The sequence below is a fragment of the Psammomys obesus genome, unplaced genomic scaffold (assembly GCF_907164565.1).
Source record: "Psammomys obesus unplaced genomic scaffold, mPsaObe1.curated_primary_1811, whole genome shotgun sequence".
NCBI classification, from domain to species: Eukaryota; Metazoa; Chordata; class Mammalia; order Rodentia; family Muridae; genus Psammomys; species Psammomys obesus.
This window is the reverse complement of record NW_026585698.1, coordinates 5104303-5176391: the sequence shown is the minus strand read 5'-3', so window position 1 is coordinate 5176391 and position 72089 is coordinate 5104303. Positions and strand designations below refer to the sequence as shown.

The 72089-nt window shown below is 40.1% G+C and overlaps 2 pseudogenes; both read right to left on the bottom strand.

The window, feature by feature from the left end:
• Nucleotides 1-25299: 25299 nt before the first annotated feature.
• Nucleotides 25300-26205, bottom strand: LOC129670372 (60S acidic ribosomal protein P0-like; annotated as a pseudogene).
• Nucleotides 26206-26969: 764 nt separating this feature from the next.
• On the bottom strand, nucleotides 26970-37333 carry LOC129670371 (cyclin-dependent kinase 4-like; annotated as a pseudogene).
• Nucleotides 37334-72089: the final 34756 nt, after the last annotated feature.

The following is a 72089-nucleotide window of genomic DNA, read 5'->3' as shown; positions in this document are numbered from 1 at the left end:
TTACTGTTTTGAGCTATCATGCATCATAATTTGAGCTTTGTCAATTAACCCTCTTGGCACATGTTCTTATATCTAAGGTAGACATTTATGATTTTCTGTACGTATGAATTGTCTTGATTTTTCAAAGGTCTTTTTCTAGATATAAATGAACTGTTTTTTTTTTAATTAGTTTTGTTCTTTGTAAAAGTTTGGGATGTAATGTGGGAAATACAGACAAATGCAGCCACAGTGGTGTGAGTACACAGAAAGACAAGAAGAGGCACAGCCATACACCAAACAGTTAATTAGAATCTGTGGTGTGCAGAGAGAGAAAGCTCGTTATAAGCAGGATAGGAAGTGCAGGTTCACCTCAGAGCTCAGTCATTGGATTTAAGTGTGATCTGGAATGGCATTTCAATTTCTTTGTGGTGTGACTGTAGAATCACTGATGAAATTTCCTGTCTTTTTTACTTTCACACGAGACTGAATACCTTTTTGCCAAATACATCAACTAGTTATGATTTTGTTGTCTGAAAAATCCTAAGGAAATCAGATATAGATCATTTATCCATTTATATTCTGATATCATATATATGGATCTGATACATATTATAGACACACATATACAAGATAAATTAATTATGATAATGCACACACACACACACTGGATGCCATATGTTACCTGATATTTAACTGTGTTCATATCAAAGGCTGGGTCTTATATGAACTTTACCAAGATGGGTAACAGGTACCTGATTTTAATGGTTGTTGCATGTTCTGCTTATACTTTGCTTTTGTTGGTGAGTCAAAGCTAGTTTTTTTAAATATATAGTTTATACAAAACTTTAATGGTACAATGGTATTAATAGAAAACAAATAAACAAGCCTTGATTAGTTATGTTAACCTGTGTTTTTAGGTTAACAATCTATCACTGTACGAAAATGCAAAGATTGAATTTAACTACAGAAAATGGTGTGTTGTCTCTCAGACCACTCAACTGAAGACACCTTTCTCTAAGTCAAGCCACACCTGTCATCTGTTCCTAGTGAACTTTCACCTAAAACTGCTCCTTCTCTCAGATGTAATCTGTCAGTACCGACTTAACTGCCAACCCATTCCGCTGAGCCATCTGGAGCCCCACCCCCCAAAAAATTAAAAATTGAACAAAACAAAATACAAAGCAGGTGATTAGTTATTCACTCATGATCTCTGCTTGTTTCATTAAATAAAATCTTGCTCTGCCTAAGAGTACCAGGGTTCTCCCCAACACTGAATGATTGGATAAAGTTGGCTCTCGAATTTTGTACATGCACAGAATGGGGAAGACTAATAGAAGGGGAAAAGAATTGCCCTCTTGTTTTCTTAATACTCCTTCAGCTAGGTTTTCTTTTACATGCAATTATACTTTCTATGTAGGCTGATCAAGCCTCATGGTGTGTCTGGAACTCTCCTGAGTCTACAACTGAAAATCTTGCTCACAATGAACTATCTCCTTCTACTACTTTTGGAATAAATACATAGTTGAATATGGTTGGATGAAATGGGCCAAAAGTTGAAAGTCTCCCATGTTTATTATACATTTTTCCCTTCCTAGTTTAATAGACAAAACTCACCTTTGATATTTTCCTTTTTCTGGAAGAAAATCAAACACCTCAGGCTCTCCACTGTACAGATTTTAGTATGTTTATTCAATGTTATACATCTAATATCCACTTTAAGTGAGTCTATACCATGTGTTTCTTTCTGTTTCTGGGAACCAAAAAAATATGGGCACAGGGGTCTTTTCTGAGACTGATACTCCAACCAAGGACCTTTCATGGGGATACTCTAGAACCTCTGTTCAGATGTAGCACATGGAAGCTCAGTATCCAAGTAGGTTCCCTAGTAAGAGGAACAGGGACTGTTTCTGACATGAACTCAGTGGCTGGCTTTTTGATCACGATCCCCAGAGGTGGTAGAAGCCTTGCCAGGCCACAGAGGACAACAATGCAGCCAGTCTTGACGAGACTTGATAGGCTAGGGTCAAATGGAAGGGGAGGATTACCTCCCCTATCAGTGGACTTGGAGAAAAGGTATGGGAGGAGGTGAGGAAGGGAGGGTGGGGTTGGAAGGGAATGAGGGAGGGTGCTACAGCTGGAACACAAAGTGAATAAACTTAATTAATATAGATAAAACAAAACTTATTTTTTTTTCAAGGTCTGTAAAGAATTGTGTTGGTAATTTGATGGTAATTGAACTGAATCTGTAAATTGCTTTTGGGAAGATGACCATTTTTACTATGTTAATCCTGCCAAGCCATGAGCATGGGAGATCTTTCCATCTTCTCATATCTTCTTCTAATATTTTCTTCAGAGACTGTAAACTTGTTTCATACAAGTCTTTGACTTGCATGGTTAAGGTCACACCAGGGTACTTTACGTCCTTTGTGGCTATTATGAAGAGTGTTGTTTCCTTCATTTCTTTCTCAGCCCTTTTGTCTTTTGTATACAGGAGGACTACTGATTTTTTTTTTGAGTGAATTTTGTATCCAGCCACTTGGCTGAAGGTGTTTATCAGCTGTAGGAGTTCCCTGGTAGAATTTTTGGGGTCACTCAGGTATACTATCATATCATCTGCAAAGAGTGATACTTTGACTTCTTCCTTTCCTATTTGTATCCTCTTGATCTCCTTTATTTGTCTTAATGCTCTACCCAGAACTATGTTGAAGAGAAATGCTGAATGTCTTTAGTCATCAGGGGGATGCAATTCAAAACAACCCTGAGATTTCACCTTACACCTATCAGAATGGCTAAGATCAAAATATCAAGTGACAACACATGCTGGAGAGGATGTGAAGAAAGGCGAACCCTCCTCCATTGCTGGTGGCAATATAAGCTTGTACAACCACTTTGGAAATCAATCTGGTGCTTTCTCAGAAAATTAGGAATAGTGCTTCCTCAAGATTCAGCTATACCACTCCTAGGCATATACCCAAAATATGCTCAAGTATACAACAAGGACATTTGCTCAACCATGTTTGTAGCAGCTTTATTTGTAATAGCCAGAAGCTGGAAACAACCTAAATGCCCCTCAGTTGAGGAATTGATACAGAAATTGTGGTACATTTACACAATGGAATACTACACAGCAATTAAAAACAAGGTAATCATGAAATTTGCAGGCAAATGGTGTGAACTGGAAAAGATCATCCTGAGTGAGGTATCCCAGAATCAGAAGGACACACATGGTATATACTCGCTTATAAGTGGATATTAGACATACAATATAGGATAAACATACTAAAAATCTGTACACCTAAAGAAACTAATCAAGAAAGAGGACTCTGGCTAAGATCTTCAATCCTCATTTAGAAAGCCAAACAGGATGGACATCAGAAAAGGGAGAAAACATGGAACAGGACAGGAGCCTACCACAGAGGGATTTTGAAAGACTCTACCCTGCAGGGTATCACAGCAGATGCCGAAATTTATAACCAAACTTTGGGCAGAGCGCAGGGAACTTTATGAAAGAAGTAGGTAAGATCTGGAGAGGACAGGAGCTCCAAGAGCAATAGAACCAAAAAATCTGGGCACAGGGGTCTTTTCTGAGACTAATACTCCAACCAAGGACTGTTCATGGAGATAACCTTGAACCCCTGCACAGATGTAACCCATGGCAGTTCAGTGTCCAAGTGGGTTCCACAGTAATGGGAACAGGGATTGTCTCTGACATAAACTGATTGGACTGCTCTTTGATCACCTCCCCAGAGGGGGTTCCAGCCTTTCCAGGCCACAGAGGGAGGCAACGCAGCCAGTCCTGATGAGACCTGATAGACTAGGAAAGAAAGGAAGGGGAGGAAGACCTCCCCTATCAGTTCACTGGAGGAGCATGGGTGGAGAAGAGGGAGGGAGGGTGGAGTTGAGAAGGGAGGAGGGAGGGAGCTACAGGTGGGAAACAAAGTGAATAAACTGTAATTAATAAAAATATAAAAAATCAAAATAAGTGAATAAAGTTTAGTCTGAGAGAAAGCAAAAAAATATTTTTAAAAATTTAAAAATACCGTATTTTTTGTGTAGGGGTGTTTTGCTTTCATGTAGGTCCATGCTCAACGTGTGTCTGGTGCCCATGATTAACAGAAGAGGGCGTTGAGTTCAGGGCTGGAATTGCAGACGGTTGTAAGCTAACATATGGGTGCTAAGAATCAGAGCTTGGTTCTTTGGAAGAGCAGCTAGTGATTGTAGCACCTGAACAATTTCTCTACCCCATCCTTTGTTTGTATTTAACCACAGCTGTTTTACACAGCCCCTTCTCTTCACTACCTAGTTTACTCCTACATGGTCTGTGGATGCCTTGTGTTCAATAAATTCACTCATTGACTACCTATAGGTTATTCCCCATACTTATGTCTGACTTCTCCCATTTATCTATGTTGTGTTTGTGAGCTCTATTGTGTCTTGACTTTAGTAACCTGCAAAATTAAAAACTTTTCTCTGATTTCCTGTTTTTTAATTTATTTTATTTTTTAAAATGTAGGGAGCCAGTGGGATGATGTAGCTAGAATGAGCTCTTCATGCCAATTTCAGGACCCATATGGTTGGAGGAAAAAAAAAAAGAAAGACACCCACAAGTTGTCCCCTGACTTCTATGTCAGTTTAAAAAAACTTAACAAATAAGCAAACAATAAAAACAAAGAGTAAGTTAGCTTAGAGCTGAAGCAAGAAAACTGAGGCTTGTTTCTCTTTATTTTCCGTAGGGCATCACTTTTCTTCTCCTACACTAGACAATGTCCAATTTTAAATATTCAACTTTGTTAATAAACTTCTTGTATGCCACACTTATTCAAATGATTTAATCAACCAAAGTGAGATATATCTGAAAGAAGCAAGAAAAGGATACCAATCAAACCCAGCACCGCAACAAGGCTTTCTTTATAAACTTTATTCAGAAAAAGTAAAACCTCACGCAGGATGATCTTTTCCAGTTCCCACCATGTGCCTGCAAATTTCATGATTTCCTTGTTTTTTAATTATTTTTATTAATTACAGTTTATTCACATTCTATCTCCCCTGTACCCCTCTCCCTCCTACCCTCCCAAACCCATTCTCTCTCTTTCTTCCCCACCTGTGCCCCTCCCCCAGTCCACTGATAGGGGAGGTCCTCCTATTCTCAGTGCAGCCCCTTTAACTAAAACCATCATCCCTCACTCCAGTTGGCACACTGAGGATGAACAATAGAGTGTAGCTTGTCAGGGCTGCCTGAGCACAGGCTTGAAGAAATCAGGCAACAGCTGATGAAGTTGACTCTTCCCTTCCAAGGAGTGTTCTGTCATGCCTGACCATAACTTTCAGCATGACCTAAGCTCTCACCTAAGAACCTTCAACTGATTTATATTATAATGTTCCATTTTTTTCTTAATCAGGAAAAAAATAGCTTGTTGATTCATTCATTTTCAGTGAAAGAGTAAACTCTGTCAGTCTAAAAGCAAAGTCTGTAGATGCTATTTGATTTTAATTTTTCTTTCATTCAAAAGAAAACACATGATTAGTGTTTTTATTTCAGGGTTTTTCAAATTGTAAAGAAAATAAAATCAAATGCATTTCATCACCTCAGTTTTAGTTCAAAATCAATCATCATAAATTATACAGGAGAAACCCATAAAATACTCTTCACATGTCATATTACGGTAATTAATAAAGACTTTGGAAGTATTTTAAAGATGTGGCGAGGATTGATGTAGGGTCTTCTATGTAGTATGGGTTAGCCAAAAGTCATTTTGTAGACCAGAGCGTTGTCCTGAACTTGTAGTTCTCTTACCTCTATCTACTGAGTACTGGGATTGTAAGCATGTGCCATGCTCAGAAGTATTATATATATATATATTATATACTAATAATATATTCTAATATATACTTATATCACATATTACACATTACACATTATATATTATATTATACATTGTATATAATATTAGTCTTAGACTCTATCATTCATTTTAAACAAAGCCTCAGCTTCCTATTTTTCTTCATTTCAAGGTTTTTTTATTCATGAAAACATTAACAAAAATAGCCTAACAGTGTCTTCACTGGAGAAAAAATTAAAAATAATACACAGATTATTCTTTATTTTTAGAACACAGCAGCTGTACAGATGGCAATCTGGAGGAAAAATAGATGATGATACAGTTTGAAATACAATAGATGCATTTGAATTCCAAAGAGATCACATTCTGTTTCATTAAAAGCATTGAAAATTGATGGTGCAAGTGCAATAAAAACTCAATTAACTGATACCTGACTTGCTTAGAATTTTAATTTGTTATAATCCTCTCATATTTGATTTGTAGGAGATAATGATAAATGAGAAACTATGCTATAGTGCCATCAACTTAATGCTTTAGTCATGCCATTTTCCCACTTATACATGTTCAGTGAGTTCTCTTGACTTTTAGTCTCTAGAACTTTATAGCGCTAAATACAAATTATTCTGATAAATACAAATCTCCTCTATTCCCACGGTAGCTTAGGCACTGAAGATAAGATGTCTTCTGTGATGTGACACAGACTTTCTTTCCCCATCCTCGGTTCTTTATTTCTAAGTGCCCACCTTCCCCTCCATGATCAACCTTATAGCACAGCACCCTCTGTTCTCCTCTCAAACTGTCATGGCCTCTATCATCCTGGCATTGCATTGTGTAAAAGAGTCTTTTGTTCACCGTGGTAATTGTCATCTCAGAGGCTTATTGCCTATGTCTGCTAACCCAGGCCTGCTTGTGGAAGCTTCTAGCCTTTGTATAATCTAGGCCTAGAATGTTTTCAGCCTTTGAAACTCACTGCAGAATAAGATTACTGTTTCTAATTCTTTCTGAGCTCTGGCTAGGTGGTTCATCTCAGTTGTTCTGGCTCAAACTGCTCTCCAAGCTGACTGATTCAAAACTGGCTTCTCTCTATGCCTATGACTGAATTGCTCTGCCTTGCCCCAAGCAAACTCTAGCAATCTGCTCCAATCTTCTGGCTTTTTCTCATTCTTTGGCTCATTCTGTCAGTACCCCTGTCTATCTTGTTCTCTCTAAAACCTGTCTCTGTAAAACTCTCCTGGCAAAATTGCCTCTGTATTATAGAAACTGGACTGCCATGAATTGAACTCCACTGCACCGCCTCTCAACTCATTTACTCAATCCAACTGCCTGAGCAGAACTCAGAGATCTTCATGCCTGTGTCCTGAGTGCTGGTATTAAAGGTGTGTACCACCACACCTGGACCTAAGCTCTTCTCTACCTGAAAATTGCTCTATACCAGGATGGCTTGGAATTCAGAGACATGCTTGCCTCTGTCTCCTGGGATTAAAGGTGTGTCTGTATTCCAGCTAGAGTCGCCATGTTGTTGAATTAAATTCCTCTACAGGATTCTTTTTAAATTGTCTATGTTTTGAATTGTGTGCATTTTTATGTCTGTGTTTGGCATATGCATGTGTAGGTGGAGGCCAGAAGGCAGTGGCAGTTTCTCTGGAGCTGTAGACATGGTCCTTGTGAGCTGCCAGACATGGGGTGCTGGGAATTGAATTCTGGAGCTCTGCAAGAGCAATTAGCCCTCTTAAGCAACACTGTCAGTGGAGTTTGTGTGTGTGTGTGTGTGTGTGTGTGTGTGTGTGTGTTTTGTTGTTGTTTTCTTGTTTGAAATTTTCTCTCACCCTCTTAGCCTAGTCACTGGAACAACACCATCCTTTTGGAGAAAGGAAGAAGTTGGGTTCATGAACACATTTCATTGATACAGTACATCCTTAGGGATTACTTCCACTGACACACACACCTAATCTAAGCCAACACTATCGATTCTCCTAACATTTGTTTCTTGCAGTTTTAATTTAATGAACATTTTGTAACTAACTGATTACAAAATGCACTTCCTGTTTTATAAAACTTTAAGGAGCACCCGAACGTATTTTCCCCCCAGCGGCATCACAGATCTTCAGCATGACAATTTGTATGCAGGCATGGAAGAAAGATCTTCAGAGACGATTTAATACTCTTATTATGAGATACTTCGAATTTCAGGGATGCTGATGTTATTTCAGAAGCTGTCCAGAGCAGTGATCCCCACAAGGGACCATTTGTAGAGCCACCTTCTATGCATTGCTAAAAAAGTCAGCAGACACTTGACCTGCCCCATATGACAGTTAGATACCATAGTAGAGAAGAAAAGTGAGAAGCATGTGGAAGAGTCTATAACTGTAAAATTTATGAGGAGAGAAGAGAAATGGATTGCTTTTATGAGGACTGTTGGTAGGAGGGGGATTGGAATAAACTGAGCTGTGGAATAATTTAGTGAGCGTTGTGAACTTCATCACCAGCAGCTGCCTGCTCCACATCACAGACACACAGGGATTCCGGACGGTTGTGAAGTGGTGTCCTTACCACCTTTTTACAGAACTCTGAACTTCCTAGAGATCACACTGGACTGCCTAGGGTAAGTCAGGCTGACTTCTGTCTGGATCAAAAATTGAGCCCCTTGGTCAGCAATAATCATTGGCAAAATGGGCCTAAAGGATGAAGGAATGGTGTGGAGTATGCTGTCAAAGGGGACAACTGAGACCTCAAACAGCAAACATGACTCCATCACCTGACTGCCAGGATGCTCTACTAGACGTGGCTTATGAGGCTTCCCTGTAGACTGATATGTAATAGAAGATAACTAACCAGCGGCCCAGGTAATGACAGGTGTATGGATCAAGATAAATGCATACATATGTAAACACATGCAAACATTTGCGTTTTTACCTGTTTACATTTATACATAGAAATGTACAGGTAAATATGTGTTTGTATACATATACTGAGAAATAGGTGAATCTTGGCAACACGAAATTCCGCTTAAGAAATTTTCATAATGTGAGCATGTATGTAATGATGCAACTATTCATTCTCATGTCTTCAACATTTTGTGTTTGTACAGTACACGTATAAGGACTAAGTAAAAAGTAAACATCTTTCATGTTGTTTTCAATTTCTTCATCTTTTGATTTTGTGAAGTGTGTGTTCTCAATTTATATAATAATAAATGTGAAATTGGATGTTAACAAAAACCTACATTTACTTTTAAGCCTAATATAGATGCTTTGGAGAATAGTCATTTCTAGTCTGATAATCAAACTGTGCATTAAGAACTTTCAGAACAGCTGTTGTGGTGGCACACACCTGTAATCAGGGGGAGGCAGAGGCAGGTAGATCTCTGTGAGTTCAAGGCCAGCCTTGTCTACAAAGCAAGCCCAGGACACCCAAAGCTACACAAAGGAACCCTGTTTTGAAAATCCTCCCTCCCCCCCACAAAAGAACTTACAGAACTATGAAACACCTTTTAATCCATTCATTTATCCATTCATCCATCCATTCCTTTCTTCATCCATCCATACATCCATTCATTCATCAATTCACTCCCTCAAGGTATTTTAATCAACTTTCAATATTAGGTTTGATGCAAAATACGAAAGATTCTGTCTTTAGTGCTTATGTATATATTGATAAAAATGTTCTAAATTGCTGGGACACAGCAAAGAATTTTAGTGTTATGTTTCAGAGTTCAAAGCAATGAACATCTGTCCACCACAGATGACCACAAAGGGCTGGCTGAGTCACTGATTCTCTAGCCTTGAAGAGTGGACATAATTTTAAAATAGAATATCAATGGATATTTTAAGTGGGAATAAAATATGTGTCTTAAGTACCATTGTTCAGGACCAGGATACAAAGAAAGAAAGAAAGAAAAAAAAAAAAAACACTAGAGATAGAGTACATGACTTAAATCACACAGCACAAATCACATATCCACTTATTCTATGTGATGAAATAATGTCCAGTATTATTTGAATGCCTCGGTGCCAATTTTTGAGCATAATAGGAACCTTCATAATGTAGTAAAAGTCCTTGATTTGCATAATCTATATTTTCACATATCTGAATTACTAAGTGTACTTAGTTACAATCATTGGAGAATTAGGTAATTAGCATATTTCTCCATAAAGTATCAGTTCCATTCGCATCAATTAGCATGAGAAGTCTCACCAGCTTTGTACCATGGGCAATTTTAAGCTATTGTTTGAACATTTCATCAACGCTTGCAGCCCCCCTCCCAGTTATTTCTTTTTACAAGATAAAATCGAATAAAGATTGAGGCGGGCTGAAACTAATGATAGTACAATCATGAGCTGTCTTGGGATAATTAAGAGTAATGGAAGAAGTGGTTTGATAGCCATAATTAAATAAAGATGTAAAAACTTGTTATATGTTCAATTAAAGAAACTGAAATCCCAGAAAATGATATAAAGAATATCCCAAAGTAGGTGAGATGATAGAGAGATGGAAAAATCTTTTAAATTTATGAAAATGGGTGTCAGAAACAAATTCAGTTCTTCAAGTATAAAAAAAGACACCCAGGCATAGGAAGGGATTGCCCACATTAAATTTATGTGGAATTCTCTGCATAAGAAAAACAGTTTTCTATTCATTTGACAATTATCTCAAATAGAAAAAAATATTCTATCAAATAATTCTGGAAATATTTCCTAAAATATTATTTTTATTTTTATCTGAAGCAATAAGAGCTATTTGTCTATAAGCACTAAAGTCTATTATATTCTTCAATGAAATATCACTTTAGAAAAGGTCAAAAGAAAAAAATTCAGCCAACAATTTATGTACTTTAACTACTAATCAGGAGGATTACTACCTCTGAGGAGAGAGAGGCACAAAGATATGAACATGACTGTGCAGAGTGATCCTTAAATCATGCCTATTGTTATGTAGGATCTCCTTGCTCAAGTTTTAATAACTAAAAATGTTAAATTTCTGATGAGGACTATCAGGTGTGAATGTAAAAATTGGCTTTTTCATCTAAAATGTTCGTAACTAATCTGCAATCGTGGTGTTTTTAGCCAAGGATCATGACATGTGATATGACAGAGATGAAGAAAAGAAAATATTATGATCATCTGATTAAATTGGGCTCACAGAAGATAACTCCCATAAAGACAAATTAAATAATTTTCCATTCTAGGAAAAGAATTTATTTTGGACTTTTATCAATCCATTTATTTAGCCAGATTCACAGCTGCCCATTCCAGACTACTGAAGTCTGTAGATTTGCATTGCCTAGTTTCAGTGTCCATGAGACCGGCCAAACCTTACAGATATTCAGGGTTTTTCTTGTCAGCTATAAGAAGTAAAAACACTTGCTGGAGAGGGACAGTTGAAGAAGGTATCTCTTCATTATTATTTCTTTCCCTTAGTGAAAATTAATATGGAAAATAGAACTTCCAAAAATCTCTATATGCATGTATATGTGTGTGTGTTTGTATGTATATCACCAAAAATAAAAGTCACTTAAGCTAACTCTAGGAAATTGACATGAGAATCATGAGAATTATTACCTGGAACCATTTTGAGCTGACCAATGTGCCATGTAGATACTTTTAACTTCTGAAAGTAAACTATTACAGGCCTAATTGTTTTCCCATTAAGTGCTTTCTGGGCACCCGATCTCTCACTCTCCTGTCTCACTTGTCTCCACCCTATCTCCACACCCAGCCTCCAACTGGGGAAGAGACTCCCAACTCTACCAGAGATCAAGTAGACTCAAGAAGTCCCGGTGGACTGCCTGCTGCTAACTACCCACACCCCACTCTCTACCTCTGCCCACCCAGCCCCAGTCTTTCACTCTCCTAGTTGCCATATCCCAGGCATTAACTAGAGCAGACTCCTTGCTTTAGCAGAGGCCAGCCCAACCTCCTAAAGCTCAGCCCCCAACTGAGGGTAGAGACTTCCTGTTCTACCAGGGAGCATGCAGACTGGAAGACAGGTTGGTTGCCTGTCCACCACCCCTCCCCCTGCCAACTCCGTCTCTTACTTTGACCCCCTCCCACTCTATCCCAGTCCCCAGTACTACTGGTTACTATGTCCCAGCCCCCTACTGAGGCAGAGCCTCCTTGCTTTACTACCCCACCTCGACTGCTAGAAGCCCAGGCCACACAGAGTAGAAGAGCAGGGAGGTAACAGAAACCAAGAAACAAAATACCTAGCCAACAATGACAAGCTCAGAATTCAGTGTCTAGGCCTGTAATTACCACAAGCCCAGATACTTAGAGGACAGTATCAGAACATATTAACAACAGTCGAGGCAATATGTCACCACCAAAACCAAGCCATCCTACTTTTGCAGCCCCTAAATAGTTCAACACAACAGAATCTCAAGAAACAGACTTTAAAACCAACTTTATGAAGATGAGTAAGGTCTTTAACCAGGAAATAAATAAATCCTTTAAAGAAATGAAGGGGAAAAAAAGAAATGCAGGAAAACACAAACAACTGGAGAAAATGATTGAATCTCTTAAAGAAAGCCAAGGGGAGGGTGTGTGTGTGTGTGAACAGATAGCTGGAGGAAGGGAATAAAACTGTTGAAGACCTGAAAATGAAAATAGAAGTCATAAAGAAAATACAAAATGAGGGAATTCTGGAAAAAGAAATCTAGGTAAGTGAACAAAAGGCACAGGCACAAGCATCACCCACAGAATATTAGAGATGGAGCAGAGAATCTCAGGTGTTGAAAATAAGGTGGAAGAATTGAGACAGGAAATAATGTTAACTTAAAAAAGTTCCTGATCTAATCTTCCAGGAAATCAGGGACACTATGAAAATGCCAAACATAAAATTAATGTGAACAGAAAAAGGAGGCTCCTAACTCAAAGGCCCAGAAAATGATTTCAACAAAATTAAAAATAAAATCATAAAAGAAAATTTTCCTAACCTGAAGGAGGAGGTGCCTATAAATGTGCAAGAACCTCACAGAACACTAGGTAGGTGATACCAGAAAAGAAAGTTCCCTCACCAAACAATCAAAACACTAAATACTCAGAGCAAATAAAGAATACTAAAATCTACAAGGGAAAAAGACCAAGTTACATATAAAGGCAGACCTCTCATAATTACACTTGACTTCTCAACAGAGATTGTAAAACCGGAAGTGTCCGGAGCCAAAGCTATCTACTGAAGCCAAAGTCACTTAGTGAGCCAAAGATATCTAGTGGGGACAAAGCTATTTACTGAAGCCAAAGCCAAGTAGTGAGCAAAGGTCATCTAGTGGAGACATAAAGCTATTTAGTCAAAGAGTTACCTAGGACCCTAAATGATGGGTGATAGATTTGTGAGGACATCCGTCTGTTAGTTTTAGAGCACCCATGAGATAGCTTAAGAAAACAGCCTTACGGCATCTTGCAGGTGTAATATTTAAACCATGGAAGCACTCTTCCTATCTCCTCCAGCAGTAGATTAACCTTCCCCCTTTTCCTGCCTTCTCTCTATATAAGTTGGGTAAAAATTTCTAATAAATGAGGCTTTGATCAGATGAACAGACTTGGCCTTCATTCCTGTGTCTCTCATTCCTTCCCCCCCATTTCTTCCATTCTCCTACTTTAGGAACCCTGTTGAAGTCCCGCAGGTCAGGGCACAGAAGGGACTGGATAGCTGTCCTGCAGACTCTTAAGAGACCACAGATGCCAGCCCAGAATACTATAATCAGCAAAACTTTCAATCATCATAGAAGGAGAAAACAAGAAATTCCATGACAAAGCAAAATTTAAACAATATCTATCCACAAATCCAGCCCTACAGAAATAATAGCAGAAAAACTCCAGTTCAAGCAGATTAAATACACCCAAGGACACAAAGGCAATAAATAATATTACATTTTCTTTATTTTATTGTTTATTATTATTAGTTATATTTTATTAACTCTGTTTCCCAGCTGTATCCCTCTCCCTAATTCCCTCTCAATCCCACCCTCCCTCCCTCAGCTTCTCTCTGCCCCTTTCCAAGTCCACTGATTGGAGAGGACCTCCTCCCCTTTCGTCTGGCGCTGTTTTATCAGGTACCTTCAGGGCTGGCTGCAAAGTATTCCTCTGTGGCCTAGCAGAACTGCTCCTCTCTTGGGGGTAGGGAGTCAAAGAGCCTGCCATTGAGTTCCTGTCAGAGATAGTCCCTGTTCCCCTTACTATGGGAAGCCAATTGGTTATTGAGCTATCAAGAGCTTCATCCAAGTAAAGGTTCTAGGTTATATCCATACATGGTCCTTGGTTGGAGAAACAGTTTCAGAAAGAAAAAAAAACCCTTTGCCCAAATATATTTGGTCCTTGTGGGGCTCCTATCCTTTCCCTGTCATACTAACTCCCCTTCTGCCAAAGGTTTGGTTATGAGTCTTAGTATCTGTTTTGAAACGCTGCTTGGTAGGGTCTTTCAGATGCCTTCTGCGGTAGACTCCTGTCATACATCCTATGCACATTTCATTTATCTTTCTAAGTGAGGATTGATCATCTTAACTTGTGTCTGCTTTCTTGTTTTTCTCCTTTAGGTGTTTAGACTTCATTATGTTTATCATATCTTGTAGGTCTATATAAGTGAGTATATGCCATGTTTGTCTTTCTCCTTCTGGGATACTTCACTCAGGATGATCTTTTCTAGATCCCACCATTTGCCTGCAAATTTCATGATTTCTTCATTTTTGATTGCTGAGTAGTATTCCATTGTGTAAAAATACCACAATTTCTGTATCCATTCCTCCGTTGATAGACATCTGGGTTGTTTCCAGGTTCTGGCTATTACGAATAAAGCTGCTATAAACATGGTTGAGCAAATATCCTTGTTGTGTACTTGAGCAAATTTTGGGTATATACTTAGCAGTGGTATAGCTGGGTCTTGAGGAAGCATTATTCCTAATTGTCTGAGTAAGAGCCAGATTGACTTTCAGAGTGGTTGAACCAGTTTACATTCCCACCAGCAATGGAGGAGAGTTCGCGTTTCTCCACAACCTCTCCAGCATATGTTGTCACTTGAGTTTTTCATCTTGGCCATTCTGATGGGTGTAAGGTGAAAGAAATCTCAGGGTCATTTTGATTTGCATTTTTCTAATGGCTAATGAGGTTGAGCATTTCTTTAAGTGTTTCTTTGCCATTTGATATTCCTCTATGGAGAATTCTCTGTTTAGCTCTGTTCCCCATTTTTTAATTGGATTACTTGGTTTGTTGCTTTTCAGCTTCTTTAGTTCTTTATATATACTGGATATTAGCCCTCTGTCAGATAAAGGGTTGGTGAAGATTCTTTCCCAATCTGTAGGCAGTTGTTTTGTTTTGATGACGGAGTCCTTTGCTTTACAGAAGCTTTTCAGTTTCATGAGGTCCCATTTATTGATTGTTGCTCTTAGAGCCTATGCTGTTGGTGTTCTGTTTAGGAAGTTGTCTCCTGTGCCAATGAGTTCTAGGCTGTTCCCCACCTTTTTTTTTTCTAACCGATTTAGAGTATCTGGTTTTATGTTGAGGTCTTTGATCCACTTGGACTTTAGTTTTGTGCATGGTGATAAATATGGATCTATTTTCATTTTTCTGCATGTAGACATCCAGTTGGACCAGCACCATTTGTTGAAGATGCTGTCTTTTTTCCATTGAATGGTTTTGGCTGTTTTGTCAAAAATCAAGTATTCATAGGTGTGTGGGTTTATTTCTGGATCTTCTATTCGGTTCTATTGATCCTCCTTTCTGTTTCTATGCCAATACCATGCAGTTTTTACTATTGCTCTGTACTACAGCTTGAGATCGGGGATGGACATACCTCCAGATGATCTGTTGTTGTACAGGATCGTTTTGGAGATTCTGGGTTTTTTGTTTCTCCATATGAAGCTGAGAATATTTTTTTAAGGTCTGTAAAGAATTGAGTTGGTATTTTGATGGGAACTGCATTGGAATCTGTAGATTGCTTTTGGCAGGATGGCCATTTTCACAATGTTAATCCTACCAATCCATGAGCACGGGAAATCTTTGACCTTGGAACCTAGAGTCTTGTTTTGCATCAAATCCTATTATTCTTAGATTTCATCTTTTCATGGTGTCCTTGATTTCTTGGATATTTTGTGTTTGGGACTTGTCTGATTTTACTTTCTCTTTGAGAGAAGTATCAATTTCTGCGAGTATATCTTCAGCTCCAGAGATTCTCTCTTCCATCTCTTGTATTCTATTGGTGATGCTTCCCTTTGTGGTTCCTGATCTTTTCTTCAAGTTCTCCAGCTCAAGGGTTTTCTCAGTTTGTGTTTTCTTTATTGAGTCTAATTCTGTATTCTTGCCTTGCACCATTTCCTTCATCTGTTTGAATGTGGATTCCTGTCTCTCTATGATGGTCTCTATTTTTTTGTTCACTTCCTTTCTATATGCCACTAATTTTATCTCTACTTGTGCCTCTATTTGTTTGGCTATGTTTGCCTGTGTTTCTTTAAGAATTTTGTCTATTTCTTCTTTCTTTAACTCCAATTGACTGGCCAAGTCTTTGAAAGATTTGTTCATTTCCTCTTTAACTGACTGAATTTGCATGGTTATTGTTCTGAGAGAGCTGGTTGTTTCCTCTTTATGAGCCTCAAATAGTTGGGTAAGCATAGCTTTAAAGTCATTTTCCTGTGCTTCTGTTGAATTGGAGTATCCATCAATTTTGGGGGTTGCTAGTGAAGTCATGATGTCCTGATTTATATTGGAAATGTTCTTTCGCCTACCCCTGGCCAATGGCTTATCTAAAACCTTCCCTGTTTGTTTTTGTATTCTGCAGTTCAGACTGGTACTGTCTCTCTCTGGTGTCTGGAGAGTTTTTTAGGAAGCTGAGAGATGTCCTGTGCCCTCAGCGTGTGCTGAGGACTAGCTGTACAGGCAGGTCACTTGGCAGGGATTGGGGTATCCGGGCTCTCTGTTCTCTGGTTTGGCCCTGCTTGTTTGATGTGATCTGCCAGCTCCGTGCGGCTGTCACTGCCAGGTTAGGAGGTCCTGCTGCAGCTGGAGATTTCAGGGTGGTCACGTCAATAGGGATCAGGTTAACCAGACTCTCTGTTCTCTGATTTGGCCCCAGTTGGTCTTAAGCTGGAGGGCTGATGTGCCCCAGAGCAGCTCAGTGCTGCTCTGCCACCAGGTTAGGAAGTCCCGCTGTAACTGGAGACTGGGTTGCTAGTCCAGATGCTTTCTGGGAAATCCTGGGGGCTCTCCACTGTGCTCTCCAAGCTTGGTAGGCCCAGCGCCTCGTATGCCTAGCTTGTATGGTGTTTCTGCCTGGTTTTGATGAGTATACAGCGTATTCCCTGTCACTGTGGGTTGGGCGGGCCGTACTGTCAGTGATTGAGATTCTGTGGGGCCAGTATGGCGGCCAGCAGACTCGGGCCCTAGCAGGATGGTGCAGCCTCGTGGGTCTGTGCCTCCGAGACTGGTACAGCTGGTAGTTGCTGCTAAAGGGTTAGGAGATCCGCCTCAGCAGCTGCAGATCCCAGGCAGTTAGGTCTGCACTGAGAAAGATGAGGCAGCTGTGCCAAGGAGGAGGGAGGTCTGGGGGAGGGGAGTGCTGGCAGATCAAAGGATCGTTTCTCTCCTTCCCCAAACAAGTCCCCAGGTGACCCAAGACCAAAGTTTTCACCTCCTGTGATGTGATGTTCCCTGTTGTATAGAATGCCTCACCATTGTTTTCCTGGGTTCAGAGGTTCTTCCACTCACCAACTCAGACATTTAGCTCTTCCACAACTCAGAAGCTGTGTGTGCTAGTCGCCATCTTGGCTCCACACCCCCCCATAATCTTACATTTTCAAATTCAAAAGAAGAGAAGCACACGTGCATACATACACGCACGCACACACGCGAGCGCGCGCGCACACACACACACACACACACACACTACTACCACCACCAAAATTGCAAGAATCTTTGAAAATAGAACAATCTTTGGTCATTGATATCCCTCAATATCTATGAACTTAATTTCTTAATTAAAAGACACAGGCTAACAGAATGAATAAAGAAAATGTGGTATATTTACATAATGGAGTATCATACAACTGTTAAAAGCAATGGCATCATAAAATTTGCAGCAAATGGATGGAACTAGAAAAAAAAATAGCTTGAGGATGGTAACCGAAAGTCAAACATGGTATGCACTCAGTTATAAGTGGATATTAGCTGTTAAGTAAAGGATAGTCATGCTACAATCCAGAGGCAGAGAGATGGAGGACACAAGGGGGAAGGAATGTATGAATCTCCCTGAGAAGAAGAAATATAATAGGTATGCCAGGTGGGGATGGAAACAGGAGGGATCAGGTCAGGGGAGGATGAAGAAGAGAGTCCGGGGAAAGACAATTGTAGTTGGGGGCCTTTCAGGGGCCATATATAAACCTAGGGCATCATCAGACCAGCTCCATCCAGCAACTGACAGAGATGCAGAGACCCACAGCCAAACGTTAGGCAGAGATGCGTGAATCCTGCAGAAGAGAGGGGGAGAAAGGATTGTAGGAGGTAGGGTGGTCAAGGATACAAGAATAACCAATTAATCAACTAATTTGGGTGCCTAGGGACTCAAAGAGGCTGAACCTACAGTTGGGAAACCCGCACTGGTCTGACCCAGACATATATGCTATGTTTATGTGGCCTGATGTTCTTGTAGAAGTCCTAATAGTAGGAGTAGGCGTCTTCTCTGACTATTTTGCCTGCTTTGGGGACCCTTTTCCTCCTACTGGGTTGCATTGTCTGGACTAAATATGAGAGCAGGAGCCTGGTCTTATTATAACTTGATATGCCATGTTTGATTGATATTCCTGTGTGGCCTGTCTTTTTCTGAAGGGAAATGAAGGAGGAGTGGAAGAGGGTGGGAGGAAAGGGGAAGGGACAAGGAGGAGAGGTAGGAGGAGAAACTGAGATCTGGATGGGATATATGAGAGAAAGGCTTAAATTAAAAGTTTGCAGGCATCCAGAGAAAATTCTGAGATTGAAAAGCAGAACAGGGGACCATTTAGTGCAGTTACAAAATGAGAAGAAGTGGCTGTGGGTAAGAAGTTTATGACAGCTCACTGTCGACACAGAGATAGAACTAAGTCTACAGAGAGAGAATTAAATCTGCAGCAGTTAAAAAGTAAGTACATTTCAATAGTTAATTTTGATCAATAACTTTCACGGGTGATGAGTTGACTGACATATTTAGACATAATGTACACACTAAGTTTCCAGCAGAGAGAGTAACGGGGCACAGACTTGAAACCCCAGTAGGGTTTGGCCACTCTACACCTTGCTGCCGTGATTGCAAAAGGTCCCCAAGATCTAGGTGGGATGACACAGCTATAATATATGTAATTATGTGTAATGTATATATAAATATGTATAACACATTTGTAATTACGTATGCATATGCGTTTGAGGCTGAAACAGAAAGATTGCTCCATGTTCAAGGCCATCCTGGGCTAAAGAGTGAGACCTTGCCTCAAAATAAATAAAGAAAACATAAAAATTCTATGAAAGTCTATTTTTTACTCTTGTTCTATTGCTGTTATGTTCTTCACAGTCTAAGCTCTATTACTATGTAAGAAAATAGCAAAACTTAGCAGCTTAAAACAATCATTAATTGTCAAGCTAGTGGCAAACGTCTACAATCCCACTCCTTGGGACGAGAAATTCATGGCTCTCCACTGTTGTGTTGCACAGTGGAAATCAGACGAGGAAATAAGACAAACACACGTGATAGCTATTCCCTCTAATAATTTCGTGGGTTGCCTAACACGATTCCAGAGTGTGTGTGGTTTAAAACGGTGCCACTCACTGTGCTGTTGGAAAATATGTAAAAATTAAGAGAGATTTTTAATAAGAGGCAGAAGTGGCCAGCAGCTGGACTCAGCCGAAGTTGTCTGTATGAAGGCTGTTTGTGTCCCTTCACAGGGCATCCTAAGTTTCCAAGAGTCCTGCAACACATAGCTTTGAACATACTCAGAGGGTGATAAAATAAGCCAGAAATGACTTGGAAAAAAGAAGCATTTTATATATGTATAGTTGAGTGTCAATTTATGGCTAGGTAGATTTTAGTCAAAATCTAACAAGAGTGAAAGGTTCTCAGTTCTATTTAGCCAAAAACAATTATTAGTACTAGCTTTATGATAAATGTGGAACTAGCTAGTGTAAACCATGGCAGGTCTGGTATAAGCCTTACTCTTGAAATATTGGGAGTAAGTTTGGAAAGAAAATTACCAATATTAAAAAGAAATTGTTATTAAAAATTAAAAAGAAAAGTACTATGGAGAGAGAATGCATATAGAATGCAGTTGAAGAGGTCAGGAAGATCAGAAATATTCTCTATTTTGAAAGATGAATATACTTCCTGAAGCAGTAAAAAGAAATGGGACTAAAGACAAAGTGGCCCTTCTGTGTGCCTATGTGGGGCCAGCTACTGTGCTAGACTTCACTTATTGATGAGCTGCTTGCCAAGGGAGTCTTGTAAAGCAGATGTGACCTGAAATAGAAGGAAGACACTGAGACAGAATACTTGACTGAAAATCAGACATAAATAGAGTACAGGTAGGCTGTGTCATGATTTAGTAGTAGAGTATGCAAAATGTCAGCAAATGATTATCCTAATCGCACTTATAAGCATTCAGTAAAAAAGAAAAAAAAAATATCAGATTCATTCAGGCATTGTCAAATGAATCAGTATTGTGTGATTCATTGTTATTTCTGTTAAGTGTTTTTGTTGTTGTTGTTTTTTAACTTTTCATGGAAAGACAAGTGGAGTGACATGGTCCAAATATTAACCTCTTCTATAAGCAAAACACATCCAGAGTCAACAGTAAAACACACATGAGCTTATACAGTGAGGAAGTGATGACAACTAACCTTACCTACGAACTTTCGATCATAACCAAGCAATCTTCCCATTCGCACCTCTCTGCATGTATATGTGTGTGGTACGTGCAAACAAGCATGAACGTAGAGTGTATAGGTGGGAGGCCTATGTTGAGAGTCTCCCTCAATCACTTTCCAGTTTATTCATTGAGACGAGTTCTCTCAATTGAATCCAGAGCTCACTGATATGACTGGTCTAGCTAGCTGTTTTGTTCCTAGGATTCTCTGCCTTCTGAGCACTGGAATTATAGTAAGATTCTTCAATAAATGTTCATCTTGCTTCTGTGAGCATTTTACAAACATTTCTTCTCTGCCCACTCCCTGTGGTCTGCTAAGCTCCTTGAGTCTAGCCATATTGATGGGGTCACTGAATGGTCAGATAAACTTTTAAAACTTGTACTGAAATGGCCCTAAGCTTTCCTTTGGACATTTTTAATCTCATTGGATAGATATGACAAAGAAAAGCATGAACTTGGAGAATTTTCATCTCAAGAATTGCATGCATGATTATAGTGGTTAGGCTATGTCGTATCTTTTATTGTTTCATATCATGAAGAATGGTAGCATTCTGGCTGAACTCCAATTTATAAAATAGTATTTGGTTGGATTTTGAGTTCAAACTGCGTCAGACTGTGTCTGTACTTTCTTAGTGTACATGCGCAATGCTCATTTGTCCAACACAGACCATTATATAAGGATACTGGCCCTCCCAATCACTTATCAACGAAACATCACTTCTATGTACTTATCAAATTAAGACACATGGTCATACAGGCACACCAATTTCATTCCAGTATTACTGGGTCAGTAAGCTCATCGACTATGCCCTTATTCTTCTCATGAGACTAGATAGAAATAACATCCCCAAACAGATATGATTAAAGATGCTACTCCTTCATGAGTTTTGTCCAGGGAAATTGCCACTCCAAAGGATGTAGGCCTTTTCCTCTGAGCTCCAGTTCAAGTGCAGTACTCCCCCAGCCCCCACAACCCCATCCATGACAGACAACCCACTTCAAACCCACACTGAAAACTGCCTGTCACCAGGATCTGCTTGCTTTTGATGGCTCTGCTGCTGGGGTTTATAAAGCTTCTTATCTGGTCCCCCGCAGAGACTCTTTACATTCCCTTCAGATCTCTGCTCTGTCTTCAGTGAAGCATCTCACTGAACACCACAACTACTTTAACCCTTTCTTAGCCATTCTATAACCTATGGCATCACATAAGTTGAGAATTTCATACTGTTTATGACAGAAACAAGAGAAACTGTGGTTACGGATGGCTATTAATATCAAGTGTATTAACAGTAGCCCATTGTATTAAGGACAACAAAATTAAATGTGGCCTGTAAGTTCACTGTTAGGAATTCTAATTTTTTGGAAAGACACACGTATGCCTGTGTTTCTGATATAGCATGCTCATAGCAATAACCTGAAAACTGTCTGTGTTGCCCTGACAGAGATCCTTCTCTTCTTGTGAAGGTTTGGCTGAGATTTAAAAAAAAAAAAAAAAAAAAAAAAGGAAACCCAGATCTTGCCATATCAATGGATGGTTGATTTGTAATGGAAATTTATTCTTGGTGTGACAGGTTGTCTGTTGGTAAAGTGAGGTCATTGAATGGGGAAGAAAGAGGTTTTGAAAACTAATAATACGCAGAAAGATCCCCATAAGCTGTAGATATGAAACCAAGTCCCCAAATCCTGATGAATCACTTCCTGGCAGAAGCCAGCTTTCTGCTTCAGCTAATGGGATTAAGTGAATAGATTAAGGAAATGATAGTGGCTTTCCAGAGGTGAATGAGATGCAATAAAAAAGCCTGAGGAGCTGCCCCCAAAATTCATGTTTTATTCTAGATTTATAACCATACACTAATCCTACCACAGTTACCTAAAGATAAATACGGGTGTCTGAAGATAGGCTGCAGAGATGGCTCTATGGGTAAAGTGCTTACCATGCAAGTATGAACACCTAAGTTCAAATCCCCCAAATCCACAGAAAACTGGGCATGAAAATTTACCCTGTCCTCTGGAAACAATGACAAGAGAATTCCTGAAAGCTCAGACTGGCAAGCTAGCTTATCATACACAGAGATGAATGCAAAAAGAGATCTGACACTGTCCTCTCAACTCCACCCACCAACACACACATGCTTCTATATGCACAGCACATACACACACACACACACACACACACACACACACACACATACAATTATGTAAAGGTGAGTTGAGAAAATTGGTACCCTAAGAAGTAGGTTATAAAGGGATTTACGTGTGTCTTCTAATTTATGCAGCCTGATAGCTGAAGGACACCTCAGAGGAGTATTAAGACCATGGAACAGTAGTAGAACAGAAAGAATTCAAACAGAGTCCCTTAAAAGACTGTGCACTGAGTGCTGCAGTGCGGGATCACAGGAACTGCTGGTGGCTCACTTCATTTGACAACACAGACCAAGAAATGACCCCAGGTAAGTGAATTAAAAATGCCACTACTGCATTGCTTTGCTGTAGCTGCAGAGGCTAAAGTGGGAGACAGCATTGCTAAAGTAGATGAGTCAGGTAAGACTTACTTGCCAGATTTAGAGAGGCCAAAGACATTTTCACCAAGGCTGAGAAAATAACTTCTTGGGGAGGAGCCCAACATTCTTGAACAGATGTGTGATTCAATTTGTCTCCAGGTCAGAATTTACAATGGAAGCTATAGATTCTGAATTAGCAAATCTAATTGTAATTGGATCTCAGGGTGGCAGAGGCCAAATGGCAGCACTCAGCCTCCCAAAGCAAAGGAGACTGAAGAGGAAGTTTCTGGTTTCTTTGGAAACTCAGTTGTGTCATGTGAATATGTTTTTCTGTTTTGGTCCCAAGTGTGGGATATGAGAATGTTTTTCCCCTGTGGAGAACAGCCCCCCCCCACAGAAAACAGGGCCCCTGACAGGGTTCATGATGTTAGTCAGCTGAAAGCTACCTTGTAGGAGGGGCGTGGTTTCTGTGAGATGCAGAGCATTCTTCTGTGGACACTGAGGAGGAGATGCTCAATCTTCATTCAGAAAGGCAAATGGGATAGACATCTGAAGAAGGTGAAGATAAGGAACAGGACAGGAGCCTACCACAGAGGGCCTCTGAAAGACTCTACCCTGCAGGGTATCAAAGCATATGCTGAGACTCATAGCCAAATTTTTGGCAGAGTGCAGGGAATCTTATGAAAGAAGGGGGACTTAGAAAGATCTGGAAGGGCAGGAGCTCCACAAGGAGAACAACAGAACCAAAAATTCTGAGCCTAGGGGTCTTTTCTGAGACTGAAACACCAACCAAGGACCATTCATGGAGATAACCTGGACCCCTGCACAGAAGTAGCCCTTGGCAGTCCAATCTCCAAATGGGCTCCCTAATAAGGGGAGCAGGGGCTGTCTCTGACATGAACTCAGTGGCTGGCTCTTTGATCACCTCCCCCTGAGGGGAGAACAACCTGACAGAGGAAGACTATGAAAGACAGCCTTGATGAGACCTAATAGGCTAGGGTCAGATGGAGGGGAAGGAAGTCCTCCATTATCAGTGGAGTGGGGAAGGGGCATGGGAAGAGATGAGGGAGGGAGGACAGGATTGGGAGGGTGGTTGTGGGGCTACAGCTGGGATACAAAGTGAATAAATTGTAATAAATAAAAATTATATTTAAAAAGATAAAAAAAATAGAAGTCCACAGACAGCAAGACAACATGTTCTACATCTCTACTCTTTCACATTGTTATGGTTGCATCCTTTGCTGGTCTTCACAGAGAGAGTCAAGAGAATCGCTCCAAGAAGTTGGGGCTGCTTTGGCAGAATTTGCTGCTTTGGCTAGACTCTGCCCAAATGGAAAAAGCATTGTCAGTCTTAACGTGTGCAGGCATTCATAGGGGTCATGCATTGAACTGTACAGCTATCAAAGTAGAGAGTCTGATTCAAGAATACCTATGGATTTGGGGAGTTAACTGTTTCTCCAGCAGAGGAGAATGACGGTTATTCTTGGTTGTCAATCTAACTGTGATTAAATCAGAATCTTTAAGGTGAGAAACCTTTAGTCCAGATCTTTTGAGACGGGAAAACACAGTTCTAATCTGGGCCACAACTTATGCTGGCAGCCTGTATAATGGACACAAAAGAAGGAAGCCTCTATCTTTTCATGCTTGCTCTTGACCTCTGTAGCAAGTCCATTCCTTCACTGGTATTACAGCCTACTTCAGGATTCCAGCATATTAAAGACTAGCAAAGACTATCTAAGACTAGCTTCAAAGAGTGAGAAACTATAAGATTCTTGGACTTCTGTTCATAGACAGTCAGTGCTGGATTAGCTAGACCTCTCATATATATATGAGAGGTTCATTCTATGACTTCTCTTCTTCTAAAGAACACAGAATAATACAAATAGACATGAAGGATATTAAATTATTTATAAGCACAAAGTCTTAGGTAATATTAATAAAATTTTAACCCAAATCAAGGAAACAAACACAAAACAACCACAAAACCAAGAATGACCAAGTTTTTTCTTTTCTCCTTTCTTTCTTTCTTTCTTTCTTTCTTTCTTTCTTTCTTTCTTTCTTAGAAACATTTCCATGTTTCTAAAATTAAGCTAACTGATATGCTTTGAGGGGATTAGGAGAGACCAAATCCCAGATCCTCATCTGATTCCTCCAACTCTTCTTTGACCTCATCCTTGGCTGGGATGGCTGAGGCAGCAGAAACAGCAGTGGTGTCCACAGCCCCAATAACAGCAGCGACAAATGCAGGTGGATCAGCCAAAAGACCTTCTCAGAAAATGAGAATGTGTACTCATTCTCCACAGACAAAGCTAGGACCCGATTGTTTCCCCTGATGATAGAATGTACCACTGGGACAACAGTCAGGTAACCATTTAGAAAAAAAAAAATGCTAGCAACATTCAGACATCCTCTAGGAAGCAAGAGTGAAGAGTGAAGTGTGATGTCAAGCACTTCCAGGTTATAAATGAGGACATTGGCAAACCCCTGCTGGACGACCAGCTAAAAGTAGAAGGGGGAGACATGTTCAGCGTGTTCACCAGTGTGGCTTCACTGTCTCCTGCTTTGTCTTTAGCTTTTATCAAGTGCTCATCACTCAGAATTTCAATGGCACCTCTGGAGATTTTAGTTGTGATGCCTAAAGCCCGGAAGAAAGCTATCTTCTCATGCCCCAGAACAGTACTTTGAGCTGGCAAGTGGCTTCACGCAGGGTGATGCCACAAGCCCAGGCAGCAGCATGTCCCTAATCTCTGTGAGCAACTCCTTGGTGAGCAGAAAGCCCTCGTTCCCCTGGATATGAGACCTCAGTTTCTCCTGAGCTAGGTTGTTTTCTGGATGTCCGCAATAGCCTTGTACATCGTGATTCTTGTCCATCAGCCCCAAGGGACATGCGGATCTGCTGCACCTGCTTGGAGCCCACACTGCCTGCTCCTAGAGTGAAGCATTTTGGGTAATCATCTAAAAGTTGGATGATCTTAAAGCAGTAGTTGGACTTCCAGGTTACCCTGTTTTCTCTGGGCATCATGGTGGTATGTTGGGAATTGCCACTGAGGGGTTTAAAGTCAGTGTCACTCTCAGGAGGACACCTGGCAAGAGCCAACAGTTTTAATGCTAGACATAATGGAGTCAGTTTACAGACTCAGAACAAGCTTGAGTAAAAAGTAAGACAGGTTCCATGGAAGGACGATTCCAGAACACCACAAAATATACTATTGTTTCTCTCAGCATCCTGCAAAGGAATCTGTGAAGTGTTCATAAAGATAATCTGCACTGGGAGAAAGAATATAAACAAGTTATTTTTGACAGCTTCTCAACTGATGGTTGAGAAGTTACTGTTGGTTGAAAAGCTTCTGAGCTGATGGTAACTATGAGAACCCCCGAGTTTCAGGGTAGTTTGCCAGTCTGAGTAAGGGCTTGGAGAAGTCTGATGAAAATCAAGAATGGAGACCATTGTAGCTGGGGCCACAGTGGGTCCTCAACCCACTTAGGACTTACTCTTATGGGTCTCTTTTTTAAGACCACATTTCTTGGTCTTGTTTTGTTTTCTTGTCTGATGAAGGATCACAAATATAAATCTGGGGAGGAAGAAGAGAAGATACACCCACCCTTTAGTGTAGAGAATTAGGAGAGCAGGAGAGTAAGCAGGGGTGGGGAATGTCATTAAGGCTCGACATAGTCTGAAAAAACTGAGCGAGTCTCCAAAGCCTCAGAGGAAGCCAGAGGTTGCCTTCTCAGAGAGGTCTTCCCACTCAAGTGTCCAGAAATGGGGAAAGGCAGGTGCTCTTCTCACTCTGGGTCACCTTCTTCCTTGTGTGGATAGGAGTGCTGCAGGGCTCATTGAGATTCACTTATGTGAGTTAAAAGGCAGCATACCCAGCAGTGGCTGGGTTCCGGAGCCCTCCATCTCCAGAACCACTGATTGCACTGGGTGAGGCCCTGTGAGGGAAAAGGTTCCTCAGTGTAGACATACGTCTGCAGGCCAGTTATCTTCTTGCGTCAATCCAATGAGATCAAAGACTTTGACTAACTGCTGAGCTTCAGAGTTTCTACAGAAGAGAGACTTTCAAGAACACACTGCTACAAAGATATAGTCAACACTCCACGTGTCCACAGATGTTGCAGACCGCAGAAGAACTTCAGGAGCCAGAAACTGGAGGCTAACAACCACCACAGGTGTGAGGGTAGCTAGGCCAAAATCACCCAGCTTTACTATCCCATTCCTCGTCACGAGAATGTTCTCTGGCTTCAGATCTCAGAATCTGATGCCTCAGATCTTTGATGGTCTCGACTGGCAGGCCTGGAAGGGGTGCTCGGTCCAGGTGTGTATGCCCTTAGGTTCCATATATGCTCACTATATGCATTAGGTCTCCATATATACTCAAACACTAGGGTGCCTTTGACGTCGCTCTGTCATTTGGGAAGTAGCACAGACACGCATTAGGTATACAACACTAGGATGCTCAAAGGCTTCCAGCCTCCTCAGAAAGGCCACCTCAGGAACTGTGCTAAGAGGAAGCTCCTCCTCTGTGAGGACCGTTCACACTCTTGCGGTCCTCAAAGTGGCCACTGTGGGGATCTTGGGCCTTGTACACAGTCCCATAGGCACTACACCAATTTCAGCCATTAGTTCCTATGGAGAGGTAGCCTTTCTTGAGCAGGGGATTTCCTTACGCCCAGCCAAGGGCTGTGAAGGTGGTCCTTTATCTGGGTCTTGTGGTGCCATACACTGGGGATCTGTCTCGGGCAGCTGAATGTTATGGGGACAGATCATAGAGACAGGCTGTGAGCTAGAGAGGCCCCCTCAGCCCTACCCTCACCTTGTGGCCAGTTCCTCTTGCGAGTCTTGATTGTTTAATTACAGTGAATAAACTCAACGCTGGAAGATTCCATATAGTTTCTTGATATTTGGAAGGAGTGGTTTTATGGTGAAAAGGGACAAATGGAAGCCTTAAGTGGTGCTATATTTAGGAAAAAGGTAAATTTAAAAAAAATGGTAGTGTGCACCTGGAGGATATTTAGAGTATTCATGCCATTATGAAAGCCACAAAAGATGTTGGTATGTATGGTGATTGCCAATGTATCTTTATTCAGCATGATCTTGGCAGAGGGCAGATTTTCAATTGATGGTGAAATATAAAGCTAAAATAAGCAGACACTGACTGTAATAGCAGCTGCAGTTCCAGATTGGGCACATTACCACAATCCCTGCTACCTGCTACAAGTAGATATTGTGCAATAAACATACCCTTTTCTCAAGACAAGAGGCAGTTTGCCTTCAACCAGGACGGGCACTCGCTACCTCAGGAATATCATTTTCTAGCCTGACATAGTTCCTCTTTTGCAGTGAACTTGATTACTTTTCCCAACCGACACAATGTGTGTCTTAATGGCAGAAAAGTAGACTACAGTAGACTCAGCCAGTCCCTCTGCTGAGCAACAGGGCAGGCCCTTAGGTTTGCAAAGTTTATCTGTTACTGCTGCTGTTGCTCTGATCAACACATGACAAGAAGAAACTTATGAGAAGGGGGGATTGCTTGGCTCATGACTGGAGGATGCATTCCATCATGGCAGGACAGATGCACTGACAGTAGTACCAAGAAGATGAGCACATAGTATCTGTAGCCAAGGGGAAATGAATGCCGGCGCTCGCTGCACTTACCTGGTCCATTTCCCTTCCTTATTCGGTGTGTGCAGTCAGCATGAGTTTAGGGTCAGTATCAGTATTCCTTCCTCAGCTAAATCTCATCACAGATATGCCCAAACATGAGCTCCTTTAATAATGCTAAGTCGATGTAAGTTGGTAATGACGGTAAATCATTACGACAGCAGTATCCTGTGCCCTCAGCAGCTAACTCTTCTCCATTCAGGTTTTGATGTGATATTGGACTGTCACAGATTGAATGCTTACCCATGGATCATGTTACCGTGTAGCGTGACCTGCCAATCATTCATTCAGTATGACCCATTATTTTTCCTGTTTACATATCTGCCTTCCTTTCATTTCCTCTCAAAATGTTTTTTGGGGAACAAAAAGCAGCCATCTAAGGAAACCCACTTGTGCTTTTCTAGCTTAAGTCTTTCCTTCTAGCTCTCCTTCAGCATCACCTTAATTTCTCAGGGGTAGAGGCTTGCCAGTCTATCAGGCATATTTCAAAATTGTCAATTCTTATGATTTCGTGAGTTTCTTGAGTATCTCTCTCAATTTTCATACATTTTGCATATACACATACCCATATATAATAGTATGTAACTATGCAAATGTTATTTATCTGTCTCTTTGGAATATATATACTAATGCGGATATATAAACATATTTTATTGGTTCTGTTTCTCTAAAGGATCTTAGTTCAATAACATGTGGTTTTACATTTTAGTCTAGTGACCGAACAGGAAATATGAAAGGGAGTTTCTTGAGGAAGTTCAGAACAGGACTAAGAGTACACAATGATTGTCATTCTTCCCCATCTTATGATTAAGCTAATTATAATATTGCCTCCTCATTTGCTAATGCCCAGAAATACATCTTTCAATCCGAAGTGCAAGAAAGCAGCCCTTTCAAATCCTCAAGGTGATTTTTACAAACTGTAAATAAATATGAAAGCTTAAAAGGTAACTCTCCTCACTGGAACTTTATTCTGATAGATTGCTCCAGAAAGTACAGGGTGAGAGAATTTGATTGCCCATTTCTGAAGAGATGGTGTCTATGTATTTAGATGTTTCTCGCCAAATGTTAGCCTAATTAGGCCCAAGAAGACCAGCTTCTCTGCAGGCCTAGAGTTGCTGTATGCAAAAAGGTAGAGATACAACACCGTGAGAATCTGTTATTGCGTTGGCAACAGTTCTTTATAGGAGTACTGGGGAGACACCTGGCTAAGTGAGGTCCAAAGATATATGGCTTTGGCAGGACTGCCACCAGAATGTTAAAGAGGATAATGCAAGTTCTGGAGGAGGAATCTATGTGCTTGCCAAGAGGCTGAGTAGTTGATAAGAATGCCAAGACCAATATCCCTCTTTGTGCTTAGAGTTCTGTACATGGCAATCCTGCACTGGGTGGTGGAGAGAGACAGATTTTTTTCAAAGCAGTGTCAGTGGCAAGTAGATGCTTTTAATTCAAACTAACTTTCAGGTACTAATCTCCATATATAATCCAATAAAAAAACAAACAACAATGAAAAACAGAAACCAGTGAGCACAAGAGGTGTGATTCTACCCTATAAAACACCCTGGCTGGGAAATTTCTCTCCTCTCTACTGATGTTCTCAAATTAAACTTGGACTAGTTTCAGCTTAAAACTTTAAAATAAACTTTTCCGACTCTTTTAGTAAAAGACAGCTGTACTCTGAGCATTCTCTACCTCAGAGTGAATCATCAACCTGGTTGCTAGAGTATTTGATATCATAAGGATTACCTGGGCCAGTTTCTTCTTTACTGTTTTTAAGCAGATTTAATGTTTGTTATAAAGTAATGTATATAAAACTACATTTTATAATATGATTATTATTGCTATTTCATAGATGGAATCTTCCTTATATTACATATGATGGCTTTTGCTCTCAGGAAAATACATAAACTTCTGAGATTCCTCAAGGTGGGACTGAGTCCAACATGGAGGCAGCAAACACTCATAGTATCTGAGGGGCTGATACTCTGACATTGGTGAGTGGAGGGGTGGCTGAAGCCAGGACATTGACACTGGGGCTTCCTAAGCAAGAGGGAACAACCTGTGAGCTGGGACAGTTTGGATCTAGGTCACCAGTGGATTTTTCCAGGGTCTGAGAGTGGAGAATATTCAACTACCCTGCACTTCCTCTTGACCCAAGCACCGGCCTCCCTACTCAGCTGAGGAAACAGTGGTTGATGCATGCTCAGTGACTGAGACTGCAGAAGCAGCTGCCCCTAATATGGGTCTTCCTGCCCAGTGGCCAAACAGCTGACACCTCTGTGCTGATGGATCTCTTACCCTTTTATTTGCCCCTGCAGGCCCAAATCTGAGAGTAGAAAACAGGTACCCCTATGATTTCTGATTAGGCCTGCAAGTGAGTGAGTGCACCTTCAAGTAAGTGCTTTCAGGGTCCCAGATCCAGAGTCCTTCTACTGTAGCAGCCAGATATCAGATCCCTCCCAACCACACCCACACTGTGGGCAAATAGAGATCTTCGGGACAGCATTTTTAACATTGAAACCCCTGTTCTGTGGGTCTACCAGTGGAGTTCAGGCAAACAATTCCTGGAGCCAGGATGATGCAACCCACACAGATCTGAAAACCTGGAGGACAGTACTACAGGCCAGAGGGCCACTGATGTGTTCAGGGGACCTGCGTATGCACACTGTGCCTGCAAACTGCACCAGCCCCCCCACCTGTGCTTATGCTTGACCATTCCAGGTATCTACATGCTCTAGCAACCTGTCCTTCAAGGCACACTACCACACACAGTCTCTCTCTTGCCCACAAGTGCCTGCGACCGGACTCTCTTAGCTACTGATGAGAAACACCAACAACCACTGTCAAACCTGTGAACCTCACTCATCTTCCTGAAAAATACTCCAGACAACAGATCCAGTCTAGAGTACAGACTCCAGGAACAAACAGCGAAGGTTATGAAAAAGCAGATAGATAGAGGTTGGCATAAGAACACAACCAACAAAAATCAGGACATCATAGCTTATCAGCAACCTCCAAAATCAATGGATATTTTAATTCATTGGAAACACAGGAAAATGTTTTCAAATCTATGCTTGTCCAGTTATTAGAGGAACATAAAGAGGAAACAAAGCTCTTAAAGAAATACAGGGAAGATCCTTTCCTAATCTGTAGACATATTACTCATCAATAAAAAACCAAGAAATCATGAATTTTTTAGCTAAATGCTGAGAACTGGAAAAGATAATCCTGAGTGAGGTATCCCAGAAGCAGAAGGGCACACTGGGTATATACTCACTCATAAGTAGATATTAGACATGCAATATAGAATAAGCATACTAAAACCTGTACACCTAAAGAAACTAATCAAGAAGGAGGACTCTGGCTAAGATGTTCAATCCCCATTCAGAAAGGCAAAGAAGCTGGACATCAGAAGAAGGAGAAGACAGGGAACAGGACAAGAGCCTGCCACAGAGGACCTCTGAAAGGCTCTACCCTGCAGGGTCTCAAAGCAGATGCTGAGACTTATGGCTAAGCTTTGAGCAGAGTACAAGCCTGCTCTTTTATCACCCCCCCCCCCGAGGGGGGAGCAGCCTTACCAGGACACATGGGAAGACAATGCAGCCACTCCTGATGAGACCCAATCAACTAGGATCAGAAGGAAGAGGAGGAAGACCTCCCCTATCATTGGACTGGGGGAGGGGCATGGGTGGAAAATAGGGAGGGAGAGTGGAATTGGGAATGGACACGGAGGGAGCTACAGGGGGGATACAAAGTGAATAAATTGTAATTAATAAAAATTTAAAAAGATATATAAAAATAAATACAGGGAAATACAGCCAAACAAATAGAAGCACATGTAGAGGCACAGTAGTGTCATACAGAAAAGAAACAAACAAACAAACAACAAAATAGAGGCCATCATGGAAAGACAGGAATCTACATTCAAACACATGAAGGAAATAGCGAAAGACATGAAAACAGAATTAGAATTGATAAAGAAAGCAAAAACAGAGAAAACCCTGGAGCTGGAAAACTTAAAGTAAAGATCAGGGACCACAAAGGTAAGCATCAACAATAGAATACAAGACATGGAAGAAAGATTATCAGGTAATGAATATACGCAAAAATTGATACATCTCTCAAAGAAAAAATAAAATTGGAGAAGTTGCAAACACAAAACATCTAAGAAATCAAGGATGCCATAAAAAGAGGAAATTTAAGAATAATAGGAATAGACAAAAAAGAAGATTCCAGGCTACACGTTCCAGAAAATATTTTCAAGAAAATAATAGAAGAAAATTTTCCTAACTTAAAGAAAGAGATGTCCATAAACATACAAGAGACCTACAGAAAACCAAACAGACTAGACCAGAAAAGAAAATCCTCACATCACAGAATACTCAAACCACTAAATCTACAAAACAAAGAAAAAATATTAAAAGCAGCAAGAGAGAAAGGCCAAGTAACATATAAAGGTTGACCTATCAGAATCACACCAGACTTCTCAACATAAACTATGAAATCCAGAAGGGACTGGGCAGATGTAATGTAGACTCTAAGAGAGCACATGCCAACCCAGACTGCTATACCCAACAACGCTTTCAATCAACATAGATCGAGAAAGCAAAACATTCAATGACAAAACTAAACTTAAACAATATTTACTCAGCAACCCAGCCCCACAGAACACACTAGAAGGAAAACTCCAATCTAATGAATATGCTACACCCAAGAAAACACTGGATATAGATAAATCACAAGAAAAAATTAAGAAAAAAACAAGCATAGAAACACAGTAACACCACAAACTCAGCAATAAAAGGAACTAACGTTCATTGGTCCTTATTAACTATCAAAAGGCTGCCAACTCTCTCTGTATCTCTTCAACATAGTACTTGAAGTCTTAGCTAGAACAATATGACAACTAAAGGAGATCAAGAGAATACAAATTTGAAAGAAAGAAGTCAAATTATCACTTTTTGCAGATGATATAATAATGACACCAAAAATTCAACCAGATAATTCTTTCAGCTGATAAACACTTTCAGCAAAGTGGCTGGATTCAAAATTAACTCAAAAAAAAAATCAGTAGCCCTTTTTAATATGAAAGTAAAAAAGGCTGAGAAAGAAATTAGGAAAACAACACCCTCACAATAGCCACTAATAACATAAAATACTTCGGTGTGCATCTAACCAAGCAAGTGAAAGACTTGTTTGAAAAAATTTTAAGTCTCTGAAGAAAGAAACTGAAGAAGATCTCAGTAGATGGAAAGATTTCCCGTGCTCATGGATCGATAGTATTAACATAGTGAAATAGCCATCCTAGCAAAAGTAATCCACAGATTCAATGAAATTCCCATCAAAATGCCAACACAATTCTTTACAGATCTTGAAAGAACAACTCTCAAATTCATATGGGAAAAACTAAAAACCCAGAATTGCTAAAACAATCCTGTACAACAACAGATCTTCTGGAGGTATCTCCATCCCCGATCTCAAGATGTACTGTAGAACAATAGTAACAAAGCTGCATGGTTCTGGCACAGAAACACAATGGTGGAAGAATGGAAGTAAATAAAGGACCCAGAAATAAACCCACACACCCATGGATACTTGTCTTTTTAACAAAGAATCCAAAACCATTCAATGAAAAAAAGAGCATCTTCAACAAATGGTGCTGGTCGAACTGGATGTCTAAACGTAGAAAAATGCAAATAGATCCATATTCATCACCCTGCTCAAAACTAAAGTCTAAGTGGATCAAAGACATCAATATAAAATCAGACACCCTAAATCTGTAAGAAGTGGGGAAGAGCCTTTAACTCATTGGCACAGAAGACAACTTTCTGACCAGAACACCCACTGCACAAGCTCTAAGAGCAACAATCAATAAATGGGACCTCATGAAACTGAAAAGCTTCTGTAAAGCAAAGGAAACTGTCATCAGAACAAAACGACAGTCTACAGACTGGGAAAGTGTCTTCACCAACCCTGTATCTGATAGACGGCTAATATCCAGAGTATATAAAGAACTGAAGAAGTTAAACATCAAGAAAACAAGTAATTCAATTAAAAAATGGTGTACAGAGCTAAACAGAGAATACTCAAATGTCAGAGAAACACTTAAAGAAATGTCCAATGTCCTTAGTCAGCATTGAATTGCAATTTCAAACAACACTGAGATTTCACCTTATACCCATCAGAAACTCAAGTGACAACACATACTGGAGAGGATGTGGAAAAAGGGGAACCCTCCTCCATTGCTGGTGGGAATGTAAACTTGTACAACTACTTTGGAAATCATTCTGTTGCTTTCTTAGAAAATTGAGAATAGTGATACCTTATGATCCAGCTATATCACCCCTAGGAATATATCCAAAATATGTTCAAGTACACAACAAGGACAGTTGCTCAACCATGTTCGTAACAGCTCCATTCAGAATAGTCAGAATCTGGAAATAACCCAGATGCCCCGCAACTGATAAATAAATACAGAAATTGTGGTACAATTACACAATGGAATACTACTCAGCAATTAAAAACAAGGAAATCATGAAATTTGCAGGCAAATGGTGGGAACTAGAAACAATCATCCTCAGTGAGGTATCCTAGAAGCAGAAAGACACACATGGTATATGCTCACTTATAAGTGGATATTAGACATATAATACAGTATAATCATACTAAAATCTGTACACCAAAATTAGCTAAGCAAGAGGAGGCCCCTGGGTAAGATGATCAATCATTGTTCAAAATAGCAAAAGGGATAGACATCAGAAGAGGGAGATATCAGGGAATGGGACAGGTGTCTTTCACAAAGGGCCTCTGAAAGACTCTATCCAGCAGGGTATGGAAGCAGAAGCTGAGACTCATTGTCAAACTTTGGGCAGAGTACAGGGAATCTTATGAAAGAAGTGGGAGATAGAAAGACCTGGAAGGGACAGGAACTCCACAAGGAGAGCAAGAGAACCAAAAAATCTGGGCCCAGGGGTCTTTTCTGAGACTGATCCTCCAACCAAGGACCGTGCATGGAGATAACCACAACCCCTGCACGATGTAGCCCATAGCATCTCTGTCTCCAAATGGGTTCCCTAGTAATGGTAACAGGGACTGTCTCTGACATGAACTCAGTGGCTGGCTCTTTGATCACCTTTCCCTGACAGGGGGCCACAGAAGAAGACAATGTAGCCAGTCCTAATGAGACCTCATATGCTAGGGTCAGTTGGAAGGGGAGGAGGACCTCCTCAATCAGTGGACTGGGGGAGGGGCATGCGAAGACAAGAGGGGTTGGGCTGGGAAGGGATGATTGAGGAGGCTATAGCTTGGATAGAGAGTGAATAAATTTTAATAAAAATAAATAAAGTAAAAGAAAAAGTCCTCAACGTAAACACAAGGAAGAAATTTCTCAAACCATCTTCTCTTTGTGAGTTTTTTCCTCTATAATTTCTAGTGTGGTCCTTTATATTTTTTAAAGCAAACGGATTTGTTAAATGATTATATTTTGCAGATTACATGTGCTTTTTTTCCATTGTATGCAGTCTTTTAAAGAGATAAAAAATGGTACTTGAGTTTTTCCATAGCAACTAACTTTTATCTACATTTAATGCATTCATTTCAGCCCTAATATGTTTCCTATTCCATCGTATTCAGGGAGCATTGATTTACGTACTTCTCAATTCCATATAGCTTTTTCAAATAATATCAGAAGATGAGGCTATTGTTATTCCATTCGTAATACAAAAATCATTTCTGCTGCAGCCAAGATTCCTAAGGGGGTAGCAAGAAGGGGTGTGCTTTAAAAATGACCATTTGTGGCTGGTGAGGTGGCTCAGCTGGTAAAGGGGGTCAGAGCCACTTATGAGCCAGAGGTCAGTCCGTGTAACTCACGTGGTAGAACGAGAGAACAAACTCCTTAAATTTGTCCTCTGGTTTTATACTTGCAGTGTGCCTACATGCATACACACATATGTGCAAACCAATCCAAAAATGTAAAAACATAACTTTAACTCAGACACATATATGCATATATCATATATAACAAATATTGACTTTTAATTGTTATTGACAAACCTAATATTTGAAATTCAGTCATGTAACCAAGGCACTAATTTTTTCATAACAAATATTGCTTTGCCAATGAAACCTTCCCTATCTCTTTAGTTCCTTCTGAACTGACCTCATGGCATTTTATTTCATCCTTTCTGTATGGCTTTGGAGGCATTCATCACTGTTTTCTTATGCTCGATGTCAGTGAAAAATCTTCAGTCATGGTGACAAATAACGAATCGTGAACAACAGTTCAGCATTTATTTCAGAACTATGACAGCATGGAGCCTGGAGGCAGTGTTATTTCCGGTCTGTACTTCCAGGCACTGAGGTGAATAAAATGCTACTGGCCATAAAGCATGGACAGGACATTCAGCTGTGTGAAGATTCTTCTCACAGGAGTGTCGTCGTCGTTGTTGTCATCATCATCATTGTCTTCCTCGTCCTTAACTTGTAACATAGCTTGGTAACTTTTCTACAGTTGACTTTCTTTGCATTTTCAATGAGCAAGCCTCACAGGAAAGTGCCCGGAAGGTACTTGCTATATGCTACATGGACTCTTCTTCCTAGACCAAATAGTTTTCTATTACTGTAGGAGAAGGTTTTTTCTAAGTTATGTTTTTTTTATGAAACTATGCATAAATACGTAATTATTGTCCTGTCTACTCATGTAATTTCCTTCTCTATTAAGGTGAATCCTTTCTCAGCAACTCACCCTAATTTTCTTAGTGTCTATCCTTGTCTCCTGACATAATGTAGACAATACATAAGCTAAAAGAAAAAAAGTATGTAAGTTAATTTCTATTCTGATTCAGGTTTACACATACTATTTGTTTCATATGTCAGCATAGTTCTAGGCAGTACCTTTTCTCTGAATTAGTCATTAGTTGTTACATTTTAGTAAAACTGTATTTCTCTAAAAAGCTAACAATTTCAGGGGGAAAACATGTTGCAAAAGCTAGTGAAGAGACCTTTGAAAAGATAAACATTCTCATTGAAGTGTGATAATTTTGCTGAGCAAAATATTTATTCACCAGTGTAAGCATTTCCACTTAATGTGGTTGGAACTGGTTTAGGCAAGCTTTAAGAAGTTTCTGCCCTAGGGACTGATCTGCCCTCCCGATATCATGACCTTTCCAGATCTTGTAAAGGTCAAATTACAGTTCTCCTGCAGCTGAGGTTGGCTCAAGCTGCCCAGAGCCTTCTCTCTGATTTTAGATGTAGTTAGAACGCTCTGGTTTTTTTGGCCCGTTATTCTTTTCTCCTGTAACTTGTTTAGTATGTCTGCTAGATGCCTTTTCCTCCAAGTAGTTTTCATTTAATCCCTGAGTAACTATAACTGGCTCACTACAAAGAAGTTTAAATTCACTTCTTATTGTCATACTCAGCTTTTGATTCACAGTGAACCCAACTGACTACAAAAATAAAACATGCTGGTTCAAGAAGTTGTGACATCCTGCTTATCTAATGGATCATGTTTTCTAATGGACAAAATACATTTGTGTGTATTTCCCATTCAGTGGAAATATGTTTAAAATCAATACATTTCTCATTCATAGTTGTCCTTCAAAGAAGTGGCAGGACATATTAGCAAGCTGTAAATGCTTATAATATATGTTATGTCATGATCTACACAGCCTGGGACTGAAACATTGCCTTGGGTAAGGAGGAAGGGAAACAATACACACATGAGCACAGGAATGCTGAGGACAGGTAGGCTGTGTGCAATCTGATGGAGTCTTGGTGTGTATGTCAGGTAAGCACAGAATAAGTTAGCTTGTCTTGGCAGGAAGTGTCTGTATTTGAGCAGGCAGTGACCTAGGATGAGGAAGCCAAAGCTCCTAGTCTTTGAACACATTGGTTAATTGCTCTTAAGTTCATACTTGTACCAGAGAAAGGATTTGCCTCTTGGAGCCTGACCCAGGTGAAGGCTTTGCCAATTTCCTATGGGCTTGATGCTTGGTTTCTTGATATGTGTGGTTCATGACAAACAATGCACGTTCACTCAGAGCTTCCTTGACTCCCAAGAGTATATGAGCAAAACCCAAATCACAACCTTCCTTATATTTTACTTGTATTTCTTTTGAAATTTCTAAGACACCATTTCTAAATCAAATTTCACATGAATTTGGACTGTTTGTATGTTTGCTATGTAGAAGAAATAACTGTGGTTTCTGGTGCACGTTTTTCTTTTGAGTGAGTATAATACAGGATGAACATGAGGTAAAGACCCAAAGAAGATAAGTAACAAGGAGAATCCAAGGGAGGCTACATAAATCTTACTAGGAATGGGAGATAGAATAGACAGAGGTAGTGGCTGAAGAGAGGGAACAGTGTAAGAGAGAGGAAGCAGAAAGTGAAGACAATTGTGCCTTTAGAGGTATCCTGGTGCATGTGCTTCCCCACATACTTGATGGTGAGTATCTTTCTTTTGAACATCCCTGCACATTTTTATCATAGGCCCACAGGCAATTGGGTCCAAATGCATCTTCCTCTTTATAAACTGAAATATTTCAGGCACCGATTGCAATAATAAAAAGGTTAACTACCATAGAACATATGTGCAGGGTGAATATCATTCCTCCTCCTCCTCCTCTTCTTCTTCTGGCTGTCCTGGACCCATTTTGTAGACCAGGCTTACCTCAAACTCACAGACATCCGGCCGCCTCTGCCTCCCTGACTGCTGGGATTATAGGCCTGCCCCATGGCACCCAGCTGAATATCACTTTTCTTCTTTCAACTTTTTCTGAAAATGTGTACCTTGTCGTAATTTTGTTGTGGAAGAACCCCCCCCCCCCCATCTTTCCCTTCCTTTTTGATCATACAAGTCAAAGAGTTCACTGTGATAGTAGCACAGCTGCCTACCTGTTCAAAGCATACCTCTTCTTTTAGGCTGAAGAAACTGGAAGAAAGGTAGCTGTTGGAATATAAAGAGAAAGCTCAACGTAAAGGGAGGAGATAAGTACAGGAAAGAAACGTTTCCCTCATATAAGCAATCACAAGCCTTGAACTCCTACGCTCATTAGTAAGACTCAAAACATCGTCATTTGGAACTAAATTAAAATCATCAGACATCTGAGATCCTATGAGTGTTACTGTGTGTGATAGACCAAAGAAACTTTGCACAGGTTCTAAATAGCTCAGCAAGATAGGGGCTACCATTCCCAAAAATGTTAAACCAATATGGTTGATCTTAAAACCAAACAGCATGGGGTTTGAAGGTGGACACAGTACAAACAGTTTCTGCTTGTAAATTTGGCTCTTTATATGGGCTGAATGAATTCCTTAAATGGCCTCAAGCTTAAGGGCTCACTGTTGAAAGAAAAAAATGCAGTACTTCTGAATTTGTGTTAGTTATTGTAATATCTTCAACCATTTAAATAATACAAATAATATCAATTCAAGGTTTATAGTATTATAAACAATAAATATACAAGCTACACAATTTTTCTAGACATTCAAAAAGTATGGTACATTTGTCCACTCATTTTATAAAGGTCTCTTATTTGGATTCCAACCATGCAAATATATTTGAAAAAAAAAATTAAAATCCTAACTTAATAAATACACATCTAAAATACCTTAAAATTTTTACAAAAATTAAGACCAAAACCAAGTAAGAAGAAGATCTTACTGCTGTCCAGAGATTTCCTTGGTAGGGAAGCTTTATGTATAAGCCTAGTGACCTGAATTCAGTGTCCAGGGTCTGCAGTTGCAGCAGAAAACTGAATCCCGAAGGCTGTGGCATATGTAAATGTGTACTTGGACAAAAAATGTCACAGACAGACAAAACATAATAAAAATAAAACAAAAAGAATGAATTTGCCTTAAAAATACAAAACTGGTATGTTTGAATACAAGGGTAAGTCAGGAGACTAAAGAAAAAAGTCCAGTGATATGATCATATTACCAGATACAGGAAAGCATCTAGTAGCACCCAATATCCATTCATGATTCAGAAATCACAGAATATTATCAGGAGAACCAGTACTGTGACCAACTCAATATAACAATTAAAAGAAGTAAAAACAAACAAACAAAGAAACAAACAAAAACAGGCTACTGAGAGGGGCTGGAAATGTCTATATATCAAAAAGGAATTTGGCTTCCAGAAGTTCATGACGATAAGTAACATAAACTGTATCAATAGTGTACGTACTCTTCGTTATACATCATACTCTGGCATGCTATTTATACATGTTAAGTGCTTTATTTACTTGTATACAGTCACTATTTATTTATTTATTTATTTATTTATTTATTTATTTATTTATACAGTTAAGTGCTTGGAGGCCTTAAGGCCTGAGAACCCTGAAAGTTAGATTATTCTTGCTTAACACAGGCTGCATGTCCTCAGAATTCAAGTTCCATGGTTTGGTAATGTGCCATCAGACCATAATAACACACTTTGATCTCAATCATCACAGTGTAACAATGGAAAGTAATCAGATGACAACGACACCTGACTATTAGGTCTTCGGTCCACCCACTGTCACACAAATAGCAAGTGCACAGCCTGTCCAGGGAACACTGACTGGCAGTTAGTCACTATGACTGCTCATACTGTAAATAATTCATGTACAGACGGAGAAAAGCACAATAGTGGGGCCTCCCGTTCCCAGATAAATCCTCATGATAGTACGTGGAAACAGGAAATTGAAAGATGGGATTGCTCAACAAGATTAAAATTACAGCAAACACATGGAAAGCAAAAATGCTGAAAAGTGGCCTTAGAATGGAACGCAAATTGAGTCACCATAGAAATACTTTATGAGGTGGCCATGCAAGGGCTCAGCAGGTCAAGGCACTTCCTGCCACTCTGACAACCCTACTTGATTTTGGGGGGACTTCATAGTAAAGGGAGAACACTGACTCCTACAATTATATATATGACTTCACGATGTGTGAGTGCACGCACACACACACACACACACACACACACACACACACACACTTGTGCTATTAAAAATAAAACCAAATACTTATTGAGGAAATATTGACAATCCTGCTACTTAAGACAGTCCAGATATACACTAAGTTCATATGCAGAACTTATTTACAAATGGAAAAAAGTATTTTGTTATAAAAATTAAACTGAAAAAAATACTCTTTTCATTGCTGATTTTCTAAGAATTTTCCCAAGTGTGAGAAATGATGAATCTATTGATGAATAAAAGCAAGAATAAACAAAGCATACCTCACCTACAAGGTCTTTGTTTGTTTGTTTGTTTGTTTGCTTGTTTCACATGCAGTTTTAAACTTCCATTAAATAGTTATCAAAAACTATCATAATCATTTTCTCTGTGTCTAGTTGTGGAGACAAACATGGCCAAGGAGGTCTGTTTAATGTACCACTCTTGTAAAATAGGAATTACCAACAGCTAAATATAGTTAAATTCAATCAAATTTACAAATTATTTTCCTCTTGATTTACACATTTAGCACCATAAAAAATAACCTCAGATATTGATGATGTAAAGTTTGATTTATCTCTTCTTTACTACAACATTTACAGTTATGTAATATTTTATCTTGCTTTAAACTCAAACAGACTCTGAAAACTCACCCAAGAGTAGTTCTTTGTATTGATTTTTCAGACAAGGTCCTCTTCGGTTATTGTGCTAGGACATAAACTGGTTGTCCTAAACCTTGAGGACTGTCTTTAAACAGACTGATTAGATGATTTATTATTAAAAATACTAATCTGAGGAGCAGGACAACGTTTTCCGTACAGCAACCAAGAGACTGAACTCTGGGCGCTAAAACAACAGCGATCATGTTTCCCAGGTGAGAGGAAACCCCTACGTCATGGGAATCAGTCGGATCCACTCTCAGGTCACCCAGCCAGAACCTGGAAGAGATCCCATGTCGCGGGCACTAGGTCACCAGACAAGAGTCACACGACTGTGTGTCCTGATCACCTTCTCAGGCTGAACGGTGGGCACAAAACACCAGAGACTGGGAGTCCCAGTCTCGAGAAAAACCCACAGGGAAGGAAAGTAGTGAGACTGGCCACGGGTTACCCAGTCTTTCCCTGGAAAAGGTCTTGCAGGATGGCGGAAGCGCATTGCGAGCACTGAACTGGGCTCCAGCTGTGAACACAGAGACTTGCTGTGCGCCCAACTCTCCATCACAGACAGAACTGTGCGCAGGACATCAGAGACTGGGAGTCCCTGTCGGGAGAAAACCCCACAGAAAGGAAGCAAACAAGGATGGAGTTAGGCTACCCAGTGTATCCCTGAAAAAGGTCCCACAGACCAGCATGCCTGCCAACCCAGGGACCTGCTGTGCACCAGCTAGCCTGCTGCTCCCAGTAGAGCGGTACTCACCTGCCACTGATTATAGCTTGGGTACTGGGGCACAGAGACCCAACCTCAGACCTACAGAAGCCTGGGATCACCGAGATCAACCCCCAGATACTGCTCCAAGGGGCAACTAGTTATCCCTAACAAAACTGACCAAACCAAAGGACACACAGTTTACATCAACAGCTCACTAAATTTACAGCAAAAAACCCAGAAGCAGGGCAGCTGTCTTCAGGACTTCCCCGGGAGAGAGGAGAGCCCTCTTGACTAACAAGGACCACAGTGACCACTCAGGTCTGTCTGCCTGAGGTGAGCTGTGGCAACTCCGGAAAAACACCGGCCAATCAGTGACCATACCCAAAATAGCTGAGGAGGCTTCCTTCAGGAAAAACCATCTTCCTGTCAAGGGGATTCTCTCCACCACAGGATTCTAGAAACCACCAGAAACTAACACCCAACATCTAAGATAGCCCAATGGGTAAAGGCCAGCATAAAAGCTCAACCAACAAAACACAGAGCAATATGGCATCTCCAGAACCCAGTTATCCGGGGGAAGTAGCCCTGGACACTCCAGCATAATTGAAATTCAAGATGTCTTAACATCTATGCTCATGAAGAGGATAATAGAGGAAACAAAATGTGTAAAGATCTAGAGGAAGATAAAAACAAACAGATTATGGCCATCAGTAAAGAAATAGAGGAAGATAAAAACAAAGAGATTATGGCCATCTGTAAAGGAATAGAAGAAAATAAAGAAAAACAGATTATGGCTGTCCGTAAAGAAATACAGGAAGTTGCAGCCAAACAGTTTGTGGTCTTTAGAGAGGATATACTTAAATCACTGAAAGAAATAAAAGAAACAGAGGATTGTTGAAACAAACAGCTGAAGGAATTGAAAGAAAAAGAGGAAAATACAGTCAGACAGGTGAAGGAAATCAACAAAACGGTTCAAGATCTGTAGAATTAGAAAAATTAAAGAAAACACAAATGGAGTAAATTGTGGAGGGAAAGAACTTAGGGAAGAAAACAGGAACCACAGAGGTAAGCATAACCAATAGACTACAAGAGATGGAAGAAAGAATCTCAGGTGTGGAAGGTACAATGGAAGAAATTGATGTATCTGTCAAAGAAAATGTTAAATCTAAAAAATTCCTGACACAGACCATCCAAGAAATTCAAGACAACATAAAAAGACAAAACCTAACAATAATAGGACTAGAGGAAAAAGAAGATTCCCTCCTCCAAGGCACAGAAAATATTTTTAACAAAATCGTTGAAGATAACTTCCCCAACTTAAAGGAGAAGCTATTAAGAATACAAGAGGTCTGCAGAACACCCAATAAATTAGACCAGAAAAGAAAATCCTCCCACCACATAATAATCAAAACAGTAAGTATACAGAACAAAGAAAAAATATTAAAAGCTGCAAGGGAAAAAGGCCAAGTAACATAATGGCAAACCCATCAGAATCACACCTGGCTTCTCAACAGAGACTCTAAAACCAGAAGAATGGATGGATATCATGCAGGCCCTAAGAAAACACAGATATCAGCCCAGGATACTATACCCAGCAAAACTCTCTGTCCTCATAGGTGGAAAAAACAAGATATTCAATGACAAAAACAAATTTCAACAATACCTACACACAAATCCAGCATTACAAAAGACACTGGAAGGGAAAATACAACCCAAGAAAACACAGGAAATAATTAACCTTACTATGGTAAAACAAAAAGCAACCAAGCACACAACCTTATGACCATAGCCAACATCGAAATCAAAGGATCTAACAGCCACTGGTCATTAATCTCTCTCAACATCAGTGGACTCAATTCTCCAATAAAAAGACACAGACTAACAGAATGGATGTGTAAACAAGACCCAGCAATCTGTTGCATACAAAAAACACATCTAAGTCACAAAGATAAACATTACCTGAGGGTGTAGGACTAGAAGAGGGCTTTCCAAGCAAATGGACCCAAGAAGCAAGCAGGAGTAGCCATTCTAGTATCTGATAAAACAGACTTTCAACCAAAATTAATCAAAAGAGATGGGGAAGGACACTTCATACTCATCAAGGGAAAATTCCACCAGGAAGACATCACAATCCTGAACATCTATGCCCCAAATACAAGGACACCCACATTTGTTAAAGAAACATTGATAAATCTTAAACCACACATAGACCCCCACACATTAATAGTGGGAGACTTCAATACCGCACTCACAACAAAGGACAGGTCAACAAAACAGAAATTAAATGAAGAAACAGTGTCTCTAAAAGAGGTCATAAATCAAATGGACCTAACAGACATTTACAGAATCTTACACCCAAACACAAAAGAATTTACCTTCTTCTCAGCACCTCATGGAACCTTCTCCAAAATAGACCATATAGTTGGTCACAAAGCAAGCCTCAACAGATACAAGAAGATTGAAATAATCCCTTGTATCTTTTCTGATTGCCATGGAATAAAGGTGGACCTCAACAACAACAGAAATAGCAAAAAGCCTACACACACATGGAAACTGAACAACTTGCTGCTAAATGACAGCTGGGTCAGGGAAGAAATAAAGAAAGAAATTAAATTCTTCTTAGAATTCAATGAAAATGAAAGCACAACATACTCAAACTTGTGGGACACAATGAAAGAAGTGCTAAGAGGAAAGTTCAAAGCACTAAGTGCCTTCAAGAAGAAATTCCAGACAGCTCATTCAAGCAACTTAATGGCTCACCTAACCCAGCTAGGACTGTTGACTGAGGCTGTCAACCATATCAATGACCAGTAGGGCATGATAACATTCTGTGTGTAGTAATGGCATGCATACGTCAGTCGTAATCAGTAGTTGTTTAATTGGACTTCAGGCCATCTCAGAAAGAGAGATACCATGCTTGATGATAAAAAGGCCTAGTTAACTACTCAGTGCTAGTAAATTCCTTGTTATTGGAAGAGAATCTACTACCACTATAAACATTTGTTGTTATGCCCACAAATAAGTGTTATCTCTACCCTTATCAATGAAACTTCTCTTTGCTACAGAGAACAGTATGGAAAACCACAACCAACCAAAATGCAGAACCCCAGTCTCAAATCTACAAAATGTTTCAAGGAAAGCAGTAGAGGAGATTCTCCCCAAACAAGAGCACACCGATAGATTGTTAAGTGCCATGTGATCAGCCCTGAAAATATAGATTCAAGAATTTGTATTCAGCAAGTCCTGGTGAGACCTGATAGGCTACGGTCAGAGAGTAGGGGAGGAGGTCCTCCCCTATCAGTGGACTAGGAGATAGGCACAGGAGTGAGGAGGGAAGGAGAGATTCAGAAGAGATGAGGGACAGGGCTGCAGTGGAATACAAAGTGAATGAATTGTAATAAATAATTAATTTAAAAAGAATAGAAGATATATATTGGCTGACTAATAAATTATATATATATACAGATAGATGATATGTAGTAGTTAAAAGAGAGTTACAGATGAGAGATAAATACACTATATAATGACTTCTGTTTCGACTTAAAAAATATTAGTGAATGTAAGTATATATACCCTAAATGCAAACACACAAATACATATATGCAGTTAGCAACAAAAAAGAACCCATGAGTTTGAAGGAGAGCAAGAAGAATTAAATTAAAGAATAGAGAGGAGTAAATGGTATGATGAAACGTTGTAACTAAATTATATTCTCAAAAATGAACAAAAATGTCAGTAGTATAGAATAAACACTGTAGTTTTTGCATGAGTACATAGACAATACAATTAAAGTGATTACAAAATTGGATTTATAATAAAAAAGACTAGAAATATAAGAAGTAGACATACCAAAAAGGAGTAGACGGCTGGAAATAATCAAACTCAGGTTTAAAATCAATCAATTAGAAATAAATAAAACAATTCAAAGAATCAATGAAACCAAGAGCTGGTTCTTTGAGAAAATCAACAAGATCGACAAACCCTTAGCCAAACTAACTAAAAGGCAGAGAGACACCATCCAAATCAACAAAATCAGAAATGAAAAAGGGGACATAACTACAGACACTGAGGAAATCCAAACAATCATTAGGACTTACTTCAAAAGTCTATATGCCACAAAATTTGAAAATCTAAATGAAATGGACAATTTTCTGGATCGATTCCACTTACCAAAGCTGAATCTACACCATGTAAACCAATTAAATAGTCCTATATCCCCTAAGGAAATGGAAGTGGTCATCAAAAGTCTCCCATCCAAATAAAGCCCAGGACCAGATGGCTTCAGCGCAGAATTCTACCAGATCTTCAAAGAAGAGCTAACTACAGTTCTGTTCAAACTATTCCACAAAATAGAAACAGAAGGAATACTACCAAACTCATTCTATGAAGCCACAGTCACCTTGGTACCTAAACCTCACAAAGACCCAACAACAAAAAAAGAGAATTTCAGGCCAATCTCCCTTATGAACAATGATGCAAAAATACTCAACAAAATACTTGTAAACTGAATACAAGAACACATCAAAGATATCATCCATTATGACCAAGTAGGCTTCATCCCAGGTATGCAGGGATGGTTCAATATATGGAAATCCATCAATGTGATCCACCATATAAACAAACTGAAAGAAAAAAAAAACACATGATAATCTCCTTAGATGCTGAAAAAGCATTTGACAAAATCCAACATCCATTCATGTTTAAAGTACTGGAGAGATCAGGGATACAAGGCACATACCTGAACACAGTAAAGGCGATATACAGCAAGCCTATAGCCAACATCAAACTGAACGGTGAGAAACTTAAAGCAATCGCACTGAAAGCAGGGACAAAGCAAGGCTGCCCACTCTCTCCATTTCTCTTAAACATAGTTCTGGAATTCCTTGCTAAAGCAATAAGACAGTTGAAGGAGATCAAGGGGATAAAAATTGGAAAGGAAGAAGTCAAATTATCACTATTTGCAGATGATATGATAGTATACCTGAGTGACCCCAAAAATTCTACCAGGGAACTCCTACAGCTGATAAACACCTTCAGCAAAGTGGCCAGATAAAAAAATTAACTCAAAAAATTCAGTAGCTCTACTTTATACAAAAGACAAAAGGACTGAGAAAGAAATTAGGGAAGCAATACCCTTCACAATAGCCACAAAGGACATATAGTACTTTGGTGTAACCCTAACCAAGCAAATCAATTACTTGAATGAAAAAATTTCAAGTCTCTGAAGAAAGAATTAGAAGAAGATATCAGAAGATGGAAAGATCTCCCATGCTCATGGCTTGGCAGGATTAATATTGTAAAAATGGCCATCTTACCAAAAGCAATCTACAGATTCAATGTAATTCCCATCAAATTGCCAACACAATTCTTTACAGACCTGGAAAGAAAAATTCTCAACTTCGTATGGAATAACAAGAAACCCAGAATTCCCAAAACAATCCTCTACAATAAAAAATCTTCTGGAGGTATCTCCATCCCTGATCTTAATCTGTACTATAGAGCAACAGTAATAAAAGCTGCGTGGTACTGGCATAGAAACAGAATGGTGGATCAATGGAATCGAACAGAAGACCCAGAAATAAACCCACACACTTATGGACACCTGATTTTTTCCAGAGATGCCAAGACCATACAATGGAAAAAAGATAGCATGTTCAACAAATGGTGCTTGTCTAACTGGATGTCTACATGTAGAAAAATGAAAATAGATCCATACTTATCACCCTGCACAAAACTAAAGTCCAAGTGGATCAAAGACCTCAACATAAAACCAGAAACATTAAATCAGTTAGAATAAAAAGTGGGGAATACCCTAGAACTCATTGGTACAGGAGAAAACTTCCTGAACAGAACACCAACAGCACAAGCTCCAAGAACAACAATCAATAAATGGGACCTCGTGAAACTGAAAAGCTTCTGTAAAGCAAAGTACACCATCATCAAAACAAAACGAATGCCTACAGATTGGGGAAGAATTTTCACCAACCTTCTATCTGACAGAGGGCTAATATCCAGTATATATAAAGAACTAAAGAAGCTGAAAAGCAACAAACCAAGTAATCCAACTAAAAATGGGGTAGAGAGCTAAACAGAATTCTCTGTAGAGGAATATCGAATGGCAGAGAAGCATTTAAAGAAATGCTCAACCTCATTAGCCATCTGGGAAATGCAAATCAACATAACCCTGAGATTTCACCTTACACCCATCAGAATGGCCAAGATAAAAAATTCAAGTGACAGCACATGCTGGAGAAGTTGTGAAGAAAGGGGAACCCTCCTCCACTGCTGGTGGGAATGTAAACTTGTACAACCACTCTGGAAATCAATCTGGTGCTTTCTCAGACAACTATGAATAGTGCTTCCTCAAAATCCAGCCATGCCACTCCTAGGCATATATCCAAAAGAGGCTCAAGTACACAAAAAGGACATTTGCTCAACCATGTTTGTAGCTGCTTTATTTGTAATAGCCAGAAGCTGGAAACAACCCATATACCCCTCAACTGAAGAATGGATACAAAACTTGTGATACATCTACACAATGGAATATTACTCAGCAATGAAAAACAAGGAAATCATGAAATTTGCAGGTTAATGGTGGGAACTGGAAAGGATCATCCTGAGTGAGCTATCCCAGAAGCAGAAAATACACACGGTATATAATCACTCACATAGACATATAATATAGGATAAACCTACTAATATCTGTACATCTAAAGAAACTAATCAAGAAACTCTGACTATAATGCCTAATCCCCATTCTGAAAAGCAAATAGGATGGACATTAGAAGAAGAAGAAATCAGGAAACAAGTTAGGAACCTGCCACAGAGGGCCTCTGAAAAGCTCTGCCCTGTAGACTATCAAAACAGATGCTGAGACTTATGACCAACTGTTGGGCAGAGTGCATGGAATCTTATAAAAGAAGTGGGAAATAGTAATATCTGGAGAGGACAGGAACTACACAAGGAGAGCAACAGAACCAGAAAATTTGAACACAGTGGTCTTTCCAGAGACTCATACTCCAACCATGTACCATGCATGGAGATAACCTAGAACCCCTGCACATATGTAGCCCATGGCAGTTCAGTGTCCAATTGGGTTCCATAGTAATAGGAACAGGTACTGCCTCTGGCATAAATTGATTGGCCTGCTCTTTGATCATCTCCCCTTGAGGAGGGAGCAGCCTTACCAGGCCACAGAAGATGACAATGCAGCCACTCCTGATGATATCTGATAGACTAAGATCAAAAGGAAAGAGAGGGGGACCTCCCCTATCAGTGGTCTTGGGGAGGGGCATTCGTGGAGAAAGGAGAGGGAAGGTAGGATTAGGAGGGGAGGAGAGAGGGGTTGATGGGGGGGATACAAAATTAATAAAGTGTAGTTAATAAAAAAACATAAAAAATACTATGATGATAATTTTATTATTTATTTATGAAAGATGCTGTTTGACTGAATTTGACACCATCAGATGAAAATGCAGATAAGAGCTAAAGTGTTGATTTACATTGAAATAATATAATCTACTGAAGTGTATGTGCAAATTCTGTAAGAGTGAAAATGATCTCATTAGGTCCCACAAACCCAAAATCATCATCATTGTCATCACCATCACTAAAATTGCTTGTTTCTGAATACTGTATGGGAGGTCTTAGTCTACTCTCCTTATAAAATTTAACACAGTGTTTGAGTGATGGCTTAATGGTTAAGAGTGCCCAAAGAACTTCCAGAGGAACTCATTCAGTCCCTAGCACCCATTCCAGCCTACTCCAGTTCCAAATGATCTGATGCCCTCTTCTGGCATTTGTCGGTACCTGCATGTATACGTGCACATAATCATGCATTAGCATAAATAAAATATGAATTAAATCTAGAGCTGAAAAAACGATTTGGTGATTAAGAGCACTGGAAACTCCTGTGAAGGACCCAGTTCATTTTCCGGCAAACATAGGGTGTTTAATAACCTTCTATAACTCCAGTTCCTGGGAATCCATGTCCTCCTTTTACCTATGCAGATACCAAACATACACATGGCACACATACATACACATAGGAAAATCACTCATATGCATAAAATAATTAATAAATTTTCTTTGAAAAATAAAAATGAAGTTTAAGTTTGTGGGAAGTGTGTAGAAGCCATTATTTCCTCCAGTTTTCAGAGGACAGAACAAAGGCCTAAAAAAGTTAAATGGTTGAGTGTAACAGTGCAGTACTTGCTACAGTCAAACCCAAGATGTAAGCTTGGAATGTCAAATTCATGCTCCACTATACCAGACTGACTTGGAACAGACCCTGAGAGGAAGTCCAGTGTAGCTAAAATTAATTTTCCTTTCACTAACAGCAGCGTGAGATCTCAAATATGTTAAGTGTCTACTCCTGGCCAAGTTTCATTTTCTATAAAATTTGAGGTCAAATTACACCACTTGCACAGTGATTTTAAAAAAATCCTTTATGTCTTTATCTACTCTGACTGGAGTGAAAGTTTTTGATGAGCAGGTCATGGTCTACAAGCTTGTTTTTGCAAGTTGAGGAGACAAATACTTGTTTTCTCGAAACCAAGGGAATGAAGTTTGCAAAACAGTTGAAATACAAATGGTCTTTATAGAATTAAATTATACAGATGAAATGATGAAAGCAAACACTAGATCAGATCTAACCTCTCCTTCTCTCTATTATTTGAGAAATCATTTTTCTGCCTTTACAAAACATATGTTTAGGCACAACTGAAAATCAATATGCCAATAACAAAGATAGAAATTCAGTAGGGTTGGAAGATATCTGCAGCTTATGAAAGAATTCAAGGCTAACAAGGCAGATCGATAGGAAAAGATGAAGATGCTACTGATAACCTTAGTTCAATTTCTGGGACCCACATAGTAGAAGGAAAGAACTGAGTCCTGAACATTGTCCTCTGATCTCTACAATGCACACCATGTCACACGTACACACACAAACTCACACACACACACACACACACACAGAGAGAGAGAGAGAGAGAGAGAGAGAGAGAGAGAGGGAGAGAAAGAGAGAGACTTGTCTTTTAGACTACAATATTGTATATTTTTAGACTACAATTATAAGTACTTCGCAAATTTCATACATTGTGTTTTGATGATATTTCTCCCTCTTCCTTTCCCTAACTTATCCACTCCCCATCTCCCTTCCACCTACCAACATTATGTCTTTTTTAAAATTTTTATTTTTTTAAATAACCAGCTAAATCTAATATGTTCTTTCCATATATTCATGTGTGTAGGGCCATCTAAAGAAATGTGATTGACCTACCAAAAGCCACTTAAGAAAACTTAGTGTCCCAAACACCAACAACTGTCAATAGCTGCTCAGTTAAGGGTGGAAGTGCATGGGCTAAAAAGTTGAATGACTTAATCCTGTGCAGGTCTTGGTTAGGCAACCATAGTTGCTACTGTCCTGTCATGACCAGAAGACACTTTTGCTCTGGGTTCTCTCCAGTATCTGACTCTATGGTCTTTCCACTCCTTTTCTATGATTGCACTGAGTCTGTGGAAAGCATTATAGATGTTCCATTTGACACTGAAGCCTCCACAGGCATTTACCTTCTACATTTTGATCAGTTGTAAGTTTCTATGTTAATTACCATCATTGCAGAAAGGAATTTCACTGATGAGTAAGACATTTTTTTGAATGTTAAAAATAGTATTATCAAAAACAAGTTTTGTTGATGCTGTATTAGTATTTGTCTTAGTTAGTTTTCTATTGCTGTGATAAAACACTATGACCAAGGAATCATAAAAATAAAGCATTTAATTTATCTTATGGTTTTAAAGAATAGATATGATAGCTGAGCTAAGGAATCCCAGAGAGCTCACAACTGCAGGGCAGAAAGGAGCGTTGGAACTAACAGTAGTTCTGTAAAATCTCAAAACTCATCCTCAATAACACACCTTCTCCAACTAGGCCAAGCCTCCTAATCTTTCCCAAGCAGTCCCACCAATTGAGAACCAAATGCTCAGATATATGAGCCCATGGGTGGTTATTTTCATTCAAACCTTGCCTCCCATAAGCTTGTGGCCATATTATAATGCAAAATGCATTTAGTTCAACTTCAAAGTTCCTATAGTTTTTCAGTCTTAACACTGTTTAAAATTTCAAAGTTTAAAATCTTCTCTGAGCATCTTTTGGCTATATGCCCAGGGGTGGTATAGAACTCAGTGGCTGGCTCTTTCATCACCTCCCCCTGAGGGGGGAACAGCCTTACCAGGCCACAAAGGAAGACAGTGCAGCCAGTCCTGATGAGACCTGATAGGCTACTAGGGTCAGATAGAAGGGGAGGAGGATCTCCCCTATCAGTGTACTAGGGGAGGAGCATAGGAAAAGAAGAGGGAGATAGGGTAGGATTTGGAGGAAGGAGGGGACAAGGGAGCGGGTTACAGCTGGAATACAAAGTGAATAAACTGTAATTAATAAAAAAATAAATAAATTAAAAAAATCTCCTCTGAGACTCAAGGCAGTATCTTAACTGTGTCTCTCTTGGGTTGGATTCACTCACTGCATTCATTTCTCCTTGGAAGATATCCCACAACTATAGCAGTTCTCACATTGTGGGGTCTCAGAACTCACTTTCACAGCTTCCTTCTTCTATGATGGTTAATGCTTGAATGTGTGGTCCAGATTTAGGGTGGGACTTTCTACCTCAAATGATTCAAACAAGAAAAATCCCTCATAGGTGTGCCCAGCTGATTCAAATTTACTTGATTCCAGTTCAAGTTGACAAACAATGTTAGTTATCATAAGATTTTTCTGAGAATTATTAACAAATGTGAATTCCACAAATGAAGTTGTAGTTGCAACAATTTATCCATCATTGGTTCTTCTTAACAGAGTGAGTGACTGTGAAAAAATAAAACCAATGGGATTTTTGCAGATTTGAGAAAAGGTACCCCTGCTGGATAAATGAATCTGAGCATGGTGCGTGAATTGGCAAGCAGAGGTTGTTGACATTTTCTTTCTCCTATATGTTCTCTTGGTCAAGCACTTCCATACGGGGGCAAAAACTATATAAGTCTATATGACAGCCCTAATCAAGATAAAATAGAGTGTTACCTTGTCCCCGGTATTAATTGTTTTGATTCCTTCAGTAATTTTAAAGGTGCCAAGAGCAAGAGAAAAGCAGCGTTTATCAGTGACATTAATCAATAATGACCATTTCCTAGTCACAGAGGGTGTATGGCAAAGGACAGATCCATCTGTCAATCAATTCCCTAAAGGATGCCAAAGGCAAGTAGGACTGGGGCATAAATCATTTGTAATAATTTGAAAAGTAGTCTGGGATGTTAGTTCAGGAGAGTGTCTTGGAAATAATTTAATCCATTTTCTTCCTACTCAGAAAAGATATTAAATTTAAATATGTTTAAAGGCTTTCCTAAAATCAATGCTACAAAGACTTTGAAATGACTGACAAAGTTAAGCATATTCTGAAGAATGTATAGAAGTTGGTTATATATACAGAATTTTAAGTTTATTGGAGTCTTGATTTCTCTTTTGTGAAGCCTCATTTTGCTTTGTTTTGTCTTGCAACTAAGACAATAGCAGCATCACTTTATTTTCTGATTTATCTTTTCAATAAAATTTTAGCAAGTGCAAATTTTAATAGTGTACACTTCACCCTAATATACAAGCAACACTACCAACAAATAGGACACATTGATCAGATAGACTATGGCTAGTTTATGATTTATTAGTTCTTAGATTGAAAATAGTGTGATAAAGATGCACATTAGATAAAATGTATACTCTTGATTTTAAAATTTCATCTTTCCCATGGCTGGCTACATATTAGATGATATGTTCCGTGCTGGCAGCACCTAGGCCCCACTTAGCTGTACATCTAATATCCTGCCATGTGTTGTACTTCTCATGTGTGTGTTTGTGTGTGTGTATGGGTGGGTGTGTCTGAAGGAGTAGGGAGGGGGTGAGCATGCGAACTCAGAGCCTGCAGATTCTAGAAGAGGATGTGGGATTCCCTGGAGCCAGCACAACATGGGTCCTAGGAACTGAACTCCCATCCTCTAGAAGGTCACCCAACGCTCTCAACCACTGAGCGACTGCTCCAGCCCTTATTATGTAAATATTATACCAACACAGTAAGACTTCAGTGCTTGTTTACATGTTCACCACTGAGTACTATGCATGGGGTTAACATGTGCCCAGTTTATCCATGTTCTTTTCTTTCATCCTCTTCATGGGCCTACAGCATAGCAATCTGGTGAATCTAGTATCTTGTTTTGAACATGACACATCCCCCTTATTAGTGGCCCTCCCTCAGAATCCCAATTAGCCACAATTTTGTTGTGTGCCTAAGCCTTAAGAAATCTAGCTCTGATTTCTCCTACCAGAGTGCAGTGATGTCTCCTGAGAGCCTGTATCCCAGCTGTATCCCATTCCCTCATTCCCTCCCAAACCCTCCCTCCCTCATCTCCTCCCTGCCCCTTTCCAAGTCCACTGATTGGAGAGGACCTCTTCCCCTTTCGTCTGACCCTGTTTTATCAGGTATCTTCAGGACTGGCTGCAAAGTCCTCCTCTGTGGCCTACTAGGGCTGCTCCTCCCTTGGGAGGTGGGGAGGTCAAAGAGCCTGCCATTGAGTTCCTGTCAGAAATACTCCCTGTTCCCCTTACTATGGGAAACCAATTGTTTACTGAGCTACCACAGGCTTCATCCAAGCAGAGGTTCTAGGTTATATCCATACATGGTCCTTGGTGGAGTGTCAGCCTCAGAAAAGACCCCTGTGCCCAGATATATTTGGTCCTTGTGGAGCTCCTGTCCTCTCCAGGTCATATTAACTCCCCTTTCTTTCATATGATTCCCTGCACTCTGCTGAAGGTTTGGTTATGAGTCTTAGTATCTGCTTTGATACACTGCTAGGTAGAGTCTTTCAGAGGCCCTCTGCGGTAGGCTCCTGTCCTGTTACTTGTTTTCTCTTACATCCAATGCACATCCCATTTGTCTTTCTAAGTGAGGATTGATCATCTTACCCCTTGTCCTCTTTCTTGTTTATCTTCTTTATGTTTACTATGTTTATTTCATTATGTTTATCATGTCTTATAGGTCTATATGAGTGAGTATATACCATGTGTGTCTTTCTCCTTCTGGCATACCTCACTCAGAATGATCTTTTCTAGATCCCACCATTTGCCTGCAAATTTCATGATTTCCTCGTTTTTGATTACTGAGTAGTATTTCATTGTGTAAAAATACCTCAATTTCTGTATCCATTCCTCTGTTGATGGACATCTGGGTTGTTTCCAGGTTCTGGCTATTACAAATAAAGCTGCTACAAACATGGTTGGGCAAATGTCCTTGTTTTGTACTTCTGCAAATTTTGGTTATATGTCTAGAAGTGGTATAGGTGGATCTTGAGAAAGCACTATTCCTAATTGGCTGAGAAAGCTCCAGATTTACTTCCAAAGTGGTTGTTCCAGTTTAAATTCCCACCAGCAATGGAGGAGGGTTCCCCTTTCTTCACAACCTCTTCAGCATGTGTTGTTATTTGAGTTTTTTATTTTAGCCATTCTGATGGGTGTAAGGTGAAATCTCAGGGTCATTTGGATTTGCGTCTCCCTGATGGCTAAAGATGTTGAGCATCTCTTTAAGTGTTTCTCTGCCATTCTGTATTCCTCTACAGAGGATTCTCTGTTTAGCTCTGTACTCATTTTTTAATTGGATTATTTGATTTATTGCTTTTTAACTTCTTTAATTCTTTATATATATACTGGATATCAGCCCTCTGTCAGATATAGGGTTGGTGAAGATCCTTTCCCAGTCTGTAGGCTGTCATTTTGATCTGAGGACAGTGTCTTTTGCTTTACAGAAGCTTTTCAGTTTTTTTCCATTTCAGTTGTCACCTTCTAAATAGAAAGTGTTCATTTTGAGTTGTGGGATGCACAATTAGTCTTCAGCGTAGGGCTGTCCTTCAGACTGTGACTGTTACATGATTCAGCATCTGCAATGCCAGCCAGGGTTGTGCAAGGATCCTCAACATGAGCTTGAGCATCTCTGTGGAACTGAAATTAAGGACATTTTGATGTTCAAACTGGTGGTAAATGAAGATAACAGAGTGAACAGGGAAGGCCCTTAGATTTTGAACACTCATGTCTTCAGCTGAGTGTCAGTCTCTGACCAACCTGCAGATAGATTTGTCCTCTTTTTTTCTTTCTTTTTATTTATTTTTATTATTAGTTATATTTTATTAACTCTGTATCCCAGTTATATCTTGCTCCCTTGTTCCCTCCTAATTCCACCCTTCCTCCTTCATCTCCTTCCTGCCCCTTTCCAAATCCACTGATAGGAGAGGACCTCCTCTCCTTTCATCTGACCCTGTTTTATCAGGTATCTTCAGGACTAGCAGCAAAGTCCTCCTCTGTGGCCTAGCAGGGCTGCTTCTCCCTTGGGGGATGGAGTTCGAAGAGCCAACCATTGAGTTCATGTCAAAAATAGTCCCTGTTCCCCTTACTAGGGAAACCCACTTGGTTACTGAGCTAAAGGACAGGAGCCTACCACAGAGGGCCTCTGAAAGACTCTACCTAACAGTGTATCAAAGCAGATATTGAGACCCATAACCAAATCTTCAGCAGAGTGCAGGGAATTGTATGAAAGAAAGGGGAGTTAATATGACCTGGAGAGGACAGGAGCTCCACAAGGACCAAATATATCTGGGCCCAGAGGTCTGATATGAGACCGTTTCTCCAACCAAGGACCATATATGGATATAACCTGGAACCTCTGCTCGGATGTAGCTCGTGGTAGCTCAGATTTTCCTCTTTTAAAAGTGAGGAAGAAACTAACACTTTTACAAGCAGAAATGTTTCCTGTTCCTTTTTCTTCTACCATCTTCCACTGTCAGTCTATTTTACAAGGAAATTTTTAGGAAGGAGCCATGCCCCAAAAACTGACAAATGTTCATTGTTGCTATTTTAGTAAACCAGCCACTTCAAATACAATTAACATAGCAATTAGGTCCACTAGTCAGCCACAGCAGTAACAAGTGTTAAGAGCAGCTATGACACCTGCCCCCAAGCATTGAGCAAAGAGACACCTTGTTGGTGGTGTTGTTCTTCTATCAATCAGGGGCAGAGCAGACAGGTGTCAGCCTTTTGTTCACCTAAATTAGCACCTGGCTTGGTGGCCACAGATATATATATATATATATATATATATATATATATATATATATATGATTTATTGATTACAATGTATTCACTTTGTATCCCATCTGTAGCCCCACCTTCATCCCTTCCCAATCCTTCCCTCCTTCTCTCATCTCCTCCCATGCCCCTTCCCCAGTCCACTGATAGTGGAGGACCTCCTCCCCTTCCATCTGACCCTATTTTATCACAGCTTTTTTATGCTTAGGACACATCAAAATCCAATCCAATCCAATCATCACAGAGCACAAGGAGGAAGAAAGACAGAGACCTTCGTCCCACCATGCCATGTGGCACAGGAGGGGAAGATGCTCACAGACACGTCCTCTGCCTCATAGCACAGGTGGGTCATAGACACACAGAGCCCCGCATGGGGCTGTGTATGGCACAGGTGGGCCATAGACACCCGCTTGCCACCATGCCCTGCAGTTCAGACAGAGGATCTCACCCCGAGGTCTGCCAGCCATGTGTCCAGCCTGCCTCTGGAGCCACTACAATGTGCAAGTATGTGGTAGTCAGATGGGAGAGAAAGAGAAGCACAGCAGCTTGAGCATTATGGGGAGATACGAAACTGGAGAGGCGAGGGTGGAGAGGAATAATCTGTTGTGAATGACTAGCTCCATTTCCTGGGGCCAAGGTGAGGTCCCAGCCTGAGCTGCAACTGAAGGCCATTGTCTGCGTCTGTGGCTATTGTGTGGCAGGGGTCAAAGTTGATGTCTAGGGTTTGTATTACCACTAGAGAAACTGGGGATGTCCCTGGTTGGGGCAGCTGCTGGCGACCACATGGATGTCCAGAGACTGTGAAGAACCTACCCTGCCTCTCACTGGCTGGGGTTCTGGAGAGCTGGCCCCACCTCTCATGAGTGGTAGACTTGGGAGATAGGCCTCATCTAGGCAGCACAGTGAAGCTGGCCCTGGTGGCAAGGGCACAAGTGAGCAGGCCCTGAGGATGTGAGAGCTGGACCTGAGGTAATGCTCTTCCTCTCCCCACTCCCTAGCCATCCCAGGAGATTTGACCCTGTAGGCATGGGGGCAAGAGAGCTAGCCCTGCCTCCTCACTGGCTGTAGTATTCAGGAGAACAGGCACTGTACCTTGCACAGGAAACACAGTAGAGCTGGCACTGATGGTAAAGGTATGGACGAGCCAGCCCTAAGGGTACGAAAGCGGGGAGAGCTGGTCCAGCCCCTGTCAGGCTGTAGCACTTGGGAAAGTGGGCCTGTCACCTTGACTGGGAAGCACAGTGGAGCTGGCTCTGGAGGCATGGGTACAGGTGAGCTGGCCTGAGGGCATGAGAGCAGAAGAGCTGACCTTACCTCCTGCTGATGGTAGCACTGGATAGCCTAGCCAGAGCAGTGCTAGAGTGCTTGCACTGGTAGTGAGGATAAGGGAAAGCCAGTGGGCTGACCAGCTCAGCTACCATGCAGGCCCAGATCCAGGGCTCTGAATGGTTGGGACATGTAAAAGGGACAGGCCTGTTGATCAAAGCTGCGTATCTCCATGACAAAGAGCAACAACAGGATAACCAGGAGTTCCAGTGAGGATTCAGTATTGATGGTGTCACACAAGCCAGACCAATGACTCATTGCAATGAACATTTGCAAGTGAAGATGTGTGGACAGAAGAGATATACTGTGGGGGACACACTGTAGCTTCCATAATGAGATCTTTTTTCTATGCTATATTGTGTGTGTGTGTGTGTGTGTGTGTGTGTGTGTGTGTGTTATTTTGAGGGGGAGGTTACAAGAGCAAAGGACAGATATGAAGGGACAGGGCGATTAGCAGGATTGGAGTGCATGACTTGAAACTCTCAGAGAATCAATAAAACATTTAAAAAATATAAATGAGCATATCCAATAAAAGAGTAGCTATGAACTTTTATTTCATTATTTTACGTGTAGGGGTTCTTTTCCATGTGTGCATTATAGCATGTGAGTGCTTGCTGTCCAGAGCCAAGAAAATGGCATTAGACCCCTGAATGTGGAGTTATTGATGGCTGTGAACCACGTGGGTGCTGGGAGCTGGACACAGGTTATCTCCAAAAGCATCAAGCACGGACTAAGAAGACATCTCTCTAACCCCCAGAAGCTATGGATTTAAAGAAAGACTAAACCTGGGTATCCTTGTGGGGTCCAATAGGATTTGTTTTCTAAAACATATACAGGTAAATAAGATCTCAGACTCATAGGCAGAAAAACTAATGTACTGTCCAAGAAACATTTGAGCTTTAATGTTATTTCTGTGGATGGCAACATGTTGAGATAAATGAAAGAATATGCAGACATGTATAGTGTACATATAATATAGATACAAATATTCCTCGCACATATGCATTACATATTTATTACACAATCATAAAGCATTCTATAACATTTTAAACTTAAGACATTCTAAGTTTTGACATACGGGTTCATCTGGGAGTGACAGAGACTATCGATTCTGCATGAGGGCATGTGTGTGCCTGTGCGCACCCAGCCTCACATCTTAGGAATTTCAGCCGTTGCAGTCTGGTGGATTCCTTAACCCAGCGCTACAAGCTTTGTTCAGGCTAATCTCCAGACGGAGCCCATCACGTTGTTAAATTCGTTGTTCTGGACCCTCAAGCACTCTGACGGAAGATCCTCTGTATTAGGGGATGTGGGCGTTATAGGACAGAAGACTGCTGTTGTTGGCACAGTGCTGAAAACTCTGAGCATTTTGGAAACTGGTATTTGCACATATTAATGGCAGTGCAAACTCCGTCTAGGCTTTTTGTCCTAAACGTTAAGCCATCCCCTCTGAGTGATTCGCACCATTTCCAAGCTGCTTTGTGTTTGTCGTTCTTCCTCTGGAATAAAAGAACTTGCCTGTCATATCATTTGTACAGAGCCCATATTTGCATTTCCTAGAGGTAGCTTTTTCCATTTCTCACAGGGGATGTGATCTTTCTCATCCTTTGAAATGCTGGAGAATTTTGTGAATCTCATATTGACCTAAATCACTCTCTATTTGGATGTTTAATGGAGATGTATAAATCCCATTTTCACATGTCTGGGAGTTGTGCATATATGTATACATCTTGTTTGCATGTATATATGGGTCTGTGTGTGGGCATATGTGTTGAAGCATGAAACTGATGTCAGGAATTGTTTTCTATAGCTATTCTAACACATTATTTAATTGCTGCAGTGTCTCTGAATCAAAGCAAGAGCTCGTGGATATGACTAGCTTGCAAGTTAGCTTGCTCTGGAGATCCATATTACACTTCTAGTGGTAAAACTACAGTGGCCAAGCACATGCATGTGTTCTGGGGACTCTAATTCCAGGTCCTCATACCTGGAGAGCAAGTACTTTCATCACTGAACCATTTCACCAGCCCATATTCAATTTTTTTGTAAAAACTTGTCTCTCATTTTATTTGGTTTTATCGTTTATTCTGCTTAATATGATCACAGTATATTGTGGCTTATAACATATATTTGTGTTTACTTTGTCACTTCTTAATCAATAAACATCTTAGATATAATTTAACTACGTTTGAGTATTTTATAAATCCAAGATTGATTTACACACAAATGTTTCCTTTCTTTCTCTTTTGAACTATGGTCTTCCTAGATACTCAAGGCCATTTTGGACTTCCTTTTTTCTTGCCTCAGCCTCCTGAATGTGACATGCCCTGCTGACCCAAAATTCATGCCAATTTGTCAATAAAAAGCAATTCCTAACTAATGTCCATCCATTACAGGTGCCATTGTCATTGTCATTGGTGTTCCTGGAGATGATGGCTTCTATTTCATTTGTTCAGGTTGCTCTTACAAAACTTTCATACACAGGTAACATCATCACAGTTCTAGGAGCTGGCAGTGCCAACAAGGGCACCAGCATGTCTGGATCTAGTGAGTCACCATTTGTGGTGTGTAGATAACATTTCCCTGCTGCCTTCACATGAAAAGCAAGAGAGAGCTAGGAAGAGAGTGGGGGAGGTATTTCTCTCTTTACCAGGGGCTAATTTTCTTTCTTTTTTAAAAAAAAATTTATTTAACTTTTATTAATTACCTTTATTCATTTTGTATTCCCCCATAAGCCCCTCCCTACTCCCCTGCTGACCCCACCCTCCCTCCCCTTTCTGCATGCATGCCACTCCCCAAGTCCACTGATAGGGGAGGTCCTCCTCTCCTTCTTTCTGATCTTAGTCTATCAGTTCTCATCAAAAGTGGCTGCATTGTCATCTTCTGTGGCCTGGTAAGGCTGCTCCCACCTCAGAAGGTGGTGATCAAAGAGCAGGCCAATCAGATTATGTCAGAGGCAGTCCCTCTTCCCATTACTATGTAACCCACTTGGAAACTGAACTGCCATGGGCTACATCTGTGCAGGGGTTCTAGGTTATCTCCATGAAGAGACCTTGGTTGGAGTATGTGTCTCTGGGAAGTTCCCTCTGTTCAAAATTTCTTGTTCTGTTCTGTTGCTCTCCTTGTGGAGTTCCTGTCCTCTCCAGCTCTTGCTATTTCTCACTTCTTACATAAAATTCCTTTCACTCTGCCCACCAGTTGGCCATCAGGCTCAGCATCTGCTTTGATAGTCTACACAGCAGAGGCTTTCAGAGGCCCTCTGTGGCAGGTTCCTAGGTTGTTTCCTGTTTTCTTCTTCTGGCTTTCAGAGGCCCTCTGTAACAGGTTCCTAGGTTGTTTCCTGTTTTCTTTTTCTTCTGATGTCCATCCTCTTTGCCTTTCAGGATGGGGATTGAACATTTTAGTTAGGGTCCTCTCTTTTGCTTAGTTTGTTTAGATGTACCGATTTTAGTGGGTTTATCCTATGTTGTACGTTTATATGAGTGAGTATATACCGTGTGTGTCTTTTTGCTTCTGGGACAACTCACTCAGGATGATCCTTTCCAGGTCCCACCATTTACCTGCAAATTTCATGGATTTCCTTATTTTTCATTGCTGAGTAATACTCCATTGTATAGATGTACCACAGTTTCTGCATCCATTCTTCAGTTGAGGGGCATCCGGGATGTTTCTAGCTTCTGGCTATTACAAATAAAGCTGCTACAAACATGGTTGAGCAAATGTCCTTTTTGTGTACTTGAGCTTCTTTTGGATATTTGCCTAGGAGTGGTATGGCTGGATCTTGAGGAAGCGCTATTCCTAGTTGTCTGAGAAAGTGCCAGATTGATTTCCGAGTGGTTGTACAAGTTTACATTCCCACCAGCAGTGGAGAAGGGTTCCCCTTTCTCCACAACCTCTCCAGCATGTGTTGTCCCTTGAGTTTTTCATCTTGGACATTCTAATGGGTGTAGGTGAAATCTCAGGGTTGTTTTGATTTGCATTTCCCTAATGGCTAATGAGGTTGAGCATTTTTTTAAATGCTTCTCTGCTATTCGATATTCCTTTACAGAGAGTGCTCAGTTTAGCTCTGTTCACCATTTTTTTAATGGGATTACTTGGTTTGCTGCTTTTCAGCTTCTTTAGTTCTTTAAATATACTGGATATGAGTCCTTTGTCAGATAAAGGGTTGGTGAAGATTCTTTCCCAATCTGTAGGTAGTCGCATTATTTTGATGATGGTGTCCTTTGCTTTGCAGAAGCTTTTCAGTTTCATGAGGTCGCATTTATTGGTTGTTGCTCTTAGAGCCTGTGCTGTTGGTGTTCTGTTCAGGAAGTTTTCTCCTGTACCAATGAGTTCTAGGGTATTCCCCATTTTTTTTTCTAGCCAATTTACTGTGTCTGGTTTTATGTTGAGGTCTTTGATCCACTTGGACTACAGTTTTGTGCAGGGTGATAAGTATGGATATATTTTCATTTTTCTACATGTAGACATCCAGTTAGACGAGCACCATTTGTTGAACATGCTATCTTTTTTGCATTGTATGGTTTTGGCAACTTTGTCAAAAATCAGGTGTCCGTAAGTGTGTGGGTTTATTTCTGGGTCTTCTGTTCGATTCCATTGATCCACCATTCTGTTTCTATGCTAGTACCATGCAGTTTTTATAACTGTTGCTCTATAGTACAGCTTGAGATCAGGGATGGAGATACCTCCAGAAGATCTTTTATTGTAGAGGATTGTTTTAGCAATTCTCGGTTTCTTGTTATTCCATACGAAGTTGAGAATTTTCTTTCCAGGTCTGTAAAGAATTGTGTTGGCAATTTGATGGGAATTGCATTAAATCTGTAGATTGCTTTTGGTAAGATGGCCATTTTTACTATGTTAATCCTGCCAAGCCATGACCATGGGAGATCTTTTTGTCTTCTCATGTCTTCCTCTAATTCTTTCTTCAGAGACTTGACATTTTTTTCATACAAGTCTTTGACTTGCTTGGTTAGGGTTCCACCAAGGTACTTTATGTCATTTGTGGCTATTGTGATGGGTGTTGTTTCCCTAATTTCTTTCTCAGCCCTTCTGTCTTTTGTATACAGGAGTGCTACTGATTTTTTTTGAGTTAATTTTGTATCCGGCCACTTTGCTGAAGGTGTTTATCAGCTGTAGGAGTTCCCTGGTAGAGTTTTGGGGGTCACTCATGTATACTATCATATCATCTGCAAATAGTGATAATTTGACTTCTTCCTTTCCCATCTGTATCCCCTTGATCTCCTTCAACTGTCTTATTGTTCTAGCAAGGACTTCCAGCATTATGTTGAAGAGATATGGAGAGAGTGGGTAGCCTTGTCTTGTCCCTGATTTCAGTGGGATTGCTTTAAGTTTCTCTCCGTTCAGTTTGATGTTGACTATAGGCTTGCTGTATATCACCTTTACTATGTTTAGATATGTGCCTTGTATCCCTGATCTCTCCAGTACTTTGAACATGAATGGATGTTGGCTTTTGTCAAATGCTTTTTCAGCATCTAGGGAGATTATCATGTGGTTTTTTCTTTCAGTTTGTTAATATGGTGGATCACATTGATGGATTTCCGTATATTGAACCACCCCTGCATAGCTGGGATGAAGCCTACTTGGTCATAGTGGATAATATCTTTGATGTGTTCGTGCATTCGGTTTGCAAGTATTTTGTTAAGTATTTTTACATCGATGTTCATAAGGAAGATTATGACTATCAACGCAGATGCTGAGCCTGGTGGACAACTGATGGGCAGAGTGAATGGAATTTTATGTAAGAAGTGGGAAATAGTAAGAGCTGGAGGGGACGGGAACAAGATAATTTGAACACAGGGAACTTCCCAGAGACTCATACTCCAACCAAGGACTATTTGTGGAGATAACCCAGAACCCCTGCACAGATGTAGCCGATGGCAGTTCAGTGTCCAAGTGGGTTACATAGTAATGGGAAGAGGGACTGCCTCTGACATAAGCTGATTGGCCTGCTCTTTGATCACCTCCCCCTGAAGGGGGAGCAGCCTTACCAGGCCATGGTAGAGGACAATGCAGCCACTTTTGATGAGAACTGACAGACTAAGATCAGAAAGAAGAGGAGAACTTCCCCTATCAGTGGACTTGGGTAGTGACATGCATGCAGAAACGGGAGGGAGGGTGGGATTGTGAGGGGAGGAGAGGGGCTTATGGAGGGATACAAAATGAATAAACTGTAATTAATTTAAAAAAATGGAAAAAAATAGTAAGAATTTTTTAAAGAATTTATAGAATAATGGCAAGTGACAATTGTCTAAGCCCCTTTCTGGCTCTTCTGGATGATCATTAGCAATCAGTTTAGATGTATATATTCACAGTACCTACCTATTAAAGAGATTTTGATGGTATTATATCAGTTTGTGTAACATGTGTGTGTCAGATAATGATGAGGTTCAACTGATCCACTGTTGCCTAGGATCAACCTCAGCCAATTGTGGGTCTCAAGATGGGGAGGAATGAGTCCTCATAAGAGAACATCACTTTACACATGGGGGCAGGTACCAGCAAAAGGATGACTCATTTCAAGGGACTGTTCTCATGAGGCAGTCTCTCTGATGTCTGCTCATTGTTTCTCCTTTTTCTTCTCATTCTCTTTCTTCTTCTCTTAGGCAAAGAGTCATCCCAGTCTTTTATCCTAAATAATTTTCTTACACATTTTTCTACGTGCTCAAAAACTTTTTTGTCTTTCCCCAGAATATTGATTTTCCCCAAAGACCCACAAATGAGAATAAACAGAATATCTATATACATGGCAGCGTGATTGTACCCAAAGAGCTCACAGAACTGAATATACTCTAAATAAACAGTACAGTGATTACATTGCAAGCAAGCAACCCCCTTTAGCCATTAACTCAGTGCTTTACTCAGACAAACCTCTACATCATAGCACATCTGGGCAAAATCTTGTGGTTACAGTAAGTGGCATAAGAACAAAGAGGTGCTAAACAAACTGGACTATTCTTAATTCTCAGCTGCTGTTTGTAGCTGAGCAAGTTCTTTCTGAGCGCTTTCTAAACATCTTTTGTAAATGGAGTAATCTTCCAGAGGGTCTCTTGCACTTCCTCATAAACTATACAAAGCTCCTCTAGTCTCTTTATCCTGTCCCAAGGAGTCATGTCCATGTGACTAAGTCTTTCTAGAAAAGGAAGTTAGTATAAATCCAGTAGTTTCTCTTGGGTCTAATTTCTTTCTGACTGCAGCATTCTAGGGGCTGAGTGTGTAAACTCAAACAATTCCTGATATATCATTTGATATCCATGTGCTGACTAAAGTTTTTCAGGGAACAGTTATCACAAAAGACATCTATAAATTCATGTTTGTTGTTGTTGTTGTTGTTGTTCAGATAATTCAAGGTTCACTGCTTTACAGCCAGGAGGACTGCTTCCTCCTTACTGTTTGTATCTCCCAATCCGCTTAAAAATCTTACTAGTTTCATTGACTAGGGTTGAATTAGAAGAAAAGGATGGAGTCACAGTAAGAAACAAAGCAGACTCCTGTCCTGTTCCCTGTTTTATCCCTCTTTCTATGTCCATCCCGTTTGCCTTTCTGAATGAGGATTGATCATCTTACCAGGGTCCTTCTTCTTGTTTAGCTTCTTTAGGTGTACAGATTTTAGTATGTTTATTCAAATCTAAAAAATAGAAAATAACTCATAAAAGGTGTTCCTATTTAGATAAAATGATCATAATAATGAGCATTAATGTGGGAAATAATTAAAGTATCATGCAAGTTGTGGTTTTCAAACAGATTTCTTCCAATTATCTTGGAATGGTCTGGGAAAAAGAATCTTAGTTCTTGACGTTAGAGTGATTTCTGTTTTCAAACAAAAAAGGCTGCTGCCGTCTCCTATTAGCCCATTTACTTCTTGTCTTAATTTTCTCTCGACCACAGAGACGTTAATAACTCATGGAAAAGATTAGAACTCTACACAACTGACATAAGAGTCCAAAGCATAAGTAACAGGATAGCATTCGGAATAAAACTGTCCCCTCAGTTGGATGGTGAACTAACTCAAAAAATTACAGTGTTCAAAATTACATACAACTATTTTAAAAATGACAATTCCAAAAATTAAAACAAATACATCAGTTAAAAAAGCTGTGAACATACAACTCATTATCAAAATTATGTAAAAATAATTACTATAAAGATACAAATAACGAGGGTGAAAAGCTTGGGTCCTCAAAGAACTGGTTTCTCAATGACACAGGGAAATGCAATGATGATTGCATTATAGACACAGTGGGTAAAAATGGTGCATTTGTGTTTGGGGTGCTGTTGCTATGTGGTCCGTGTGTGTACACCTGAGAAAAGACACCATGACCACAGCAGCTCTCATAAAAAACAGCATTTAATTGGGGTTGGCTTGCAGTTTCAGAGGTTTTGTTCACGATTGTCATGGCAGGAAGCATGGCAGCCTGAAGGCAGACATGCTGCTGAAAGTTCCACGTTTTGATCCACAGGCAACAGGAGACTGTTCGAGCGTAGGAGACTTCGATGATCACCCCCCACAGTGACACACTTTCTCTAACAAGGCCACACCTGCTCCAAGACCACACTTTCTCATAGTGCCACTCTCTATGGGCAAAGCCTTCAAACACATGAGCCTACGGAGACCATTCCTAGTCAAACCATCACATCTGTGTGTGCTACGGCACTGACTCAGGGACATATAGGTTGAAGGCCATGGGTTCACAATGGGGTGTATACCTCTGCCAATCCCCATCTCATTTTTTTTGAAATCAGATCTCTCATTGAACTAGAAGCTCACTGCTTCATCGAGGTTAGCTAACTGAGAAGTCTAACCCCCCACTGCTGAGATTATGGGCACATGTGCCACACCTTGCTTTTTAATATAGATGCTGGGGATCCTAATGCAGGTCCCCTTGTATGTATAGTTAATAGTGTCTTAAACACTGAACATTTTCCTCAATTCTGTCTCTTAATATTTCTTAAAAGTCAGCTACCAAGGCTCACTTCTCACCTAGGTTCTGTAATGACTGATGAAATGTTCAGAACTTGGGGTTTTTGATTTTCAGCCCAGTACCTTTTAGAGTGGACCTGATCCTCAGTCTGCGTCTTCATCCTTCACTTGACCTGTCTAGTCCTGATTCACTACAGTTGTCACAGAACAGCAGCTGAGAAGCTGTCTGTATCTGCCTGCAGCAATCTGGACCCATGACCTTTCCTGTATCCTGCTTGTTATCTGTCAAAGAATTCTGACACTAAGTGATCATTACTGCCTGCTGACAGTTTTCTCTTTCATCAGGAAAAACTGAGTTGTTTTTTTTAACAATTAAATTTATTGCATTTAGTAGCTAGAAATGAGAAAAGGCTTCTCTTATATTTTTTAACGTTGCAGCTAGATTTAAACTTAAGAGTTCAGAGAATAATATATTTACATATGAAAATTTCTTCTCTAGTATAAAATATGAAGATAAATTTAACCATACACAGGGAAAGATTTAATGATTAGACCATACAAAGAAAACCTAAAACATTTCTAGCACATGTCTCTGTAATGAGTTAATAAAACAATAAATGTCATTATAGTGATTTCTTATTCATGAAGGACAAAATTGAGCAGGATAATTTGTATACACCTGTCTCTAATTTGTAAACTAAACTCACAAAAATAATTTGGAATTATGAACTCTTTCATTAATTATATTTCATGGAATTATTTATTTAATATTTTTTTAAATTAAAATTCCTCATACTGTCCTCTGAGAAACCTTTTAAACCATTAAGAAGAGACAATATTTCCCTTAAAATAGTCCTAGTCCATGTAGGGCCACCAATGTATAATTTATTGGCAGATGGTTTTCTAAATATTCGCAAGAGCATCACATTAAGCGTAGTAATGAATGGCCTCTAGCACTAGCAGGGGCAGAACACTGATGGCCTATCCCAGTGCTGACCCACAGGTGCTTACGTGCAGCCTGAAGGGAAGTATGTACGAAGAAGACTCGAAGTGAATGGATGATCATCTCCTTCCGAGTTTCAATAGACAGAAAAACGTCTTAGTAACAGAAATCAAATTTAAAGGTATATATTTAGAACTTACATTGACTATGTTTTCCCCTACATAATTTATGTACATTGCATTAAGAGACCCAAGATGCAACAGTCATGTATAACCCTTCAGGATGTAGGAGGAGTAAAAAGGCTTTGTCTTCAAGCTTTACTACCTTCACAATGTCACATAGGCAGTTTACAGATGTCAGGTCCTGAGGCTGCTGAGATGGAGTAACTCAGTGTGTTAAATACCCCGGCCTCTCAGAGTCAAGGAGGGATTTGCAAACGTCTAAACTACGTTTGAAACTAAAGCACATATGGCCATATGGCTCACCCGTGTACTCAGAAGACGAACTTCAGATATGACTTGTTATGCCAGGATCTGTGCGATCTAGGAGCAGGAGCGAAAAGAAGGCAAACACTGTGACACCTAAGATCCCAATCCAAAAAAAAAAAAAAAAAAAGAATGTGAATGAAGTTTTCATATCCTCATAAGCTGCTTGTGTGTGAGAACCTCTGCCTCTGAATCCCACCTCTCAGCAAATGTGGGGTTTTGTTTTGTTTTTTTTTTCGTTTTTGTTTTTGTGGGGGTGAGAAATATTTTTTCTCAAAATATCTCTCAGTAACCTCGCACACTTTATGGACACAGAAACGTGATGACACATACTAAATGTCCAAAGTGAGTAACTGATGCATTATAGAAGAATTAAGATGAAAAATAATAGATGAAAAACAACTGATATTATTTATAATGCAAAGTGTTTCCAAAATCTATTGTAAGTAACTGATCAGTTTGAGGATGAAAGAAATTTCATTGGCTCCCATTGATGGGTTTGTGAAATTTATTTATGTACTTCATGTGTGAAAATGGTCCCCCTTATGTTCTCAGGAAACGGCATTATTAGGACTTGTGGCTTTGTTGGAGGAAGTGTGCCATTAGGAGTGTGCCTTGAGGTTTCAGGTACTCGAACCAGTGCCGCTCTCTCTTCCTGCTTCCTCTGGACATGGGTGTGGAACGGTCAGCTGCTTCTTCAGCACCATGTCTCCCTGCGAGCCACCAGTGACACTGCCCACAAACACTACAATGGACTAAGCCTGATTGTAAACCAGCACCGGTTAAATGCTTTCTTTTATGAAAGTTGCCGTGGTCATTGTGTCTCTTCACAGCGACTGGAACCCTAAACCATCTGACCAGCACCTTGGAGTGCGTTTGTAGGTGTACAGCAGCACTCCGCTGAACATACTGGGTTTGGAGGCACATTTACGTTCACAGAGAACAACCCCCAGGCCCACCACCAAAATTCACTCTGATGATCTAACTACCCAGGAAAGAAATCACATAATTCCCTTTTTTTTGTTTTGTTTTTTTACAGATGCTCACTTAGCCCATGACCATCTCCCTTCAAACTCCTCGTAGTGTAAACCTATTCCGTAAAAAGAAAATACATAACTTTGAAATGACTACAATATGCTCCAAGGAAGGATGTAATTAAACCCACATACCTTCCCCTTGGAAGATCAATGGCAATACCTCCTTGGTGGATTTTACATTAGCAATCACATCCATTGAAAAGAAAGTCAGGAAGCGTTCCTCATCACGACACAGAAACTCCGGGACGCTTGAGGGGATGGTTGGTTCTAGCATTACATTATATTAAAACTGAACACCCTGTGGATCCATCTACAGGACAGGATTTCGGCTCCTGACAAGTGAGAACTTTCTGAAAACCCGGGGAAACTGCTCGGTTGTTTATAAAATTTCAGTAGTTAGCACCACGCACTCTGCCTTAACTGCCCCTCGCAGCTCTCCCTCCTGTGAACACTAAAATGCTAACAGCTCTACATGGAATTCTTTGTCTAAGTAGCAAGTCAACAGTTTTATTTATTGTAAGGATATACTTCAGGGTTTCATTTATTTATCTACCACAAATTCTTATCCATGAGTTTGTAGGGAAGAAGATGTAGCTCCAAACTGAGGGAAAACATCCTGTGTCTTTTAGGCGATCAGTTTTCATCGTGTGGGGCCCTGTATTTTATACTTTCAACGTGATCGTTTTTACTTGACCAACGCATTTTTAAGCTATTAGAAGGTAAAGCAAGAATTTTTGAAAACATGAAACATCCTTTTGTTTCTTTTTCCTACTTTTAATAAAACAAGCGCTACTGGGACTCCCAAGTGATTGCATGAATTCTAACATCTCTTTGCTGGTCTCCTCGGTTTCAAGCAGTTCCCTGTCATCTAAACATAATATCCTCTGGCCTCTTAGTGATGCTGAATGGAAGTGCTTGCTTTGTCATATTGATTCATGCTTAGCACCGTGTTTTTCTAACAAACTGTTAAACTACCTTCTAATAAAAAAAAAAGTTATCTTTAAAATTCAGTTTAGTGACTACAGAGA